We start from the raw sequence: 72,089 nt of genomic DNA on the forward strand, positions 1-72,089 counted from the left end.
TTTGGTTCCCACCCTTGTTGTTCGGTCCGGTTTCGCATGGTCAATCTTCACTTCATGAAAGGGTTCTGTGGTCAGAACTGGTGGCTCTTCCTCCCTATCCTTGCTGGGAGAAGGGTTCTGTAATTACGATTTTGGACCGGCAGAACGGATGGGATTTTTTCCTTTTCCAGCAGATTTCAAAGTTATTGAATAACATTCTTTAGCTGCAACTTGGTCCCCGTGTATGTCTATCACCTTGGTCCCATCAGGACCCAAACATCGCATCACTTGATGTAAGGTTGATGGGACGCCCTGAACTCTATGAATCCATCCTCTGCCCATCAAGAGGTTGTAGGATGGATGAATTTCCACCACCACAAAACTTTCAGTCAAAACTCGCTCAGCAGCTTGTACTGTCAATTCCACCATTCCAATGGGTTCCATTCGCTTCCCATCAAATCCGAGCAACGGATTTCCTATGGGTTTGAGTTTTTCGGGTTCGATCTCCAGTCGGTCGAACGTCACCCTGGGCATGACATTCGCACTATTCCTGGATCAATTAGAACTCTTCGAACCAGGCATTCTACAACTGTCAGACTGACGACTAATGGATCTTCATGAGGAATCTGAACGCGTAGCAGGTCCGTTTTATCAAACTTTATCGATGTGGATGCGTTCTGCTTGTGCAAAGCATGCACACTGCCAATCCTTCTTTTCAACTGGGCCTGGCGTAACCTCGTTCTGAGCAACTCTTCTGACTCCGTCGTTTGTTCAGGGCGGCCATGAATTGCATTTATAATCCGGACAGGCTGAGAGTTGTGTTGGTTCGGCCTCTGATTCCGCTTGATCTGCTCAGTCGGGCGGTTCTGCTCTTGCGCCGGACCTTGAACATAGCTTACAAATTCCCCCTTTGCGATTAGCATCTCTACCTGCCTCCTTAGGTTCCTGCATTCGTTAGTCTGATGTCCAAAATCATTATGGAAAGCACAATGTTTAGTTTGATCCCTCTGTTCAAGAGGTTGCCTGATTGGCAGAGGAGGAGGAAACTTATCTTTGTTCTCTTGGTATAACCTCGCTAAGGTGACTCTGAGTGGAGTGACTGATTCTTCCTCCCTGGGCCTTTTCTCCGCCTTCCATGAGGGGTGACGTTGCGGCTGAGCTTGTTTTTACTGGATCTTGGGTTTGGCCTTCTCTTCCGTCGAAATAATTGACATCTTCCTCGAATTAGCTGCCTCTTCCTCCTCAAGACGAACAAAACCGTCAATTCTCTCGTTCAGCTCGTCCATGGTCTTTGGCATATTAACCACCAAGCTGGTGTGGAACGGCATCCCCCGGTTCATTGCGAGTTTAAATGCTTAGACTGCTGTGGACGGATGACACTCCATTACCATGCTTTTAACGAGGTTGAACCGGGTGAGAAAAGCTTGGAGCCGTTCATCCTCATGCTGCTTCATTGTGAAAAGGCTTGATACATCCTTAGCCGGACGTTTATTCCCGTAGTACTGGCTTATGAACTTATCGCATAAGTCCTGGAAACTGGCGATTGAGCCCTGAGCCAGATTCTTGAACTAATTGAGAGCTGGTCCAGCCAAGCTCGTAGGGAAGCATTTGCACATTAAAGGATCATTATTAGTATTCAAAGCCATTTTCAACTGAATATGGTAGATGTGATCGACCGGATCGGTTGTTCCGTCAAACAGAATGAAAACCGGTATGGAGAACTTCTTCGGATTCGGCGCGTTCAGAATTTCATCAGTGAACGGAGATGCAACCGTCCTTGCTGATGAACGCAATGCTTTGTTTTCCCTTGAAAACCATGACCAAAACCCCCGATCGGCAGATCTCCTTTCTGAACTGTTGTAATCAACTGTTGCTAATAAAGGTCGGTAAGGCGGATCGAACGACCTATCCTCCGCAAACTCACTCCGCCATGGTGACTCAACCCTATGTTCATATGCCGGTGCTTCCTCCCTCATAATCCGTTCGTGATGCGGTTCCAGATGAATAGATCCTTCTCGATCCTCTACTCGACGGACATTCGGAGGCAGATCACCGATTATAACTTCATCACGACGTGGATCAACATGATTGACACCTTCTGGATCACCTTGACGATCAACTTGGGACGGTAAAGCTCCCTCTCCTTTAGGAGGTGGCCTCGGAATTGTAGGAGCCTCACGACGCTCCATTCCAGCTCGTAGCTCTGCATTTTCTTTCCTCATAGCGTCGATCATGTTCATTAGCTCATCGAGCTTCGTCTGCTGGCCGTTCTCCAAAGGATTTGAGTTTGCCTCTCCGATCATCATTCCAGATCGAAGTAAAATCATCAACTGCAGATTTCTTGACCAGATCGGAGTTCCGCTAACGCGCGCACGCCAGATCTGAACTCACATTTGCTAAATTCAGTCTGCTACTGGCCGGATTCAGTAATCACAACAGATCGCAATTGTGTAGTTCGCCGGATCAAGCACAGATCTGATCTGCTTAGATCGGACGCCAACTTCTTGAAATCAACCGGAGCCTGGATTCATCGAGACAAATCGTATTATCACCAATGTTGATTCAGCTTTCGCAGATTAATCGTCTTCCTTGCAGAGTGCTTTGAATCGATTCGATCTGGAACAACATCAATCAATCCTTCCTGTTCTTCCCACAGACGGCACCAATTGAAAGTACAAAAAATTTCCCCCAATTACAGAGAGAGAATTTCTTCACTCTCAATGCTTTCTAACCTCTATTCCCTCTCGATTTCCCTTATTTATAGACGGTTACAACCTCCTCTGGCCTGGGCCTTATCTACTCCCTTTTGCCTGGACTTAACTTTTCTTATTTTAATATGGGCTTCTGTAATGACTTTATGGACCTGGGCCCATCCCGCGCGAACTTGCTCTATCCTGTTTGTCTATACCCGACCCGTCCTTTGCAATACGGATCATACCAAGCCCGGGTCATTTTGGTGTCCTCAACATAAAATAACAAAAATGCCCTTACTTGTTATAACCAAACAGGGGACAACCAAACATATTTGAGCCAATAAATGGGTTATAAATGGGTCAGCCAAACACACCCTTTAAAAATGGGTTTGTTGGAGGCCAAGTTGCCATGGCTGAGTTGATGGTTGGAGGTTGAGTTGCCACGGCGAACATACAGCTCTGCTGCGACGTACACCACAAACCACCATCGCTGCCGAACTAAACACCGCAAACCACCATCGCCGCCGGACTGAACTTCGAGCCGCACCGTAATCTTCTTCACGCCCTCTGCCTCAACATCAACTCTCTACTACCGTTAAGCACTGGGAAGGAGCGGAGGCTGATTTGGGCGAATTCGCCGTCGTTACGAAGAGGAGAGGAACGAACACCAAACACCACCCAAAAATCCGGCCACCAATCACCACCGGTGCTTGTTCCACCGGTTTTCAGCCATTAAATCCGGCCTCCAAACACACCTAAAAAAAAAATTACATTTATTTGTGATGGATTGCTTGGTGATTGTGAAAAAATATTCCTAGGGTTTTGCAAATCAATTCTTGTGATTGGGTTTGGTGAGGGGTTAAGAATTTTGCGATTTGGTTTGGTTGTGATTAGGGTTGAGAATTATGACAACAATCCAGCCTAATCGCTCTGACTCACTCAACTCGCTCATCTTCTTTTCCAATTCTACCCCAACCCACCTGGCTATGAATCACTTTCCCGATCTTAAACCCCGAGAACAACCGTGAACGCCACTAGAAACTTGCCGCCCAAAGAGCAGCTGTCGGCCCCTGCAAGAAGAGAGAAGGGCTGGTGGTGTTTCCGCGATGAGAGAGAGAGTTGCGAGTCACCGGCGACAGTGCATGACCGGTCCGACGTTAACGATGAGCACGGAACAGCGGTGGGTAAGGCTAGCCGTCCTCTGTGAAGCGAAGGAAGGTTTCGATGTGGTTCAGTTCGAACTGGGTTCCGATGTGGTTCAGCCCAAACTGGGTTTTGCTGTCACCGAAACCAAGGAAGGTCTCAAGAGACAACGATTTTGTTGTCACCGGAGTTGCAGTTTGTTCGCCAGAACTGGGTTTCGCACCGAGGAGTGTTCTTGCCAATTTGGTCGCTGATTGGTTTATTTAAGCTATGTTGCTGCTTGGACGGCGGAGGAGAGGGTCTAGTTAGGGAGTGCGACAGTGATGGTGAGGAAGACCTCGTTGCCGACGGCAATGGCTTCGATTTGGGTGAAGGGTGGTAGGTAGGGGACAATTGGTTGCACGCCTGTATGCAGTATGAGAGACACTTTACGAAATACATGGGTTTTGTTTGGTCGCAGAGATTAGAATATGCCATGTTTAACATAACTCAGGAACTACCAATACTACACCGTTTCAGTAAGGTTTAAATTGTCATTTTTTTTTTTTCGATTAAGCCACATGCCGGAATGTCTTAAATTGCAATAAAATGATAGTTTAGGGTTTTTTTTTTTAGTTCAAAGGGGTTAGTTGCAATATGCTAATAGTTCGGGGGGGAGGGGGGGTTTGCATTTAACCCTAGACATAATTTATCCCTCATATTTCAAATTCATAACAGGGTAGCTACCCGTGCACCCCTACATCAAGATATTTGATGCAAGTGAGTCCCACTTCATGAAATTTAAGAGCGGGTGCTCTGTTGAGTTGAGATACTATATATAAGACTCGAGGGTTGTTAGTTATGAGAAGGTTGAAGACTAAGTTATATGAAGCATTTTTTTTTAATAATCGAATCTAGTGCCTGTTTGGGGGAGCTTCCTGAAGGCTTGAAACGGGCTTCTAAGCCCATGAAGGCCTTTCTTAATAAATGTTGATGTTTGGTGAAACAATAAAAAAGGAATCCTAACAAACGCGGAAGTCTTAAAAAGTCCGTTCAAGCGAAGCTAGGAATACTTGTTTTTAAAACTCATTCATCGGGAAGCCATACTAATTTTAAGTAACAAATTTTATAGACAAGTTTGCTCCTTTATATTCCCTGAAACTAGCCGATCTATATCACTTCATAGATAAACCAGAATAACGAGAGATTCTGAGAGTCTTCTACTCTCATTCAAATTCTAATACTTTGATATTTTCCCAATTTTAACTATTTCTCCAAGAATTTTAGATAGGTTGTAATTCTTCAAACATATAGCTAAATTTTTAACCGTAGGTTAACCTTAAATTTTTAATTCTCAATATCTACTTTTGAAAACCCTAATCTCTCTTCACCTGTATTTCTCTCTCTATGAATTATCTTACACTTGCTAATTGTGCCACCCATCATTTTCTTGTCATATAAAAACAGTTTGCCAACAATCTCCAGAGAAGAATTTCGGGAATAAAAGGTGATTTTATAATGGAGAGATTTTTGGTTTATCAAGTTGTAATTAACAATTGATCAGCACAACAATACTAGAATTATGAATCCATCATCTGCTGATATTTAGTACTTCACCACTTTATTTATTTATTTATTTTCCACTTTTTCATTTTCTTCACTCTTGCTATATGGTAATTCAATTGCTAACAGGGTTGTACTCTTCTCCAAAATCTTCTTGAATTTTTTTTAAGGGTAGATGTTAAGGATAAAATTGTCAAGTTAAATTTATGGTAATTGTAGAATTTTTTTGATCTATTGCATCCACCAAACAACTTTTTTCTTTTAAATTTGTATATTGAAAGGCATTCTTCAAAGCCCTTTAGAATAGAAGGAATTTTAAATTCAAAAATCTCTCCCAAACATAGCCCTAGTCTTTCAGTGTTACAAGGGAAGACTTATCCCATATCGGATTCGAAACGAGAAGTGAAATGGGTATATATGTGTTGGATATTAACCTCACCTCACCCAATTCGTTACAGTTGGTATCAGAACCAAACTTAATCCTTGGTTTGACCTAATATATAATTTGGATTGATTCGTGTATTACTAGAGTCACACTAGTCCGACCTAATATATAGTTTGGATTGACTCAGTCATATTAAATTGATGTACATGAATAGTAATACTTGCTTACACATCGACGAGTAAGAAACTTATACTCATCACGTATGTGACGCAATACTAAACTGACAAGTGTCCTTCCATTTAAAATAATAAAAAATAAATAAGTTGATTGCTATCTAGGGTAAACTCAAATTCTCTCTCCCCCTCCCTTCCCCTCCCATATTTTTACCCCTCCCATATTTTTAGAGGAGAGACGCGTGTCTTCAGAGAACTGGAAGAAGAAGAAGAGAAGTATATGCAAAGGAGTAAAGAGAAAATTGAGTAGTGTTGAGGTAAGTAAATATATTTTCTCTTGAATTAGGTATTGAATTTCTCATGGGATCAATTATTTAGATGAACAATGCTTACCTTAGGTCGCATAAGTAGGAATGTCCTTCTGATGCTGACTTGGACCAACAAAAATATGACATGTGTTAAAAAAAATTAAAATAATTAATAAAAATTGTTTGGATTTTTTTGCGGATCATCCAAAAGGAAAGATTTTTTTTTTTTTTCCCTTATGCATTTGAGATTTTCTATTGCAAACCCTTCGTATTGCAATCCGTTACAGAAGAAGCTAAACAATTAACCTAAACATGATAAATTAACCACTAGAGTTATGCTTATTTATTAATTGGTCGACCTCTTGAGTCATTATGGAGATGGGGTTGCAACAGAGACGGCAGACAATGAATGTGGCGGCTTAAATCATCTCTAAAAATTGGATGTAAAAGATTAGGGCTTGGGATTGGAGGAGGTGGCAAGCAGTGGGGGTGGTGGAGGTTGGTTGGCGAAAGAGATGATTAATATTAGGATTTCAGAATTGGGGGAGATGGTGGTTTATTTTTAAAATTTTTTTTGACACATGTCATGTTGTTATTGGTTCATATCAACATTAGAAGGAGAGTCCTGCTTATGCGGTCTAATGCAAGCTTTTTCCTTATTTAGATGGATAATACTTTTGCTCACGAAGTTCATGCTCCCCTGATGTGGCCCAAAAGTAATATGACAAGTGTCCCTAAAATAGAAAATAATAAATAAAAAAATTAAAAAATTGAATGCTTATTGGGTCAATCCAAAATGATGCAAATCAAATCCTAATTTAACTTTTTTCCTTTCTCAAATTACTACGCTGAAACCCTAATCTGCTAATACTAGAAGTTTTGAATTTTATCTTTCAAGGTTTAATGTGTAATCCTTGTATATACTTCTCAATTGTTTTTATCTAAAGTACATCCAGTTACATAAAATCTGATTCACATGGTTTGATAGATGATTTATTGATTGCATGATAGATTATTATTGCTTATTTCTTATCATTTTTTTTTTTTTTTTGGCAAAAAACAAATATCTATATATCATTACATTTAATAGTTATGCTTTTTATTCACCATTCAAAGTTTTGTTTGTATTTTGTAATATTATTTTATTTAAGAAATATAGTTTAAAATATTTTTTTCAACAAGATCTCCTTCTCATTTACTCCCTGGACTAAAAAAGTAGCAAGGGAGAGTTAAATTTGGATCATATTGGAGTTAATTTGACTAACCTCTCAAATCTATTAATTTTTATTATTTTTCCACTAATTTTGTGCCACAGGGTAAGTATGGATATCCTACTCACCAATGAGTTGGCAAGTATTGTCAAAAATTAAAAACCATCGACATGTCTAGCACACTAATAAAAGCTTTGTACATTTCTCACCCACGTTAAAAAAGCCTGGTGGGAGGGGGGATAGCAAGAAATCTTTCTTCTTGCATATTCAATTCAGACAATTGTCAGTCTTCCATTTTCATCACACAAACCTAGCACACACATATACACACACATATATTTCTCCTTCAAACATAAAACTTCAAATCATATATATCAAGTACAATAATGCTTTCGCATGCATATTAAAAGGAAAATTCTTTTTTATTATCAAAATAGAGATGTTTTAAAAACTTTACAAGCTCAAATGGAAATCAAAATATTACAAATTTATTGCTGCCTTGGACCCTTGATGATCATCTTCAGAGTAGCTAACACATCATTTATGTTGATCCTTTCATCAAGTGGTTTTTCCAAATCCATGACTGATCCTATGCAGTGCTCCTTGACACTTTTGGGGTCACCTGGTGCAAAATAACCAATTAAAGCCTGGACTCTTGTTTGCCTAAAAGCTTTGCAATGCCAAATTCTCCTCGATGCACAATCATGTCATCATTTAGCAGAACATTGCTAGGTACATCACAATGAACAACATGTGCAAAATGACCATGATGCAAATATTATAATGCAGACGAAACATTTAGGATATTCAATCTCGGCAAGGATGATGATGATGATGATAATAAGTAAAACCAAAGCAAGTGTCAAATAAAACCAATCATTTCCAAAAGCTTTTCTAACATCATCAAGTTTCTCCAATGACTTCTCTAAAGACCTCATGCCAACTAACTACAAGATAACAACGGATGAACGAAATAACAACTATTGCCAAAGTAGTAAGACACAAATTGAGAAAATATCAGAGGAAGTGAAATTATGAATGAAAAGGCTACCAAAGCAGAAAATGAAGCATCACTCACTTCTGGGGTCACATCATTGAGGCACTACACATAATTTGTTTTAACAAATGACCACAAAATAAAGAGATCATACCTTTCAGAACAACTACTACCTTTTTTTTTTAGTTGGTACTTGTGCAATAGATTCAATTTAAAAGAGAGAACTAGCAAATTGATATGAGGGAACAGATTAATATGAGAAGGGCGCAGCCCTCTAGTTCTCATTTCTTTAACCCTGTACATAAAAGGGTATATATAAAATACAAGAAATGCCTATTTGCATAATGGCCACAAACCCTATATTATAACTACAATCTGACCCCTACATAAATATATATTTACATATAAATGTTCTAACACTCCCCTCAAGCTGGAGAATATATATCATATAATCCCAGCATAGAACAAATCGCCTTTAACCGATTATGACCAAGAGCCTTAGTAAACATATCAGCTAATTGATCTTCAGACTTCACAAATATAGTAGAAATGTTCCCACTCAATATTTTCTCGAATGAAGTGACAATCAACTTCAATATGCTTGGTTCTTTCATGAAATACCGGATTGGATGCAATGTGAATAGCTGCTTGGTTATCAAAGAACAATGGAATAGAAGTCTTGACTATTAACCCAAGTTCCTCAAGAAAATGTTGTATCCACATTAACTCACTAGAGGTATGGGTCATGCCCTGTACTCTGCTTCAGCGCTAGATCGTGCTTCCACTGTTTGCTTTTTACTTTTCCATGTAACAAGATTTCCACCAACAAAAGTACAATAGCTTGTAGTAGATATTCTAAGGGAGAATCAGCCCAGTCAGCATCTGTGAAACCTGTCACATTGAGATAACCATTAGATTTATATAGTAATCCGAAACTAAAAGCTTGCTTGAGATATCGAATAATTCGAAGAACAACATTCTAATGTGGTACTCTGGGAGCACTCATAAACTGACTTATAACACTAACTGCATATGAAATGTCAGTTCAATTGATAGTGAGATAAATTAATTTCCTAACCAGACGTCGATAACTGCCATGGTCGTCAAATAAATCACCCTTATCAGGTAATAGTTTTATATTTGGATCCATAGGAGCATCAGCAGGGCAATTACCTAACATACCTGTCTGTTCTAATAAGTCCAACACATATTTCCTTTGAGATAGGCTTATACCTTCCTTGGATCTAGCAAACTCAATACCCAAGAAATATTTGAGTTTGCCTAAATCCTTAGTGGGGAACCGATTATGCAAGAACAATTTCAACTTTGCAATGCCGTCAGAATCATCACCTATTATAACAATATCATTTACATATACCACAACAAATATAAAGCTAGTTTTAGTATGCTGGTGAAATACCGAATGATCTGTCTAGCATCTGTTAAGGCCGAAGGAAAGTGCCTCCTCGGAGAATTTTCCAAACTAAGCCCTTGAAGACTGTTTCAATCCATACAGGGCCTTCTTAAGGCGACATACAGCATAACGAGACTCCCCCTAAACAACAAATCCAGGTGGTTGCTCCATATAAACTTCTTCATGTAAGTCCATGCAAGAAGGCATCTTTCACATCTAATTAAAACAACGGCCAATTACAATTGGCAGCAATGGAAATAAGGAATCGAATAGACGAAATCTTCGCAACCGGGGAAAAAGTCTCATCATAATCAATACCATAGGTTTGGGTGTATCCCTTTGCAACAAGGCAAGCCTTCAATCGCTCAACAGACCCATCATGGAGATATTTTACCGTGTATACCCACTTACAACCAACCGGTTTGGAATCGGGAGGTAAGGGAACAAGGTCCCATGTTCCATTAAGATGAAGAACATCCATTTCATCTATCATGGCTTTACGCCAATCTGTATAGACAGAGCATCATGCAGTCTTCGGAATAACAGTTGCAGATAATGTAGAAAAAAAACAAGAAAATGAGGGTGATATATTGTTATAGGAAACAAAGTTAGAAATAGGAAGTGCAGTGACATAAGAACGAATACCTTTGCGTAGTGCAATAGAAGATCATCAGTAGCAGGATGAGCCTCAATAGAAGTAGACAATTGGGGTTGGAGGGGGGGCGGGGGGAGGTGCTACTTGTGATTGTCGACTATACACTTGAAGTGGCTGTGGCACTTGAGGTGGTTGTGGCACTTGAAGTGGCTGTGGTGGGTCACAATCTGATGAATGTGACACAACAGGCAACAGAAGCAACAACTCAATATCTGAAGACGAACCACTTCAAGCGAAATAAGGAGTGTCCTCAAAAAAGGTAACGTCTATGCATACAAAAACACTACAAGTGCTAGGATCCTAACATTTATAACCCTTTTGAGTCTGAGAGTACGCAATAAAGACACACTTAATGGCACGAGGAGACAATTTATCAGTGATTGGGCGTAATATGTGAGCAAAACACACACACCCAAAAACACAAGGAGTCAATGCAAACAACGGCCAAGTAGAAAAAACAAAGGAATAAGGGCATTTCCAATTAAGAACAGAAGATGGTATACGATTAATTAAATAACAAGCAATTAAAACAGCTTCGCCCCAGAATGCCTTTGAAAGATGCATATGGATCATCAATGTCCGAGCTATTTCAATTAAATGCCTAGTTTTCCGTTCAGCTAAGCCATTTTGTTAGGGAGTATAAGAACAAGAAGTTTGGTGTAAGATACCACGAGAGTCACAAAAAGTAGAAATGACACCTTTAACATATTCCATAGCATTATCAGATTGTAAAGTTCGTATAACACAACCAAATTGGACCTCAGTTTCTTTTAAAAATAATTGAAATATGGAAAAAAGTTCAGAAGGGTCTTTCATTAAAAACAACCAAGTCATCCTTGAATAGTCATCAACAAAGGTAATAAAATAAGAAAAACCTGATAGACACCCCAAATATCCATATGCACCAATTCAAGTAACAAAGACTGACGATTATCAATACGAGGGAAAGGCACTCTATGGTACCCAGTTGACAAGACTCACAATTTAAAGTAGACACCGACTCAAGAAAAGGTAATGCAGACTTCAAGTACCGCAACGAGGGATGACCTAACCGATAATGCCACTGGTATACAGACATCTGGGAATGTAGAGCAACACTACTAGTGGAAGGTTGGCAATCCAAATAGTATAGGCCATTTTTGTTAATGCCCCCACCAATCGTCTTCTTCGTGTTGAGGTCTTGAAAGACACAAAACGAAGGATAAAATGTGACAAAACAATTGAGAGCTTGAGTCAGTTTACTTATAGATAATAAATTAAAGGGAAATTATGGAACCAATTGCACAGAAGATAATGAAATGGATGGGGTTAGTTTAATTGTTCCCTAGCCAATAATGGAATATGTTTTACCATCAGCTAGAGCAACAAAAGATGAGGAGCTAGACTTCTGAAAATTAGAAAATAGAGATTCATCACCTGTGAGATGGGTAGACGCCCCAGAGTCAATAACCCAAGGGGAGGCTGAAGTTTGTAAATCGGACAAGCATGCAATATTACCTAATTTCGCAAAATTAACCACATCAATAGAGTTGGGATGTGTCCGGTTGACCAAGGCACTGAACTCAGCTCGTGATGGTGTCACACTGTCACTAGTAGATGCAGGTGATAGCAATACAGAAGTCTGAGAAGGCGGTTGGTTGTAGTCAAGAAAGGGATGAGACCCAGCAATATTAGAGGAAGACAATACTTGATTTTCCCATGCTGGTTTCCCATGAAGAGCCCAACAGTGCTCAACAGAATGGTTAGTACCTCGACAGTGACTGCAGTAGCGAGTATCAGTACGTCCACGACCACGGTGACTACGGCCTCTATCACGGCCACCATCGCCACGAAGACCACTTGAATTTCCTCCATACCCTCTGTTGCTACTAGGAGTATCATTGACTCTAGAAAACTGTGGAGAGATAGAAGGAATCATCATAGTTGGATTTTCTTTCACAGTGGACATCCCATGTGATTGTTCTGAAACCCGAAGTAATTTAACATAAATGTTACCCAAAGATGGGAGTCCTCCATCACCAGCAAGGATTTGATCCCGAATATTTTGAAGGCTAGGATCTAAACCAGCAAGAAAATGGAAACATAAAATTCCTCACGTTGTCGCTTGAGAGCGGCAAGATCAGTAGTTAAGGGATGGTACTGATTCAAATCATTTAACAAGCTTTTGAAAGCATTGTAATACTCACCGATACCTTAGCCAGATTGACTAGAACAAAACATCTTCTCATACAGTGAATATATGCGAGAAACATTGGTGTCCATAGAGTAGGTTTCTTTAACTGCATCCCCATATATTCCCTTTGCAGTGTTTGTAAACATAAAAGTGAATGTAATGCAAGGATCCATACTGTTCCACAACCAGGACATAACCAAGTAGTTATCAGTTTCCCAGTCCTCATACGCTATTGATGTATTTATTGGAGAGTCATCTGTAATAAACTTCAGCTTTCGTCGAGCGCCTAAAGAGATTTTCACTGCTTAGGCTCATAGTAAGTAATTGGAATTACTTAATTTCACAGTTGCAATTTGCAACCCGACATGATCAACATGTGTTGCAGGAGATTTAATTCCAGTCGACTGAGAAGCAACAGTTGAAGTTTCCGACATGGATTTAATGCCACAAAAATAGAAGCAACTGCTAAAACAAAGCAAATGTCTATGTAAACTGAAAAAAACTTATTTGTCCCAATTTAAAGTCACACTGATGCCAAATCTGTCCCGAAAAGAACTGAAGAGAAACAAAAAAAAAAAAAACTGTTACACCAGAGAAGGCTAGAACATAATCGAATCGGGAACAGAAGAAGAACCGAACACTACAGGAAGAAAGAAAGCAGAACAGAACAGACCCAAATAAGGAGAAACGAGGTCGAACCAGACCCGGATCAGAAAAGGATTCGGGTAGAACCTCCAACCGGATCTCAAATCGGGTCGAATCTGTAATCGGGTCTCTGCAAAACTGGGTTAGGGGACAACCAGTCTGGACTAACCCAACTTCAATGGCCAAACACCCCAAATCCCGTAGCTAATCACCCCTCTTCTTCTTTGTGATACCCCCTAATATCAGAACACGGGTTGATCAAGTCCGCGCACAAAATTAGGAAATATCAAATGAATTAAAGTATTTAAACAAGCACGGATTACAAAAATGAAATAAAGAATAAAATAAAACGCTGAAAAAAACTAATTAATAGTAAATCCATTAATAACTCCCAAATGGTTACAACTCGGGAATCCTATAACTCAAAAACCCCTTAACCAAAATCCATTATCCAGAAATTCATTATTGAATACTAACATCAAATGAAATAATAATATCATACTTTTAAATAAACCGAAAGAATGGATAAGTCCTCCAACTGCGGATACTCAACCTTGAGACTTGAACTTCTAATAACCTGAAAAATAAATCGTGGGTTAAACTCTACGAACAAGCTCTCTCTACCAAGCCTCTGAAAATCAATAAATAGATCATCTCTACCAAAACCATTCCTAAAAAAACTTTTAACTTTAATATACGATACTACAAATATATATAAACACTTATATATATAATATAAGAAACCTATATGTTAATAAGTTTATTGAATTGTCAAAACCATTCACCAAAGATTAATTATTAATCATACCTAGACCAAATCCTCATTTATAATGTTCATAAAAAGTAAACTCCACTCACCTTAATTCTATCCTAAACAGTAATCTAATCATTAAAGTAATAAATTGTAATTTAAGGAACAATCCAATAAATCCAAAACCCAATAATACTGTTGATTGTTTAAATTACATACCATAATTTAGGTTTTGAAAAGTCATTCATGTCTCCACCAGTACTATTTTATTAATATATATAAAATAATACATTAACTGGTACATATTAGATTATTCTAATCATAATCTTATACATACAATAACCTTAGATGCAATTTTAATCATCTAAACAAATACCAATATAATTATGCACTGGCAAATCAACCATGCCATTATAAATATATTTATTTATATATTAACAATTCAACCATGCTTCCTTAAGTATATTTCCTTATACAATTAATTAGCAACTTAACCATGCTTCCCATAAATGAAATTTATTCCTAAATTTCATCATTTGGCAACTCATCCATGCCTACAATTCAACCATGTACCAACCTTTAAAACCAATTTAACCTTCAAGCAAATCACACATAGGCATTCAATGCATATTAAAAGCATATAATTAATTTAACAACCAGCCTATCCCGATATAACCATTAAATAAGAATAATTAATATTAATTATCCTAAATGTTATACATATACACACATATTATCTAATATTTATACGTATATAATACCTTCCATAATATATATATACATACATACCTATATGTATATATAACACTACTTCCTACCATACTAATCAGAAATTAAATAACCATATATAATTAAATATATATATATATACATATACTTCCTTTTGTAACAAATCATTAATTTGTTATACTTACACAAATTAAAGGCTACTAAATATTTTAGTGACACCGTATGGTTCTTAGAACACCACGAACTCCTCTTCTAAAGGTTGATTTCAACACTAACAAACTTAAAATCAATTCAGAGACCTTACTGGACCCCACAGGAACTTTCCGGGCCCCCACACGCCTCCATACACGCCACCACGCGCCCCCACACGCGCCTAAACACACTGCACGTGCTTCCACGCGCCACCACAAGCTGGCAGGTATCTTCACGCGCCCCCATGCGCGGTACACGAGCCACCACGCGCTTGTTCTTCATTCTGGATGATGTGGCTGCTTCTGGTTGGTTAGAACTCCGGACTTGGGTAAGCTGCGTCACAATGGATTAATTTTATGTTGACTGGACCAAGTCAACGGTCTAGATCCACACACACACACTGAACTCCATGCGCCGCGATGCACCGGATCTATTCTTTGTTGACCAGATCCATCCAAGGGCCTAGACCAGTGTGTGTACCTTCTACCCATGCACACACCCACACTGGAACATCCAAAAGTCATCGGGACCATCCTAAGGTCCTGATTTGACGCGCACCGAAGTGTTGCGCTCCGAGACTCACAAAATCACAGCCCCCTGTTGTTGCGGCACTACCCTCCAGTGTGTTTGATTTCACAAAATTTAATTGTTTTTTTTTTTTTTTTCCAAAATAATTCTTATAATCTCCTAAACAAAAATTGATAATTACAAAATAAATTCAGGAAAATCCAGAAAAACAAATCCCAAAAGCTTAATATATCAATGTTGGGCATAAATGAACATATAAAATCATATTAAGATCTATTTAATCTAACTAATCATAGTACGCAAAGTTAAAGCAACCTATTAAAATTTCAGACAAAATAAAATTTAATTAACCTAACCTCACAAACAAGATTTAAATTTTCAGAACAATTTATACATATATTCACATGTTTAAATCTAAAATTTTGTAAAAACTAAACATGCTCTTCTAATCCGATTAATAATTTATTTTAAATTAACAAAATAAAAATATAATTTTGATACTCAAGGTGATAGGTTTATGAATTTTAAGAGGAAAAGTAGAGAAGAACTTGCCTTTCTTTTTCAAATTCGGTCTCCTCTTTCTTTGATCCGGTCTCCTCTTCGTTATCCCTTCTTCTTCTCTCTCTAACTCTCTTATTTTTCTAACGTGAGAAAAACTTCAAACCCTAAAGTCTTATGTGTCTATTTATACACATTAAAAATCTAAATCATTTTCCCATTAGGATTACCATATAAAAGAAATAATACTTATCTTTTAAATAATATAAATACACACGTATATTTTAATATAAATATGTATATTACCTTCCATATATAATCATTAGTTAAATAAATTATATATTCCTATATATCAATATATATATATTGACATATCTACCCCTCCACATGATTATTAATTTATATATATATATATATATATATATATATATATATATATATATATATAATTATGCAAAGATAATTATTAAATTTATTCATAACCATGGGTCTTTACTAATTAACCCAATAAGGCTTCCTTCAAACCTAATATCACATCCGTTGGTTCAACTTCCCTTAAACCCAATCCAAATAATTTAAGTACATAAAATAGTTAAATTAAATCTAATAGTTACCAACAATTAACAACAAAGTTATACAAGCATAAAATCATGTAAATCAAATAAACAATTTACTCATTAGCATTCCACAAATCAAACACCATAATAATTTAACAAATAAAATTAGAAAATAGAATTTAATTAAAACATACAATTTATCTACGCACCGAATTAAATAAAACAAATCACAATTTATATACGCACTTACTTAAGTAAAATAAATCATTAAAAAAAATAAAGTAAACATAATTAATTTTAATTAATAAATCCTTTAAAAAAATATCGGAGAATTACATTTTTCACCTTCAGTCCCAAACTACAGCTCAATGACAGCAAGACTACAGTGACCTCTTGGTGATACCAAAGGACCAGCTCATGAACATAGTAAGCCCCAAACGAAGAAGCCGACCATAAAAGCAATCGTAAATGGCGACTACACAACCAATCGACACTGGTAATAGCAACGCAGACGGCCATCGATGAAGAAACCGGCAACAATCGGCAACTGTGGGACTGGTTCGAAGCAAGAGATCAGTGATCACCTAACAGCGAGGACAACCTCACGAATCGGATCTCTCTCGAAGCTAGTACACACCCTAGCCAACAATTACCTAACTCGTCGAGACAACGACAATGATCATCACTCTAATACCATGTGCAATAGATACAACTCAAGAGAGAGAGCAAATTAATATGAGAGAGCAGATTGATATGAGAGGCACAGCCCTCTAGTTCTCATTTCTTTAACCCTAAACATAAAAGGGTATATATAAAATACAAGAAAGGCCTATTTGCATAATGGCCACAAAACTATATATAATTACAATCTGACCCCTATATAAATATAGATTTACATATAAATGTTCTAACAGTACTCACACACACTTGTCTCTTCTGAGACTTGAACCCTTGACCTCCCTTTGAAAGGTAAGAGACTGATACCGCTAGACCACTGGCCCGTTGGTTTTCAGAACAACTACTTCAAAATGCTGAAGGGTCAACAATATTTGTATGCTTATATATGCAACTACACAGATCTATAAAATGCTTTCAATACATGAATTAATACATAGAAGTATATCCATGTGTATTTCTTATGTGGCTATACTTGTGACTTAAAAAACTAATACTAGGAAATGATTCAAAATCTATTGAGGTTAAAGTTGTGATTCAACAAATTGACCAGAAAACTCTTATAGAAAGAAAAAGTTCTAAGTCCTTAAATCAACAATTTATTTCAGATTGTGTGATAATTTAAGATCGACAGAAACACCAAAATTCGATCTCAAAGTTTTAAGAGCATATCTTTGAGAAAAAGATTAGCATCAATCCACCAATTGAAAATTTGTTGGTAGGTTTGGCACACAGGTCATATGAATTGAGTCACTCTAATCCAACATTACTTTGCCTACACAAATCAGTGTTTCTGGCACGGATTTCACTAACCTCCATGCAAATTGGAACATAGTCCTTGTGGGATTTTAGTACAATAGCCTTGTTGCTTGCCTCAATACAAAAGGCAACCCAGTTTAAAGTCAATGAGCGCACTAGTGGGATTCTATTTTTCACAGCTACCTTAACATATGCAATAAAAAAATAAAAAAAATTAGCATAATAAGTATGAGGTTCACAACAATCACAAAACAAGTCTATGTACAAAATCTAGAGAAATTTTTTCCCGTTTATATACAATCTCCAGATATTTAATCAAAATATATACTATCATTTATATATATATTATCTATAAAAAAAAATATGATCATTTACATCAAACCCAACCATTATACCTTATGGAACTAGTCCCAAATATGCCGGTGCAATCCCGATATATGACAGCCATATAAGTATCAAATATTCAACCCAATGGATCCCAAAAAAAAAATCAGAAATGGTTAAATTTGATAGCAAATAAGGGCTTCCAAAATATGAGAGATATAGGAACTCCCCTTTTTACAGCATCCCATTGAATTTCAATATTCATTGAGTAAACTTTAAAGAACAGTAAAATCATAGTTTGTACTCCCTTTTTGCACAAATTCAATAGAAGTTTTATAAAATCTAACATATTAGAATGTACATGACGTGTCTACCATATGCTTTGGACACATTAACAAGGATACCACGCATCCTACTTGATGAACCAAGAGGGGGAGGGGGTGAATTGGTTCTTCCACTTTTTAACACTTGACCACTTGTCTCAAGAAGTATAGCACCAGTCACAAAGACGCCAAGATTTTACAAGGAAAATCTTCCTCAATAGGTATAAAAAACCTTGGTTCTTGGTCTCACCCAATGTAAATCGACTAGTTGTGTTGCATGATAATACACAAGCGGTCTCACACTCTGCACACACCCTTGTACAAGTTGAAACCCTAGCTTCCTCACTCTCCACGCACCCTGCACCCTAGCTCACCACAAGTTCACTCGGAACTCGCCCTGTCTACAACACCCCAGTGCTTGGACTCTCTCACCAATCTCACTACAAGTTCACTTTGAACTTGCCCAGTCCACAACACCCCAGTGCTTGGACTCTCTCACCAATATCACTACAAATGCACTCTAGCACTCCCCCTATTCACAGCATCCCAATGCTTGAACCAAGTGCTCACAAATACAACTCATAGTGGATATAAGAAGTAATGTTCTCTCAAGTACATAAGATAAGAGTTATAATACGAAATAACTTGAGAGAGAGGTTCACAGACCTTACTTCAAACTTGAAGGTCGAGAAAGATGATCTGAATGTGGTTCACCCTCTTTCCAAGCTTGAAGTCGATCACCATGGCTCCATTAGGTTGCACCCCGTTTGCTCTATGATTTGAATGGTATAGCAAATGAGACCCAAGCCCACATTGATGTAGCCCTTGTGATTAGTTATTCTTCTTCGAGTGTTCTTCTCTAGCTCACTGGAAGCTCTTTGATTGAGTCACTCTTCAGTGATGCTTAGTGTAAACCCATGACTCCAATGTGGCTCACTGTTAAGATATTGATAATGTTCAGTGGTTTGTATGGCTTGATATCCAAAGAGAGCTCACAGTCAATTGAATATATGTAAAAGTGAAGCTCACTGATACTCCTTTAGAAGCTCTCTTGGTTGAACAATAGATGAACAATGTAAGTGCCCCAATTGAATCACCATGGACTGAGATATATTCAACAGCTCAGTTCTTCAATGATATGCAGACGGTCAAAGGCTGGACCTTCATTTCGGCTCAATAATCAACCCAACATTGGAACCCTAGCATACACCTGAAATTTGGACCAACTGAATTTTGACTGAACAGAGCTAAACAACAACACACCGGTTTAGGGTCTTCAAATGGAGCTTCTCAATTGGGTCTATCACTGGTCGAAATAAAGATGACGATTCTGGTTCTATCACTGGTGGAAAACATGGATGAAGCTTCTGGGTCTATCACCGGTAAAAGTGTGCTGGTCGTGAGCTCACGATTTTGTCACCGGGGAAAGTATGCAGGTCCTGAACTCGTAATTCTATCACCGGTGGAAGAAATGGATGAAGCTTCTGGGTCTATCACAGGTGAAAGTATGCTGGTCGTGAGCTCTCAGTTGTCGTCGGTGAAGGTATGCAGGTCCTGAACTCAGTCTTGTAGCTTGAAGATTCGCAGGACTGAACTTAAGCACACCGGAAATGGGTCAGTTTCTCCGTTCTGTTTAGGCGCTGAAACTGTTCTGTCTGTCTTCACCGGAAAAGCTCCGGCAAGTCTTCAATGGCTGCTTCTGCTCACTGATCTTCAAAGGTGAGCTCTCGACTTCCCACTTTCAATTGAGCTCTCGCTGGCGTCCATGGAGTTTGACAATGTTGAAGCTTTTGGGCTTTGACTATGGTGAAGCTTGCTCTCGCCCTTTTCTTCTCTTTCAAGCTTGATCCATTTTTACATTCAGTGCATGAAAAACCCAGTTCTCTCTCTAATATTTCTTCTCTTCAGCTCTCTCTGTCTCTTTCCACTGAAGCACCACTCTCCTTTATTGGATGCTGATTTATAGATATCAAAATGTGTGTGGACCAAAGAAGCCGGCTAAAGGATAAGATTTCAAATAGTTATAGCCATTAGATCACAAGGACAGTTGACCAAATAGCTAGCAGCCGTTAGATCACTAACTTGCCGTTGTAGAATAGATGGATGGACATATGTATCCGTTGCAGCACTTGAATTTCCAAATAGCCCATGTGTTCAAAATTGAAATTGCTCCAAAGACCTGTTCTTTGCTGAGACATCAAATCTTTATTAGAAATGCGTAGCTTCCAGAATGAGAATAGTAAGTGGGACATATGGCTCTCCTTGCATTACACCTGCACACGATGCATAGACTAAAAAACCCTTCATAAAGTGGCTAGTGGAATACTTCATAGATAAATCACATATCATATGATGCACTTCTGTATATATTCAAAATGGTATCCAACATATATGATGTGCTCTATTTAAACACACATGACATTGATTTGACATTAAATGAGCAAATCTTAGGACAAAGACCAACACTACTCAGGCAGGTCAAACAATAAGAATAGACCGAGCACTTGATACATATATCAAGTACATATAACAGAACCCATAGGTCTCAGTTGTTCCTGAAAAATTATTTGTGGTTTCTTTTGTTTGGGCATTACACAACAATCCCGAGGGAACAATAGCCTGTTAGTGAAACAAAGAGGTTTTGGACTTATTCAAATAAATAAATGGGAAAAAAAGCGTGAAGGAAAATGAAAAATTAATGAGTTATAATGAGCTGTCAAAAGCACTAACTAGACATAAATTTCAATTCCTCTTATTGAGTTTAATCAAACAATTGCTAGATATTATCTAAAAACAATGAAATTACATTCTTATACATTCATTTGTATTAATTTCAATCAGGACAGACAAGATAGGCAAAGTAACCCCATATATCCTGCCAACAGGAGAATGACAAGTGACAGAGAGGTTCATAGACAGGATCGACTAATAAGACAAGGGACCACAAAAACCTCCAAAAATACTTGAATCGCGTTAGTTAGTCATAAATTTTTAATATTTATTATTTCCTTTGGGGTAGAAAAAAGTAACCCCACCTCAAATCCTTCAATAGCCTTCTTCCGAAGTCCTTTCCCTCGGTCTCCTAGATGATCAAGATAAGGTTGGCTTCAAACCTCCAGAAGTCCACAAGAATGCCTCCCAAAAGTAGAACCTTGGCTGATCTTATGGTCTCCGAAAATGAATTTAGTTGTGAAAAAGAAGACATGAGTAATTCAGTATGCCCTATATCCAAATCCTGTGCCACATGCAAGGAGGGAATAAAGGCTGTTGACCGCTTCTTTACTCATTCTTAATTTTCTTATCCACAGGTTATTGTTTTTCCTGTTCTTATTAGTTGAATGACAGTTTAAGAACAACTTTCATTATGAAACTATTTCCATTGTCAGGTTGTTAAAAAGGAATGCATGTGTCTAGTTTGAAATAAATTTCTCTATGATTAGCCAACAGTTAATCGGGGGATGGGATAAAATTAATTAATCATAGCTTGCATTGGACAAAAATAAAAAATGTTTCAGCAGAATCCCCGTCACTTGTTACTAATACAGGTAAAAATCTAGCCTAGGAGTATTTTCCAATAAACCCCATGTTCATCAATGGACGCCCCATATAGCTGGTAAGGCTACATTTAGCTTCAATAAGTACTCTCTTGGTGTAACAGTTCATTTGTGCTTCAGGAGTTACAGAGAGGACAGCTTAAAAAGAGGATATGCTGCCATACCTATTATATTTTTAGTGTTGACGTGCATAAAAGAAACAAACATAATTGGGAGTAAATATATTCAAACACAATAGGTCAGAAAAGCGACCATATAAAAGAAAATTTGAAACATATGAAAGAAATATCTTAACAACCATGATGGAAGTTCACCTTATTTTGCAAGATGGACCAGCCCTCCCAGTGACATTGACAAGCTCTTCCTAACTCTTTTTTCTTAAAACATCAAAAACTGAAACCATAAAATAATTCCAAAAATCTAAAAATAGAAGTGACACCAAACAAAGAATCAAATAATTAACATACCATTGTGTCACGCATTTTTTCAAACAATAATGATTTCACTGGGTTTGACACGAGTTTGTGCTGGAAACGAACTCAAAACTCTCCACTGTCAGGAGGATGTTTTGTCTCTGACAGAAGTCTTCAATGCCAACTTGAAGGACGTGAAGGACGAAGTTGCCCTGGCTGGTGTCTTCCCCAATCCAATGACAAAGCTGAAGTGTAAGGTCTTTAGATGAATTACAGACATTTTGGTCTTGGTGATCGAAAAGTTGAGGAAGCATCTATATTATTCTTTTAGGGGCACAATCTTTGCCCCAAATTCACTAATTACAAGCAACAAAAAATAAAAAAATCAATTGCGGGAACAACAGCTTTGGCAACTTTGTTGTAAATAGCTCTCTCTCCCCGTAGCATCCTGTCATTAGAAATAATCCTCATAAGCATACAAAGAAAACAATCCAATCAAGCACTTGTAACAACTGAGACACCAAAACCAAATATATTCAAATACTGAAATGTCATAGAAACTTTTAAATGAAAAATTAAAGACCAGTGTAACAAAGCAGGTATAAGCAATGTCTTCTAGACTTCAATCAACTTTCTATAATCTTAAACCAATTTTCAATGGCTACTAATGCAGGTATAAATTTACAGAATGGATCCATACAAACCATATATAAAGGTTCAGGAACTCAACTAAGAGGTACAGACCACCAAGTAAAGATACTTAAAGCTTTTATAAATAAGGATCATTACCTAGAGGGAATAAAGGTTGTTGACCACTTCTTTATTCATTGTTAATTTTCTTATCTACAGGTAATTGTTTTTCCTGTTCGTATTAGTTGAATGGCAGTCCAAGAATAACTTTCATTATGAAACTATTTCCAAGGTCAGGTTGCTCAAAAGGAATGCTTGTGTCTAATTTGAAATAAATTTCTCTATGATTAATCAACAGTTAATAGGGGGATGGGATCAAATTAATTAATTACAGCTTGCATTAGGAAAAAATAAAATTTGTTTCAGCAGAATCACTCTGTCACTTGTTACTAATACAGGCAAAAATCTAGCCTAGCAGTACTTTCCAATAAACTCCATGTTCATCAATGGACCCCCCATATAGCTGGTAAGGCTACACTTAGCTTCAATAAGTACTCTCTTGGTGTAACAGTTCATTTGTGCATCATGAGTAAAAGAGAGGACAGCTTAAAGAGAGGATATGCTACCACAGCCGTTATATGTTTAGTGTTGACGTGCATAAAAGAAGAAAAGGCTTTAAGTTAGACTACCACTCACAATTTGAGTGACTTATGTGAATTACTGGATTAAGTATATCATTCAGGGCTCTGGAGGAACTCTCACTCCCCATGAAAAAATATATATATCAATAAGTAAGTACTTCAGTCTATCTAATTTCAAGATCAACCAGATAGATAATTCAGATTACCAAGCTAAGATAACACATTTGAGAATTACACCAAAGACATCTATCCTAAGTAGCACGTTTTTATTGTAACTTATTCTACTATGATTTGCTTTACACCTTTCTGTTGGTTTAAAGAACCTGTGGTTTCCTAATTAACACAAAGAACAAGAAGAATGAATTAAAACCTAAATGTAACGACCCAAACCCGAGGGCCCGAATCGCTAACCGGGTCCTTACCCTAACCCGAGGTTGTCTAAAGGCACTATGGTCAATTCCAACGTCGATACATGATAAACGTGCCATCCCAAGGCTTACACAAAAAAAAAATGAGATCACAAATACAAAAGATGTTAAAAAAGTCTACTAACACATTCAAACTTGTGGAGGGGCGTCGTCTGCCACTTCCTTCCCGTGACCTGAAAAATATAATAATATGATGGGGAGAGCCAACTGCTCAATAAGAAGTGTCTAAGACACCTTTTAATGACCCCGTGAATCCACACAAAGAAGAGAGTACAAGTGAACGGGATCATGTCTCGGAAAACAAGCAAAGCAACAATACAACAAGAAGAATGTATATAAGTCATCCGACCACCAAGTATACAACATATGCCGATGCAGTGCAATGTATTGCAATGTCACTCCCTGTTTCTTAAACAATACCGTTTCATCTTTCCAAACCGTTAGTGCAATCCAACCCATAGCGACTCCATGGCGTCACGAGAGGAGGATTGACTAACTATCCCTGACCACATGGCAACTCCAAGGCGTCGTTAAAGGGCCTAGGTAGCTCAACCACGCTAGGGTCTCTCCCTAGTCCCCTCTAGACCACACTAACGCCACGGACCACTAGGCGACTCCTAGGCGTTCGAGTTTTCGCAAACATTTTCCGAAAACTTTTTCCTCAAGATAAATTTTCATTTTTCTTTTCAAAACCACTTTTTCCCTTTATCATTCCCAATGAATGCATGAATGTCTCATGCTTCCAAACGCCAACACAACAATAAAATTTCATACATTCCACAAACATCATATTCACATATTTGACAATTATTAAGCATTTATTTCCACAACTACATTATCAAATTTTCATGGCAATTGGAACCCATAAAGCATATAATATATACATATATATGTATACATATGTATATACATGTATATATATATATATACATATATATGTATATCAATTCTAAGCATGCTTCTTCACCACAATGTAAATAGTCATGTTCAAGAACTCAATTAACACATAGAACGCATTTATCATCTTGAACACATACAACCACAACAACCAAAGACAAAATAACTAAAATTAAACATGCTTAGAATCAAATTAGAGGGGGAAAATTCACAATAAGTCAAAGATGTCATGAATTAGAGCACCCTTACCTCACTTAGAAGAAAAAGCCCCAAATTCACCCAATTTGCGAAATTCCAAAGGGTGGCCAAATGGCACTTTGCTCCGATCAAAATGAAGGTCTCGATGCGCTCATCAACTTTGCCTTAAGTGGCAAAATCAAATTCCCAAGGAAAATTTCTATATCTAAACTTAAAGATGGCAGGAAAAAGAAAAAGAAATAAGAGGGAGTAGGAGAATGGCGAGAGAGAGAATTATGTGGCTGTATAATGGCCTTAAGGCCATTATAATTGGTGCTTACCAGTGGGTCCCACAAGAAAAAAGAAAAAAAAAAATCTTTCTTTAATAATATTATATATATATATAATAATCACTTTACCACACCACAATTACTTAAACAATCAGGTAAATATGTACAAAACAATGATGTGTGAATGCAATGGACCGAAACACGACCCCGTGCTCAGTAGCGGGTCCCACCTCGGACCTCCTGGTCCGAATAACAAAAAAATGCCGAAATGGCAATCAATGCACTTCCAAGAGTTCTCAAGGGAATGCCCCAACCAACTTTGGAACACATCCGCACACTCCAAGGTGTCCGGCACGCAAAACGAGACGAAACAATAATAATCCAGAAAATGGAAAAAGAGAAAAATCAAGATCATTACACTAAATCATTGAGGAAAGTAGGGAAAAGGGATTCAATTCTTCAGGATTCCCCATAAAAGACTTGTTCTAAACTTCTATGCTACATGAGTGAGGGTAATGCAATCAGCTATGAAAGAGTCAAAGAGAATAATTAAATCTGAAAAAGGGAAAACAGACTAAAGCTAAAATAAAAGCTTAAACATCCATAACTCAATCCCAAAAGAAATGGAGAGGTAAAAGCTGTTGTAGCAGGCTGATTATAATAAAAATATGTCAACAATTTGGAACAATCATTTTATAAGACACAAGGGATGTCAACAATTTGGAACAACCCTTTTATAAGACACAAGGGATGCCCTAGTAAGGAATTAATCCTAGCCCTTCATATAAATATAATCTAACAGCTAGAATTCTATCCAGCAAAATAAAGATGCTAAAATGAAAAAACAGTCCTTAAGTGGTCACATGACTCACTTAAAAAAGCACATGATTTATAAAATAAAAACCAAAATGACAATAATATCCTAAACATGAAAAAAAGACAGACTTAAGACTTATAAACGACTCTAGACCAATAAACAATCACATAATCATCTGATCACATCATCAGCTGCCCCTATTAATGGAAACTCAGCCTAGTTTTTTTAGGATCTTAAACTGTTTGAAGAAAGTCCACTTCCATTTGCGCTGCATCAGAGGGCAACACAGCAACGAAAACAAAATCATACTCACAACACATTCAACCTCTCTGATAAAAAATAAAAAAATAATAAGAAAAAAAAATACCATAGGGTTACCATCAGTGCCAGATTCCTCCGAAGGACCAGAGTCCACAACTTCAGACGGGAGCTCCTTGTTCAGGTTCCTTATCTTGCTCAAATCTGATAAAATAAAAACAAATATATAAGTACAAACCTATGAAGAAAATAAGCACTGAATAAGAACAAACACCACAAATATGCACCCAACAAAATTGAGCACCCCATTACTCAAAGGAGCAACAATACTTGATGAGAAAAAAATTGGAAATATGGAGCAACAATACTCCCTTTTATTTATTTTCTTTATTTTATGGTTGTGATTCACGACTGTTAAAACTAAACAATGGCCATTCACCACCCCCCCGCGCACGGAAATCCCCCTACAACACATATAAATAAATAAATAAGAATAAAAGAAAAGAAAACAAACCACCTATTTAGAGATGTTTTACATCTACGAATTCAACAAAGTATTCTTATCATGACCCAAAACCATAGGCAGTGAATAAATTGAGGTTTAAACACAAACCAGCCTACTTTCCATCACCCCCTTTCAACATACCACCCACAGTAGAATGTAGTACCAGTGACCAAAATCCTTTACAACAAATCTGGCCTCAATTACATCCAGATCGTCAAGTCACCTCTATACAAGTATTTCAGAAAATACCTTACATACAAAACCAGTTCAGTCTCTATATAGAGATAGTCAGCAACTCCAAAATCTCCAATTGATCTTTGGGTACCTGAAAAATGATAGGGTGAGCTAACAACCCCGTAGGAAAAACCATGACGGGAGCTTCAAAGAGGTTTAAAGGCACGTGAAAGTGAGTTTACAGAAAATATGTAATCATTTGTATTACAAAACATATATATACAAGACAATGATGTTTCTCAGCAAAATGGAACAAGAAATTCAAGAAAAGATGAACAACATCAGGATTTGAACATCAATTTGAGCAAAACACATGTAGCATAAAACAGATAATTTCATGGCCAAACCTAGGAATTTAGGAGGTAAAACCACTCCAAGCAACTCAAGGTATAGAGAACCCTACCCAAGAGTGATGAAGATACTATGAAGAAGGAATCCTACAACCTTCTTCCTGTTTCCCTTTCTTCCTTGATCTCTCTCTTGTTTTTCTCTTTCTTTTCCTTTGGTTTGTGCTGTAGCAAAAGAAAGGCAGCAACATGTGTAAGGTTGTGCAGAGACATGTCTCTTGGGTTGTGATATAGGACCAGGTGTTAGGAAGACTCATATGGCTTTGACACATGACTGCCACCAAGTCAGGTTTTGGTTTAATTGTAACCCCTCCCCTACCAACTAAAAAATCACACAAATGCCTTCAAATAAAATTCCATAACTTCAATAAGTCATACTTTATACCCAATGCCAGTCATAATTAAAGGTCACTAACCACAATTAAGAGACACTAAGCATGTTTAAGAGCAACTAAGCACGATTAAGAATCACTAAACAAGATTAGAAGGCCTAATTAAATCTTAGGCTATCACAATTCTGTTGCACAACTCTCATCTTTCAATGAATAGAAAGATCTCTGAAATTCTTTTCCTTTTTTTTTTTTTGGTAAGTGAAACAAAATTATATTGAAAATTACTAAAGCAAAATCTTGTCAAGCATGCCATGTTACGCAAATGCTATCCCAGGGATTGGAAATATATATGCATGTCATCATGTTCAAGGAACTGGGGGGGTTAAATATGGAATCGATACTAACAATGAAACAAGGACAAATAGAGTTGTAAACGTGACACATAGAAACATGTATTTAGAATAAAGAACATTATGAATCAAAAGTCAAATAAAGCCCACTCCAAGTGAGGTATTTAGACAATTTAAAGAAAACATAAGAGAAAAACAACATAAAGAGAAAAAAAAAATGGCCTAAAACAAATGGAGATTAGCAGAGCAAACAAGGAAAAAGAAACAAACATAATTGGGTGTAAATATATTCAAACACAATAGGTCAGAAAAGCGACCATACAAAATATAAAAGAAAATTATAAACTGTCGGAGAGTATCATAGGAGTGATTTTAGCCTATGATATAATATTGATGGGAGTGATTTATGGGATTGAATTTAGGAATCCTCCATCAATGTATTTTCGGTATTTATCACTTGTATTCTTTCACGAATAAATAAAGGGGCTGATTGTAAACAATATTAAGAGAGAATATAATAAAGGTGATGTAGCCCTTTGGGCTTTGTGTGTCTATCCTTACGTTCTTGATTTTTAATTTCTCTCTTCAATTTTTATTTCTTTCAACATGGTATCAGACCATTGACAACCTCTGCCTCAAACTCTTTTTTCTTAAAACATCAAAAACCGAAACCATAAAATAATTCACAAAATCTCAAAAAAGAAGTAACACCAAACAAAGAATCAAATAATCAACATACTATTGTCTCACACATTTTTTCAAACAATAATGATTTCACTTGCTCTTTCCCAATCCATTGACAAAGCTCAAGTGTAAGTCTTTAAATGAAGCACGGACATTTTGGTCTTGGTGATAGAAAACTTGAGGAAGCATCTTTAGAATTCTTTTAGGGGGCACAATCTTTGCCCCAAAGTCACTAATTACAATAAAAAAAAAACATTGGATCCCTGAAAACAGCCAAAAATAAGAACTGGTATGAGAAAATTACATCACATAAAACTTATGGGCAAACCTTAACACTTGAAACATGACATCAATTGCGGGAACAGCTGCTTTGGCATCTTCGTTTTAAATAGCTCTCTCCATAGCATCCTGTCATTAGAATAATGCTCATAAGCATACAAGGAAAACAATCCAATGGTAAATGCAGACATAACAAATAATCTTATGTTATATGAGACACCAAAACCAAATACATTCAAATATAGAAATGTGCATAGAAACTTTTAAATGAAGAATAAAAGACCAGTGTAACAAAGCAGGTATAAGCAATGTCTTCTAGATTTCAATCAACTTCCTATAATCTTAAACCAATTTTCGATAGCTGCAAATGCAGGTATAAATTTATAGAATGGATCCATACAAACCCTATATATAAAGGGTTCGGAAGAGGAAGTTTTATCTGCTTTGGAGAGCTACAATGGAGATAAAGCCCCAGGTCCAGATGGTTTTTCTATGGGATTCCTTTTGGAGTACTGGGAGGTGGTCCGTGAAGAGGTGATGGGCTCTTTTCACGCATTCCATGATCAGGGCTCTTTTGAGAAGAGCTTGAATGCCACTTTTATTGCTCTTATTCCGAAAAAGGGAGGGGAGATGGATGTTAGGGATTTTCGCCCTATTAGTTTGGTGGGATGTTTTTACAAGTTGATTGCTAAAGTCTTGGCCTCTAGATTGAGGAAGGTTTTGGATGGCATTATTTTTGATGCTCAGAATGCCTTTGTGGGAGGTCGTCAAATTTTGGATTCAATTCTTATTGCTAGTGAATGTGTGGACTCCCGATTGAATTGTGGGGTTCTGGATGTTTTGTGTAAGCTGGATATTGAGAAGGCGTATGGCCATGTGAACTGGAGTTTCCTCCTTTACTTATTGGAGAGGACGGGGTTTGGTGGGAGTTGGACGAGATGGATTCTTTTTTGCATTTCTAATGCTCGGTTCTTTGTCCTTGTGAATGGAGCTCCGACGGGTTTTTTTCTCTTGTTCGAGGGGCTTGAGACAAGGGGATCCGCTTTCTCCTTTCTTGTTCCTTTTTGTGATGGAAGCTCTTAGCAGATTGCTAAAGAGGGTTGTGGAGTTGGGTTTTTTGAGAGGTTTTCATGTGGGCAGGGACGTTGCTAGCCAACTGGAGATTTCGCACTTGATGTTTGCGGATGATACTTTAGTGCTTTGTGATGCTGATGAGTCCCAATTGAGGTATTTGAGATGCGTTTTGATTGGTTCCAAGTTGTCTCTGGTCTTAAGGTGAATGTTAGTAAGAGTGTTCTTGTGCCTGTTGGGGATGTTCCTCAGATTGAGGTGTTCGCTCAGATTCTCGGTTGTCGCACTGGCTCTTTTCCCATTTCTTATTTAGGGTTGCCTTTGGGAGCCCCTTCGAGATGTGTGGGGAGCTGGGATCCGATTGTGGATCGATTCGAAAGGAGGTTGGCGGGTTGGAAAAAGCAGTACCTTTCCAAGGGGGGTCGTGTCACTCTGATTAAGAGCACCCTTTCTAGTCTCCCCACTTATTTTATCTCTTTCTTTCAGATCCCTTCTTTAGTGGCTGAGAGATTGTAGTGCAACTTCCTTTTTTTGGGGGGGAGGGGGGGTGGGGAGGAGAGGAGTTCAAGTATCATCTGGTTCGGTGAGAGCAAATGTGCCGTCCGATTCGGAATGGAGGCGTAGGGATTAGGAGGTTGTTGCCTTTCAATAAAGCTCTCCTTGAGAAATGGCTTTGGAGGTTTGGGATTGAGAGGCATTGGCTTTGGAGGAGAGTTGTCGCGAGCAAGTTTGGGGAGAGCTATGGTGGGTGGAGCTCTCTTGAGGTGCGAGGTCTTAGGGGGGGTGGGGGTTTGGTCTTTCATTCGGAGGGGGTGGGATGATTTCTGCAAGCATGTTCGTTTTCGGATCTAGGATGGTAGGAGGATCAGATTTTGGGAGGATCATTGGTGTAGGGAGTTTCGCCTTGCTCTCGCTTTCCCTTGACTCTACAGGATTGCTTCTCACAGACATGCCATGGTGGTTGACTGTTATCACCTTGATAACGGGAGACTGACTTGGGATGTTCAGTTTAGGAGGCACTGGTGTGTCGCAGTACCAACGCTCAAAAGTTGTGATAAAATGTGACCAAGTTTGAATTTATAGAATGCCACTAACACTACTAATTATTAATGTAGCCAGAGTAAGTAGGGTTCGTCCCAAGGGAAATGGACTGGTATTCTTGGAATCAATGATGGATTAGTAGGTCGAATGATCAAAAGATGGTTTGTTGGTTGAATTATACTACACTTTAAGCTAAATAAATGCAATGTAAAACAACTAAAACAAATGAGGTGTAGAGAATATGAGAGAGGAGTCTTGGGTCATAGAGTTCACCACTAAGCATTATCTTCCTAGACAATCAATATTTGATGGATTAGGGGGATTGTGTGTTGTAAATGAAAGTGTGTGCCATTAATTGAAGTATTAAGCATGGATGGCCAAGTAAGCATACATTGTCTAGTCAATCTAGTGAATAGCATAATATATCAAATTAAGACATTAATCCTTCCATAAGTCCACAATTAATGCACACTCATCAAATTAGAGAAATATACCACTTGCATTCATAAGCATGGAACATCAAACAACAAGAATGGATTGTCCACCTATCTAAGAAAGTAAGGCAATTACACTACAACTAAGCTAGTGACATGAAAATTAAACTAATTAAACTAAGGAGGTGGCACAATCCACCAAGAAATAAGCACGAACCATCAAACAAACCACAAGAGTATTCTATTTAAGCACCATGCCTTGACCATCACTACATTCATAATATCAACACACAGATATGCATCAATGTCACAAAATCTAGAGATAAACACATAAACATTCATTCTAGCATACATAGACATATGGATAGAATTAAATGATCAATTAGAAGTATTAAAACTACACAAATCATTGTAAAAACAAGATTTATATATACAAGATATCAAGACAAGAATTTCAACACAAATCCCCATTAATTACAAAATATCAAAGTCTAAGAGGTATGCTTAGGGCTATCTCTAGCCCCAAGAGAATGGTTTAGCCACTCATTGATGTTGTCATCCAACCCTCAAGGGCTATCTCCATGGTAGAATTCATCCTCCTCCTCTTGTGTTCTTGGTAGAAACCCTAGATGAGTGGAAGAACTTTCCCAAAATTGTATGTTTCTCTCTCTCTAATCTCTAGCCTCTTGCCAAAACCTAATAAACCTCCTTTACTCAAAATAGCCAAAATCCTTATATAGGTAACTCAAATGTTAAACCCAATGGTCAGACCTGGTGCACTAGGACCTCCAAATGATTGCACTATGAGCACACATTTGATTTGGCTGGAACTCTATTTTTCACACAACTTGAGGCAGTTCGATCGATCACAAGGTTGCTCGGATCGATCGAACCATGGCAGCGCACTTTTTGGATAATGACAAGGCTGAGATATTTTTGGGAAAATGACAAAAGTGGTAGGTGAGTATAAGATCAAAAGAGTTCGATCGATCAAAGGAAAGGTTAGATTGATCGAATAAGAAATTTTCTTGAAGATAAGGACAAAAGGCTCGATCCATCATAACAGGGTTGGAACGATCACAGTGTGATCGATCGTAGCTTGGTTCGATCGATCGGAGAAGGCTTCTTCACCACTTTGCTTCCACTTTGCTCCTTTCTTCCACTAGGCTTGAGATTGCTTCTTTTAATGCTCTAATTCAACTGAATTGACTTATTTTGGGGATAAGTGCCTGAAAAAGGAAATAACATGAAATTAAACTAAAATGGGAAAATAAGATAGAATAACGTCCTAAAACATTCAAGCTTAAGGGGTTTAAATGCACACTTGTCAGCGCTTATCAGGCATTTTCAGAACTGGGAGATTGAGGAGGTTACTCGTTTTTTGGAGGTTCTGTATCGCCAGGTGATCACAGTTGGGGAATCGGATTGTTGGCTTTAGGATCCTAACTCCCAGGGTCGGTTTGAGGTTAGGTCCTTTTTTAGGTGTCTTTCAATTGGCACCGAAAGCCCTTTCCCCTGGAAGTATATTTAGCGCTCTAAGGCTCCCCTTAAGGGTGCTTTCTTTGCTTGGACTTCTGTCCAGGGTAAGATTTTAACCCAGGATAATTTGAGGAGGGGGAATCAGGTGGTGGTCAATCGTTGTTTTTTGCGCTTGTGTGACGAGGAAACAGTCAATCACCTTTTTTTACATTGCAGCTTGGCCAGAGACTGTTGGGATTTGATGCTTAGATTATTTGGGGTCCATTGGGTTATGCCTTGTTCCTCTAGAGGGTTGATTGAAGCTTGGAGAGGTGTCTCTGTTGGGGTTCTCGTACAGTATGCTTAGAGGGCTATGCCTCTTTGTATTTGGTGGTGCATTTGGCTTGAGAGAAATCGGAGATATTTTAAAGGAAAGGAGAAACCTATTTCCATGCTTAAGTTCTCTATTATTTCCACCCTTTTTTGTTGGGTTTCAGGGAGAGATTATAGATCCATTGAGGAGTTTGTTGTTTTCTGGGCCTCTTTGAAGGTTTGAGGCGCCTTTTGGCCCTTGTGTTTCTTTGGGTTCCGCTCCCCTTTTGAGCGTCGTCAATAAAATCTATCTTATCGAAAAAAAAGAAAAAGGGTTCAAGAACTCAACTAAGAGGTACAGGCCACAAAGTAGAGATACCTAAAAGCTTATATAAATAAGGATCATTACCAAGAGTGACCACAGACACAAATGGTTTGTTGGTTGAATTATACTACACTTTAAGCTAAATAAATGCAATGTAAAACAACTAAAACAAATGAGGTGTAGAGAATATGAGAGAGGAGTCTTGGGTCATAGAGTTCACCACTAAGCATTATCTTCCTAGACAATCAATATTTGATGGATTAGGGGGATTGTGTGTTGTAAATGAAAGTGTGTGCCATTAATTGAAGTATTAAGCATGGATGGCCAAGTAAGCATACATTGTCTAGTCAATCTAGTGAATAGCATAATATATCAAATTAAGACATTAATCCTTCCATAAGTCCACAATTAATGCACACTCATCAAATTAGAGAAATATACCACTTGCATTCATAAGCATGGAACATCAAACAACAAGAATGGATTGTCCACCTATCTAAGAAAGTAAGGCAATTACACTACAACTAAGCTAGTGACATGAAAATTAAACTAATTAAACTAAGGAGGTGGCACAATCCACCAAGAAATAAGCACGAACCATCAAACAAACCACAAGAGTATTCTATTTAAGCACCATGCCTTGACCATCACTACATTCATAATATCAACACACAGATATGCATCAATGTCACAAAATCTAGAGATAAACACATAAACATTCATTCTAGCATACATAGACATATGGATAGAATTAAATGATCAATTAGAAGTATTAAAACTACACAAATCATTGTAAAAACAAGATTTATATATACAAGATATCAAGACAAGAATTTCAACACAAATCCCCATTAATTACAAAATATCAAAGTCTAAGAGGTATGCTTAGGGCTATCTCTAGCCCCAAGAGAATGGTTTAGCCACTCATTGATGTTGTCATCCAACCCTCAAGGGCTATCTCCATGGTAGAATTCATCCTCCTCCTCTTGTGTTCTTGGTAGAAACCCTAGATGAGTGGAAGAACTTTCCCAAAATTGTATGTTTCTCTCTCTCTAATCTCTAGCCTCTTGCCAAAACCTAATAAACCTCCTTTACTCAAAATAGCCAAAATCCTTATATAGGTAACTCAAATGTTAAACCCAATGGTCAGACCTGGTGCACTAGGACCTCCAAATGATTGCACTATGAGCACACATTTGATTTGGCTGGAACTCTATTTTTCACACAACTTGAGGCAGTTCGATCGATCACAAGGTTGCTCGGATCGATCGAACCATGGCAGCGCACTTTTTGGATAATGACAAGGCTGAGATATTTTTGGGAAAATGACAAAAGTGGTAGGTGAGTATAAGATCAAAAGAGTTCGATCGATCAAAGGAAAGGTTAGATTGATCGAATAAGAAATTTTCTTGAAGATAAGGACAAAAGGCTCGATCCATCATAACAGGGTTGGAACGATCACAGTGTGATCGATCGTAGCTTGGTTCGATCGATCGGAGAAGGCTTCTTCACCACTTTGCTTCCACTTTGCTCCTTTCTTCCACTAGGCTTGAGATTGCTTCTTTTAATGCTCTAATTCAACTGAATTGACTTATTTTGGGGATAAGTGCCTGAAAAAGGAAATAACATGAAATTAAACTAAAATGGGAAAATAAGATAGAATAACGTCCTAAAACATTCAAGCTTAAGGGGTTTAAATGCACACTTGTCAGCGCTTATCAGGCATTTTCAGAACTGGGAGATTGAGGAGGTTACTCGTTTTTTGGAGGTTCTGTATCGCCAGGTGATCACAGTTGGGGAATCGGATTGTTGGCTTTAGGATCCTAACTCCCAGGGTCGGTTTGAGGTTAGGTCCTTTTTTAGGTGTCTTTCAATTGGCACCGAAAGCCCTTTCCCCTGGAAGTATATTTAGCGCTCTAAGGCTCCCCTTAAGGGTGCTTTCTTTGCTTGGACTTCTGTCCAGGGTAAGATTTTAACCCAGGATAATTTGAGGAGGGGGAATCAGGTGGTGGTCAATCGTTGTTTTTTGCGCTTGTGTGACGAGGAAACAGTCAATCACCTTTTTTTACATTGCAGCTTGGCCAGAGACTGTTGGGATTTGATGCTTAGATTATTTGGGGTCCATTGGGTTATGCCTTGTTCCTCTAGAGGGTTGATTGAAGCTTGGAGAGGTGTCTCTGTTGGGGTTCTCGTACAGTATGCTTAGAGGGCTATGCCTCTTTGTATTTGGTGGTGCATTTGGCTTGAGAGAAATCGGAGATATTTTAAAGGAAAGGAGAAACCTATTTCCATGCTTAAGTTCTCTATTATTTCCACCCTTTTTTGTTGGGTTTCAGGGAGAGATTATAGATCCATTGAGGAGTTTGTTGTTTTCTGGGCCTCTTTGAAGGTTTGAGGCGCCTTTTGGCCCTTGTGTTTCTTTGGGTTCCGCTCCCCTTTTGAGCGTCGTCAATAAAATCTATCTTATCGAAAAAAAAGAAAAAGGGTTCAAGAACTCAACTAAGAGGTACAGGCCACAAAGTAGAGATACCTAAAAGCTTATATAAATAAGGATCATTACCAAGAGTGACCACAGACACAAATGGTTTGTTGGTTGAATTATACTACACTTTAAGCTAAATAAATGCAATGTAAAACAACTAAAACAAATGAGGTGTAGAGAATATGAGAGAGGAGTCTTGGGTCATAGAGTTCACCACTAAGCATTATCTTCCTAGACAATCAATATTTGATGGATTAGGGGGATTGTGTGTTGTAAATGAAAGTGTGTGCCATTAATTGAAGTATTAAGCATGGATGGCCAAGTAAGCATACATTGTCTAGTCAATCTAGTGAATAGAATAATATATCAAATTAAGACATTAATCCTTCCATAAGTCCACAATTAATGCACACTCATCAAATTAGAGAAATATACCACTTGCATTCATAAGCATGGAACATCAAACAACAAGAATGGATTGTCCACCTATCTAAGAAAGTAAGGCAATTACACTACAACTAAGCTAGTGACATGAAAATTAAACTAATTAAACTAAGGAGGTGGCACAATCCTTATATAGGTAACTCAAATGTTAAACCCAATGGTCAGACCTGGTGCACTAGGACCTCCAAATGATTGCACTATGAGCACACATTTAATTTGGCTGAAACTCTATTTTTCACGCAACTTGAGGCAGTTCGATCGATCACAAGGTTGCTCGGATCGATCGAACCATGGCAGCGCACTTTTTGGATAATGACAAGGCTGAGATATTTTTGGGAAAATGACAAAAGTGGTAGGTGAGTATAAGATCAAAAGAGTTCGATCGATCAAAGGAAAGGTTAGATTGATCGAATAAGAAATTTTCTTGAAGATAAGGACAAAAGGCTCGATCCATCATAACAGGGTTGGAACGATCACAGTGTGATCGATCGTAGCTTGGTTCGATCGATCGGAGAAGGCTTCTTCACCACTTTGCTTCCACTTTGCTCCTTTCTTCCACTAGGCTTGAGATTGCTTCTTTTAATGCTCTAATTCAACTGAATTGACTTATTTTGGGGATAAGTGCCTGAAAAAGGAAATAACATGAAATTAAACTAAAATGGGAAAATAAGATAGAATAACGTCCTAAAACATTCAAGCTTAAGGGGTTTAAATGCACACTTGTCAGCGCTTATCAGGCATTTTCAGAACTGGGAGATTGAGGAGGTTACTCGTTTTTTGGAGGTTCTGTATCGCCAAGTGATCACAGTTGGGGAATCGGATTGTTGGCTTTAGGATCCTAACTCCCAGGGTCGGTTTGAGGTTAGGTCCTTTTTTAGGTGTCTTTCAATTGGCACCGGAAGCCCTTTCCCCTGGAAGTATATTTAGCGCTCTAAGGCTCCCCTTAAGGGTGCTTTCTTTGCTTGGACTTCTGTCCAGGGTAAGATTTTAACCCAGGATAATTTGAGGAGGGGGAATCAGGTGGTGGTCAATCGTTGTTTTTTGCGCTTGTGTGACGAGGAAACAGTCAATCACCTTTTTTTACATTGCAGCTTGGCCAGAGACTGTTGGGATTTGATGCTTAGATTATTTGGGGTCCATTGGGTTATGCCTTGTTCCTCTAGAGGGTTGATTGAAGCTTGGAGAGGTGTCTCTGTTGGGGTTCTCGTACAGTATGCTTAGAGGGCTATGCCTCTTTGTATTTGGTGGTGCATTTGGCTTGAGAGAAATCGGAGATATTTTAAAGGAAAGGAGAAACCTATTTCCATGCTTAAGTTCTCTATTATTTCCACCCTTTTTTGTTGGGTCTCAGGGAGAGATTATAGATCCATTGAGGAGTTTGTTGTTTTCTGGGCCTCTTTGAAGGTTTGAGGCGCCTTTTGGCCCTTGTGTTTCTTTGGGTTCCGCTCCCCTTTTGAGCGTCGTCAATAAAATCTATCTTATCGAAAAAAAAGAAAAAGGGTTCAAGAACTCAACTAAGAGGTACAGGCCACAAAGTAGAGATACCTAAAAGCTTATATAAATAAGGATCATTACCAAGAGTGGTACCGTAAGTCGAGGCTCGAGGGTGCTAGGAGGAGGAGAAGAATGGATACAGACATAACATTTAGCATTATTTGCTCAAAGTGACTGCTGTCAATACTCAAATATTTAGTCTTATACTTGACAGCCCGAGCTTCTACCACTACACCAAGCAGTGATCAACTAAACCTCATTTAAATAAGACATAAATTCCATACAAGCATGTTATCCTATCTATAACAGAAAGCTGAGAAGCTCTACTCGTAAAAACTGCAATACATCTAGTCTATGCAGCAACAGCACAAAACTTGATGACCCCACTTCTCAAATCAAATCAATGTCGCATTGACATGGTACGGCATGGTTTTAAGGGAACCAAACAGCAAACTGCCCGCACTTATTCCACTATTATAATAATGAATTCATAAAAAGGTTATAAACAATATTCCCCAAAATGCTGCACCATGTCTTAATTAGCTAAATCACAGATCCTCAGTCGACCTTGAAGATTTTAGAACAGATTTGATAGCATTGGATCATTTCACACTATGGAGAAATTTAAAATATATTAATCAATCAAATAGTTGAAGCCTAAAAGGTGGGGAAAGAAGAAGAAGAATGTAAGACAAAAGAAATTCTGGTGGCAAGAGATGCAAGACTATAAGAAAATTTTAATGATTCATATTAACTATTTAAGTCAAAAACTCTATTGGGGTGTCTTGATCTCAATGTTGCTCAACGTCCCAAAATTACTTATCAAAAAAATTAAAACAAAAATACAAAATAAATCCCAAAAGATTCTCAAAGTTTACCACTAAAGGCAGCATAGAATTCCCAATTCATCTAGAATGGAGCATGATACAAACCATCAGCCCCAACTCAGGGTTATATATGTCAAATCCATCAAAATACAACCACTTTTATGGAACCAATTCGTCAAAACTGAGGATTTTATCTAATGCTTTTGTCCAATATATGACGACCTGCTTAAGAGAAAGAAAAGCCTTGAAATAGCTTTGGGATATCTAGAGCCAATCACTTTCCTAGATCAAAGACTTCACATTCCAACCAACATTAGCAAATTCACACAGTAGCCATCTCCTTCAATACCCGTGAAATAATGAAGCCATCTAATAAACAATTTCAAGAGGTTCAGTTTTATAGTCCAAAACGTTCATTGCAGGTAGAAGCCTGATAAATTTACATTTTAAATCCACAAAAATTCTAAATGAAGTCTATAGAATCTCGATACAAGATATTGATTCCAATAGGCAATAACATACCAGCCACACAATTATCATCTCAAATTTCACCCCATCCCCAAACTCTAGCCAAGGGCAGGCATAAAGGATAAGAAACTTTTACTAAGCAAATATTAATCTGCAAAATACCCAACAAAACTTTATTAAGTTTAAAGGATAAAATTGCAAATATGGACATTCTAGTTCCACCTGCAGCTATAGAACAACCAAGATACAAAATATCATTCGCAGAGAGCAGTTGTAGCTCTAGACCCTTATAGTTTCCAAGGTGTGAAGAATGAAAGATAGCATTTTCCGAAGAACCGCTTGGAAGAAAAGGAACAAAAGATATCTGATTCTTCAAGGAAGATCTCAGAGGGAATTTTTTATTTTATATTGCTGCCATAATTTTATTATGAACTCATGTATATAAGAGAATTCAAGATGCAAGTTCTTGAATTTTTATTTTGCTTGTTTTATGGTTTGCTGAGCACCAGTTTTAAAGATTGTAAGAAGGGACTATATTTTTTGTCTTCTACCAACATCACCTCAGCTCATATGACACACACTTGGCTTACCTTCTTGCAGTATTATACAAATCTAAAAGAGATCAATGGCTCATAAAAAAATCCCGTGAGATAATTTCATTAAGTTTTATAATTGTATCAGCTAAGAAACAGTGGCCAATTATTTAGTTATCTAAGGAAGTGATTCTTAGAAAGCAAGATATTACACTTGCATATTAACAAATGAAAAGTTTAAATGCCCAAAATACACAACTCAATATGCGAGAAAGTTATCACACCAAAAAGAGAAGTCCCGAAGCGAGTAAGGCATGTTCCCAATGCATTGAAACAATGGATATCCTCCCCTAAAATATTAACGACTATATAATCGCTTAAATATGACATTAGTTAAGTATTTACTAAGTGTTCTCAATGGATATGAGGCATATTAATTCCCCAAAACAAAGACAATAAGCATATTTACAATGGTGCAGATTCAGAACTAAATTTCCTTACTCATTTATTGGCCAAGCAAAAAACTGAAACCATACCCTTCAATTCTAAGAAATGATCATGTCAAACTACGTATCTGACATCATCAGTTGAACAATTATACTCAACTTGACAAAGTCTTGAACCATAATTACAAGAGGCTATGGTAAACAAATCCTACGGGTACTGTGGATATCACCGCTAAGTCTCCTTCTGCTAATGATATTTCTCTTGGTGACAACATGCCTCTTGTGACTCTGCTCAGGAAGGGTATGGAATCTCAGAAGCACATGCTTCATGGCAAATGATCTAAAATTGAAACTTGTTTGTCAAAGACGGTGGATCTGAAGCCCGGTACAGGTGTGTTTACTCAGCAACCAAAGAAGGAGTGCTCTTCATCTCCAGTATACTCGATACGTGTTCAGATATCTCCTATGATGACTAGAGCCAAAGCCAATGGTGGGGCTAATCCACCCAACCCACCTTTTTAATGTTGGGTTTTTGGAACATTAGAGGCTTAAAGAAGCCTCATAAACAAAAGGAAGTGAATCATTGGCTTTCTTCCCTATCTCTTAATCTTATTTGTCTTGTTGAAACTAAAGTTAAGGAGAATAATTTTGTTTTTATTTCTGATAAGATCAATAGGAGTTGGTCTTGGTTGAATAACTATTCTGATCATCACTTGGGGAAATTTGGGTGGGGTGGAATCCTGCAGTCTTCAATGTCATTCAAATAACTTCTCATCAACAGTGTATGCTTTTGAAATCCACTCATTTGCAACTACAAAAATCTTTCATGCCTTCACCTATCTATGCTGCTGACACTGTTTTGGAAAGGAGATCTTTGGAGGTCTATTGGATACATTTAGGTAATTGGAACTCTATTAGGTTTCAATCTGAAAAACTGGGAGGTTCTGTTGTTCCCAGAGCATCTTGGATAAATTCAATCAAGTCTTTGCCCAATCTGGCCTTGAGGAGTTGCATACTGTCAATGCAGCAAGGTATTCTGGATGTACTTGGTCAGGCCTGGTCATCTGTTTATGACGTGTCTCCTCTGCACTCTTACTAAGAAGTTACAAAAAGTGAAAGAGGTAGTTAAGACTTTGAATAATGCTCAGTATGATTTTATTCCAAACCAGATCAGTGAAGTTGGATATCATCCAAATGCAGATGTTGTCTGATCCTCTTAATTCTGTTCTAATTGATGTTGAGAATATTGCTAGATGTGACCAATGGGTCAGTGGCCTAGCGGTATCAGACCCTTACTTCCCAAAGGGAGGTCAAGGGTTCAAGCCTCAGTGGAGGCATGTGTGTGTGAGTACCAACTATGAAATATATATATATTTATATATATATATATATTGCTAGATGTGAGTAGGAACATGCTTTATCTAATGAAGCGGTGTTGATTAGTCAGAAATCCAGATTCAAGTGGCTAAAAGATAATGACAGGTGTACCTACTCTTTTTATAACAGAGTTGCTAAGCAAAACGCATTTAATACTATTACAGCTTTGGAAAATTTTTGAGTATTACAAAAACCTGTTCTCCCCTGATTCAACTTATCTTCTCCCTCCAACTCCAAGGTCTCAACTCTCTACATTAGACTGTTCTGTGTTGGAGGCCATGTGTACATCTGGAGAAATTAAGGAGATAGTATTTCAGCTTGGTGCAGATAAGGCCCCTGGGTCTGATGGCTTCACACCAAGATTCTTCCAACAATTCTCAACCATTGTGGGTGAGGAAGTCATTGCTGCAGTGAGGTTCTTTTTTCAACCATTCAAGGCTTTCTAAAGGTATTGGGAGAACTTTTATTACTCTTATACCTAAGAAAAATGAAGGTCTCAGAGTTTTTTACTTCAGATCTATTGCTTTCTGCACTACCATATATAAAATTGATACCAAACTAATGGCCAAGAGGTTGACTTTGCTTCTGCCTAAGATTATAGGGATAGATCAGTCTGCATTTATCAAGGGTAGAAGAATCCATGACAATGCTTTGATGTTCCAAGACTCCTCAGGGGTTTTAAGTCTCCTAGACATCCTTTTGTGGTCCTCAAATTAGATCTCAAGAAGGCCTATGATTCCATTCCTTGGGAGTTCCATTTTAAGCTTTTAGAAAACTATGGGTTTGGTGTTAAGTGGATAGATTGGATTAGAGAGTGCTTCCACTCTTCTTGGTAATTAAATCATCAGCATAAAACATGTGAGTGGCATGAAGATTTAACCTCTCAACAGTATGACAAGCATGAATGGCACCCCTGCTCATCTCTTGTTGCAACATGTTAGAAAAATATTCTGTTTCCAAAGTGAATAAAAGTGGAGATAAGGGACAGCCCTGCTTTAGTCCCTTCCCAGGTTGGAAAAGACCATGTGGAAATCCATTAAGCATGATAGACTAAAGCTGGTCATCTCTACTACTAGTTGTATTGTTCAGTCTCTTAACCAATTTTATCTTGCTTCTGGGTTGGCTGTCAATGCCGAGAAGAGTGTTATTTACTTCTCAAAAGCTGTGAGAAGGAAAAGAAGCTTGAATATAATTCTTAATTTTAAAGTAGGGTTATTTGCTGCAACTTATTTCGGTCTGCCCATCCACTTTAAGAAATTGAAAACAGCTGATTTTGCACCTTTATTTGTTAAGTTTGACAAGAAGATTTCTAGTTGGAATAATTTTGTTGTCTTTAGGGAGATTTGAATTATGTAAATCAGTCTTGCAATCATTTCTGTAATATTGGTGTTCTACTATTGTTCTTCCTTCCAATGTGAGCCACATTCTATAGAAGAAGATTAAAGCCATTTTATGGGGAGACAAAAATGTGTACAGGAAAATTGCATTTGCTCAAATGGTCTTCTGTTTCAGAGGGTAGATATGGATTGAGGAAACTTATGGAGTAAAACAGCCCAATGTTTGCTGACATGGGATTATGTTGAAAATTGTGTCTCTAAGTCCTAATGTAATTATGTTTTTCTTTTAGTTTAGGAATTTCTTGTTTGACAAGTCTTGGTCTCCAAGGAATTGTAATCCTTGTCCAACAAGGAATTGAGTTTGGAACTCTATAAATAGGAAACTAGGTTATGGGTTGATATTTATGAGATTGAGAGAGATGTAGTCTCATGATGGGGTTGATGGGTAGATATATTTTATGGGTTGATAGGGTAGGGAAAACACCTAGGGTCACTAGTAGTGAGGAGATAGACTTGTGGAGTGGTACATAGAATTGGATTAATTGGTGTAAAAGAAGATATGCACATAACTGTTCCTTTTGGAATGTTATTTCCTCTCAATCTCATTCTCCCCTTTAAAAGTTATTGTTAGGTGCTAGGGAGAGTCTCTTAATGCATATTACTTTTAGAATTGGATCTGGTTTCTCTTTTAAGTTGTCAATCTCTTGTGTCGAGATTTGGGCATAGAATTGTGAGAAAATTTGGAATCAGAAGGGATGCCACTGTTAATAACATTATTCATCAAAATTCATGGGTTAGGCCACATCAACTTGCTAATGAGGATGTTTGGAATTTTATCACTAGGGTTCCAATATCCAACAGAGGGGATGCCATTTCCTGGTCTACTGGCAGGTGTTCATTTCGATCAGTGGGGAATGATATCAGAATTAGAAATCCACAAGTTCCTTGGTCATTTCTTGGTTGGTCATGTTTACTACAGACCACGTTTTTTAAACCTGCAGGTTTGACTCTGAAGTTTGGTCATGGATTGCTAGCTTTGCTGGTTGGCTCATTCCTCATTTGGTTTCTTTTGCACAATTTATCATTCCAAGTGGGATCTGAGAGGAACTCATTATTCAGAATGTTTTTTACTGCTGTTTGGAATATCATTCAAAGTGGACTGCTGTTTGCGAGGTTTTGGACCTGTCTGCCATCTCTTCATCTGATTGGTATGCCTTATAGTTGGTGGTCAGCTGACTGTATTTGATGTTTTTTTGGTATTCTTTGTATTGGAAATGGGTTTATTTCATTTCTAATCTGATGTATAGTGGACATATGCCTCCACTCCAATCCTGTTTTTAAGCACTTATGCCCAGAGCTTTGAGGCTACGTGCCAGACCAGCTGACCGTTGTGATGGATCATCAAGTCCAACATGCTAAATTCATGGGATAAAGCAATGAAGTTGTCATATCTTGTTTCAGCCTTTCAGGGCTTTGGTTGGTATCTTGGTCCTTGGTGCCAAGTTCAATAGAATTTAACAATCCCAATGTTTGTGCTATTTTATGTATAATCTTAATGCTTTGTGGTCGACTATGAGAAAGTTATGGTGTTTATCAATATGAAAGGTGCTAGAAGGATTTTGGAAGTAGTTTCGTAGACCACATGGGGAGGTTCTCTCTCTCTCTCGCTCGCACACACAACCTCTATGTACTTTGCATATTCAGGTCAGTTTAAAAATTTGTTGATTCAAATTCGATAATAATTGAAATTTAATTTGTGTAAGTTCTTAATGGTTCTGCACCACTAACCAACCAAAAATTAGTTAATGACTCATTTCATTATCGAAATTTAAGTCTAGTCTATAGTTTATAGTCTGTACAGATAGGTCACACTGTTTCTGCATCGTTTACTTGGCTACCATTTGGGGATTTGTTTCCCTTCACTACAATTTTGTGTAAAAAATTGAAAAAGGACAAAAGTAGCATTACTTTGCATCAAAAATTACTTTTATTGAGCAAACAAAGGTACTAAGTTTTCTTCAGCAAAATTAAATTCAATCTGTCATTTTTTATTTTACAATCAGAAGAAATACTATATAATGGTGCATGGAAGTGGCTTATAACTTAAAGTTTAGAACATATTGGTCTTTTCATTTTAGATAAGTTTATGAGTGCCAAAGTATATTTTAGGAACACAAATATCATTTCATGTAATGTATTAATGATTTGAGATCCATTTTTTGTCCACGTGCCATTAATGCCATGTACTTAATGAAGAAATAATTGACGATTCTGAAACTATGTCAATTAGACTGCATCTTGGATAACAATTAAAAAGTATTTGGTCAAATGGGTTAGTTCCACTTGAGTTCATTGATATAGAAAAGTTTGACTAAGAGGGTGTTCTCAACCCCTTAGGGAGTGAGTGAACTATTCCCTTTTGATATCAGCAATCACTTTCAAACAACAAGTATCTAAGTATTTTAAATTCAAACTATCTAGTAAACCTAAAACCAAGTTTGATGTTCCCAAGAGTTTAAGTCACTTTTGGCACTTTTAGTCCCAAAAGTCTTTCGCCAATTGAGCTACTCATGGGGATAAAGAGGAGATTATTCTTTGAAAATATATTATATTCTTTCGAAATAAAGGGCTCCATATTACGTATCTGAAGATTATTACTTTTTTTTTTTCACAAAATAATTTCACTCGTCCCTAATTAAATATATTCCTAAAGGCAAATTGGTCTACTGTTGCATTATTCTTGCCTTAATACCAAATGAATGGGGTCAACTAATGTTTCATCACAGAATCTATTTCTATTCTATGTTATTGGTTACATAACTTCGAGTATTTTTTTTCCCCCTAAATCATCTTTTTATTATGCCATACCAAGGCAACAAACAAGAGGCCAGAACCTCAAGCCAAAAAACAAGCAGTCATAATACAGCATATTCAACCACGAGATACATAAAGAAGAAAAAAAAAACTTCCAAAAACCAGAGATTAAAAACAAAAATAACACAGCAAGGACTCCCAACAGCTCATCAGAAAGCTCAGGCACCAGCGCTGGAACGGCAACAACCAGAACTAGATACTTGTCATGACAGTATATAATGGTGCATGGAAGTGGCTTACAACTTAAAGTATAAGGATATCTTTGTCTTTTCATTTTAGATAAGAGTATGAATGGAGCAACGCCAAAGTATATTTTGGAAATGCAAATATTACTAACTATATTCATTTCATGTAATATATTCATGATTTGAGATTCATTTTTTGGTCCACGTGCCATTAATGCCATGTACTTCATGAAGAAATAATTGACGAAGCTGAAACTATGTCAATTGGACTGCATCTAGAATAATAATTGAAAATCATTAGGTCAAATGGGTTAGTTCCACTTGAGTTCATTGATATCGAAAAGTTTAACCAAGAGGGTGTTCTCAACCCCTTAGGGAGTGAGTGAACTATTCCCTTTTGACATCAGCAATCACTTTCAAACAACGAGTATCTAATTATTTTAAATTCAAACTATCTAGTAAACCTAAAACCGAAGTTTGATGTTCCCAAGAGTTTATGTTAAGTCACTTTTGGTCCCAAAAGTCTTTCGCCAATTGAGCTACTCATGGGGATAAAGAGGAGATTATTCTTTGAAAATATATTATATTCTTTCAAAATAAAGGGCTCCATATTAAGTATCTGAAGAATTTTTTTTTTTCACATAATAATTCACTCATCCCTAATTGAATATAGTCCTAAGTAACTTGCTCTAATGAAGGAGATCATTAGATATTAAGAGTTTTATATATCACTGTTGCATCATTCTTGTCTTAATCCCAAGTGAATGGGGTCAACAAATGTTTCGTCACGACATGTATTTCTATTCTATGTTATTAGTTACGTAACTTCGAGTATTTTTGTCCTAAATCATCTTTTTATCAAGTGATACCAAGGCAACAAACAACAGGCCAGAACCTCATGCCAAAAGAACAAGCAGTCATAATACAGCATATTCAACCACTCAACTGAGATACATAAAGAAGAAAAAACCACTTCCAAAAACCAGAAATTAAAAAATAATAATATTGACAAACCAAGGACTCCCAATCAAAAAGCTTAGGCAGCAGCTCTGGAACAGCAACAACCAGAACTAGATATTTGTACTGGCAGTATAAAAGGAATTGCCACTCTCCCAAACTACTGATAACTAACGGATCCCAGCACATGAACACCAAAAGTAAACCATTTCCAGGACTAAAGAAAGACTGAATAAGGAAAGCAAGACTCATATACACAATACTACAGATCATACCAAACCAAAAACTGATAAAAGATTATCCTTTCAAAGCCTGTATTACATGGACTCTTCTGGAAGTGTGAAAAGTACTGTTGGACACTACAAGCATATCTGATTATTCCGGTTTACTATATAATTCTGTAAAACACTGGAAAAACAACTGTGTATCTACTGTAAGCTAGTATTAAATGTTCAACAGAAGATGGAAACTAGATATGGAAAATGAAATGATCAACAGTTGTCATACCAACGGCGAAGACAGTAGCTCTCATGCATCTCTTGCAGGTGCTTGTCCTTGAATCCATTCCCACAAGAACCACAACAATTGCCAGGGAAATGGTACCTTAGGTAATTATCTCCTCCTCTCTCACTGTTACGCCTATAATATGGCTCTTGATGATGTGTTTCCATTCTCTTCTTAGAACCCCAATCTATCATCGGTTTGTTGAGATAAGCACAAACAACACACAGGTAAGGGGGCGGTGGGATGAAGAAACTAGGTGTGGAGAAAAACTTTGGGTAGGGGGGAGTGATGAAAGGATGCAGGAAGAGAGGGTTGTATGGTGCAGCAGCTGGTAGCATGAGTTTAGGGGTTGATGGGGTAACAAGCAAGAGGGGATTGTTTGTTTTTAGAAGCAATGGTAGGGTTTGGGTAGGAGAGGTGACGATGGAAACACTCCTTTTTGGCCATTTGGAGAGCATACCCTAACAACATCAACAAACATTATAAAAGGGTCAATGAACAATTTATAGAAGCAATGGTAGCGCACAAGAAAGAGGAGTGTGTGGAAGCAAAAGGCTGTGTGGTAACTTTTCTTATAGTTTTAACTAATATTAACATGTGAGTTGTCCTTATAAGAGGAAGCTTTTGAAAAATCTACGGAAAGAACTAATGCATATGGATTTTCAGCTCCAAAGACAGATGGAAATTGATCAATACGATCTCAAGTGGTAAATTGTGTATTATATTTGCAGCTGAAAATCCATAAGTACGATCTCAAGTGGTAAATTGTGTATTATGTTGATAAAGACAATTTACATTGATGTTCTTTCTATATAAGGCAAAGTAAACTTCATTAATTAATTTTAAACATGCATTTAAACATTTTTCCCCTAAAATTTCAAGCAAACACACGCCTATAATATTGCATCTAACAAAACTCGAACATTCAATCTCTTCTTTGAATCATATCATGAAATATTATACTACTGTTTTTGGTCCAAAATGGTGTGACAATATTAGATGCCAGAAAATTAGTTTTGGAGCCTCCAAGTATATATATAAATATATATGTGTATATACATAACCAAGGCACACACATGTACACACGTATATAGAGAGAGACACACACAGATTTACATGGTAGAGAGAGAAACAGCAATGCAAGAGACACACACATCGACAGAATATATATATATACATCTGTAGAGAGATTTGCAAATATAGTGTGACAAAAACACAAATATACACAAGCATCTAGAGAGAAATTTACATAAATACAGAGAAACGTATCTTCAAGACACATATACACAAATACATATATATATATATATATAGAGAGAGAGAGAGAGAGACTTGCATACAGAGAGAGAAACAAAACGACGAAGGAAAGCATGTTTCAAATTAATTAATGACATATCTGTGTAACCTAATTGATCTAGCCTAATTACACATACAATGTAAGCTAATTGATCTAGCCTAATTACACATAGCAGTGTAACCTAATAGATCGAGCCTAATTACACATTAATGTAACCTAATTGATCTGTAGCCTAATCGTACAAATCAATCTAGCAAGAATAATTATGCATTCACCTGAAGAATCTCGCCGGTCTTCCTCGCCATTGAAACTCAGATGTCTAGCTCTGCATCTCCTCTGCAACTCCTCTCTCTCTCTCCTCTCGAAGCGGAAATGATGAATCTCTATCACCTCTCTGCGATCTTGGCGCCCAGGATGTTTTTATAGTAGTTTGAAATATTTTGAATTTTATTATACGAGTGGGACACGTGTCTGTTAATAGCACTGACAAAATACAGTAGTACAAAACTTTTTTCAATGGCTTGAAAATTACGTAAATCTTTTTATTAATAAAGGTAAAAAGTTAGAAAATAAAAAATGTTAGAGTCTATTCGGGACTATAACGAAACAGCTCTACCTAAAATAAATAAATAATAATTAAATATATATATATATATATATTCAAATTTATTTATTTAAAAAGTTCTCAGCTTTAATCCCATGTAAATCTCAATAATGAAATTCACTTCTTCCTCTTTATTTTTATTATTATTATATTTTAAAATATAAATACAATGTAAAGTTGGTTTGAACAATTGCAATAGTATCTCACTAGGTTGAGGAAAGTGTAACCACCCAAAATAATACCAGTCCACCGAACAAATAAAAGTTTTAAAAAAAAATAAAAAATAAAAAGTTCGCAAAAAAAATCCTACTACAGCATGTGAAATGTACACAAAATGCAATGGCTCACTTGGCCTTACAACTAATCTAACATGTCCAACACATAATGCAAAAAAAAGATATACAACATTTACAAAATCAACAACATACATATAAAAAAAAAAATTCTCGTTCCTCCGATTCATTCAAAACATAGAAATACCAGTCCACTGCCTAGTCTCATAATCTTTTACCAGGAACGCACTTAATTACATCAAGTTACAGTCTATGAAATACAGCTAAAATTAAAAGTCCATAATTTACAACGTTATACAAATTATACTAAAGTTTTACAAAATAGTCAAGATTATATTTACAAAATATTAAAGTTCTGATGAACGTTGAAAAGTGCACATTTAAACCCCTTAAACTTGGGTATTCTAGAACCTTTATCTATCTTATTATCCCGTTTTAGATTAATTTCGTGTTATTACCCTTTTCAGGTACTTATCCCTAAAATAAGTCAATTCAGCCAAATTAGAACATAAAAGAAGCTATCTCAAGCTGAATGGAAGAAAGGAGCAAAAAGGAGCAAAGTAGTGGAAAAACAGCAAGGTTCGATCGATCAGAAATATTTTCGATCGATCTCACAATGATCGATCCAACCTCACCAATATGGATCAAACCCCTTGTCCTTATCCTCTTGAATATCTATCTTCGATCAATCCAACCTTCATTTCGATCGATCGAAGTTCTTTGATCTTATCCCCACCTACCACTTTTGTTTTTTTCCCAAAATATCCCAAAAATATCTCAGACTTGTCTTATTCCAAAAAGGCGCCGCCAAGGTTTGATAGATCCGGCCAAGTTTTGATCGATCTGTCCATTCTTCGATCGATCTTATCACAATTCAATCGATCGAACCTCCTTAAATCCGAAATAAAACAGAGTCCAACTCATTTAAAGATGGCTCGGGGTGCAATCATTGAGAGGACCCTAGTGCTGAGACCTGACCATTTGGTGTGACACTTGAGCTACCTATATAAGGATTTTGAGCAATTTTTACATATATCATATAGAAGATCATCTATCATACATAGGAGAAGAGGAGAGAGCCTAGAGATTAGAGAGACATACACTACTCGGGAGTTCTTCCATTCATTTAGGGATTTCATCAAGGAGAAAATACTTCCTACCATGGAGATGACCCTTGAGGGTTAGATGACTTCATTAATGAGCGGCTAAACATCTTCTTGGGACTAGAGTTAGCCCTAAGCATGCCTTCTAGATCTTGGTGTTTTGTATTTTGAGGGGATTTGTGTTGTAATTTTGTCTTAACACTTGATCTATATATAAATCTTGTTTTTACAATGATTTGTGTTGTTTAGTACTTTCAATTGATCATTTAATTCTATTCATATGTCTATGTATGCTAGAATAGATGTTCACGTGTTTATCTCTTGGTTTTGTGATATTAATGCATGTTTATGTGTGTTGATGTTATGAATCTAGAGATTGTCAAGGCATAGTGCCTAAATAGAATACTCTTGTGGTTTGTTTGATGGTTCATACTCATTTCTTGATGGATTGTGCCTCTATCTTAGTTTAGTTAATTTAATTTTCATGTCTCCAGCTTAGTTGTAGTGTATTTGCTTTACTTTCTTAGATGTGAGGACAATCCATGCTTGTTGTTTGATGGTTCATACTTATGAATGCAAGTAGTATAATTCTCTAACTTATTAGTGTATTGATTGTGAGTTTAATGGAAGGAATAATGGCTTAGATAGATATATTGTGCTATTCACTAGGTTGTCTAGACAATGTATGCTTAATTAGTCAATCAATGCTTGTTGATCCACTCAATCACACCTTCTTATATTGCAACATATATTTCCCCTCATTCATAACATATTAAGTATCTAAAATGGTGATGTTTAGTGGTGACCTCTAAATTCCAAGATTCCTTACTCTTGTTCTCTACCCTTTATTTATTTTAGTTGTTTTATATGAAATTTATCTATATTGTAGTTTAATTAATCAATCAAACCATCTTTTGATCACTTGACCTACTAATCCAACCTTGTTTCTATTTCGAACGCGCATTCGATCCCTTGGGACGATCCCTACTTACCCTAGCTATATTAGTAGTTAAAGTTAGTAGTGGCACTTTATAAATTTAAACTTGGCCACACTTTTGTATGCAATTTGGGGTGTCGCGACGACCACGCACCAAGTTTTGGCGCCGTTGCCGATGATTGATTTGGCAACGCCGTGTTTTGGAAATAATTAGGAATTAGTACTTTTTTTATCGTGTTTTTATCTTATTTTATTTTTAGTTACTTATTGTGTTTGTTCTTGATTGGCTAGGTGAATTGAGCAAAAGAAAGTCAAGCAAGGGAAAATTGAAAAGCAAGGAGCCAAGCTAAGCATAAAATTGCAAAAATCTAAAAAATTTGCAAAGTTAAGTGAAAATTGAAAAATGAATTGAAGTTGCTTAAGGACCCTTTGTGAGCTTTTCTTAACTCAATCTCTAGTTAAATCGTCGGCCCGCGTGGTGGCAAGTTCTTAATTTCTTAGATAAATCGTGAGCCCGCGTGGAGGCAACTTACTTTTCTTTGCATATTGTTGAAAGCATGGGAGTACGGGACCAATGTATGTGGAGACTGGTTGATTGATTTGTTACGAGGGCAAAGTGCTTGCTTTGTTGATTTTGTTATTGTGTTACTTGATTTTTGTATAGTTTTAATCAACCTTTCATCATTCTAATGGAAAATCTAGAGGGTCATATTGGTTATTTAGACCCGAATTTCATGGAACATCCGCTTTTCAACCAATTTCCTCCCGGAATTCAAGCTCCAATTCCTTCAATGATCCTTCGTGATCATTACAACCTTCATGAATATCATGCACCAACTTGCATCATGCCTCCTAATTTTGGGGCAAATCATTATGAAATTAAGCCCGAGACTATTCAAATGTGTCCACTTTTCTATAGCTTAAATGATGAGGAACCTTACAAACATCTTGATGAATTTCTTGAGATATATTCCACCATGAAATACATGAATGTCCCGGAGGAAGTTCTTAGGTTACCTTCCTTCCCATTTACTCTTAAAAATAAGGCGAAACTTTGGCTCAACAACTTGGGGGCAAATTCAATAACTTCTTGGATACAAATGCAAAATGAATTTTTGAAAAATTTTTATCCCGTAAGTTTGACCAATTCAATGAGAACCGCCATTAGAGAATTTTCTCAAGGGGAAGGAGAACTTTTATATGAGGCTTGTGAAAGATTGAATGACTTGTTAAGGAAATGCCCACACCATGGCATTCCTAAATGGCAAGTGGTTCAATATTTCTATGAAAACCTATCCGACACTCATAAGAAAATTGTTGATTCATCATGTGGGGGTTCATATTTCAAAAAACATAAGGATGATGTTTGGCACCTTTTTGAGAAAATGAGCGAAAATTCATTGCATAAGTTTCACACTTCTCGGTTGAGTCATGATTCTATTAACAAAAAGAGAAATTTGAAAGTATGTTAAATTGAGAGTCCAATGGAGATTGTTGCCGAGGTCAAAACTTTCACTCAAAAACTTGATCAATTTCTATTGAGTCAAAAACTGGTAACTCAATCATCTCCCCTTCTTAATCACCATCTTCATCATTCTTGTAAGCCATGCATTACTTATTCAAGTGTATTGCACACTACTTCCAATTGTCCCCGTGGACATGCGCTTGATGAACACTACGAATAAGTCAATGCCGCATTTGCTCACCTTATTTCGAATGCTTATGTTCTGAAGTGGAGTGAACATTCCAATCCTTTTCAAGCTAAAAATTTTCAAAACCGATATATTCCTCCTCATCAAAAGAATAAAGGTTCAAAAGGATTTGCTTCATCTTCCTCTTACCATCAAAAAATGAATCATTTCTCTCATCCTCAAGCTTATAATTCTTAAAGTAGTTTTAATTATCCTCATCCACATTCTAGCAATTCCACATTTGAAGATAAAGTTTTGGTGGCTTTGGGTAGTTTGGAATTGAACACTAATTTGTTGCATTCTCATTCTCAATCGATATCAAAGCTTGAATCCCAAATCGGGATGATAGCTAATGCATTAAATGCGAGAGAGATTGGTAAATTGCCTAGCCAACCCGAAAGGAACCCAAAAACCCAATATTTTGTGAAAGCAAACTCTATATCGGGGTGTCCTTCCCAAGAACAAGTGCAAGCCATTACTACTTTGAGAAGTGGCAAGCAAATTGACAATAGGGTGGAAAAATCAAGTGAAGTTAGTGAACCAATGCAACCAAAAGTTGACACTCGCCCCGATTTCAATCATACTCCTACTTCCTTAGATGAAAGTGTCATTATCAAGAATTCTCAACCCTCTTCATCATCCTTTCAAGTTGCAAGGTCTTATGAGCCAAAAGCTCCATTTCCTTATGCTTTGAAAGAAACTTCGCCTTTCAGAAGGCAAGAAGGAAAAATCTATGATATGATGGAAGTTTTCAAACAAGTTAACATAAATCTCCCTCTCTTGGATGCAATTAAGCAAATTCCGCCTCATACAAAATTTTTGAAAGATCTTTGCACACAAAAGAGGAAGAGCAAGGGACAAAGCCCTAAAACAGTGTTCCTAATGGAGCAAGTGAGCTCCATTATTTAACATAACACTCCACCTAAGTTCAAAGATCCCGGTGCTCCGACCATCTCATGTGTAATTGAAAACTATAAAGTTCGTAAAGATCTTCTTGACTTATAAGCGAGTGTTAATTTGATTCCTTACTCCGTGTATGTCCAACTAGGGTTGAATGAATTGAAGCCAACCTCAATGGTACTTCAATTAGCCGATAGGTCCATCAAAACACCTAGGGGCATGGTTAAGGACATACTCATTAAAGTTGACATGTTCTACTTCCCAGTTGATTTTGTGGTTCTTGATACCAAACCGGTTGCTAATCCCACCAACCACATCCCAATCATCTTAGGAAGGCCATTTCTTGCCACCGCAAATGCCACCATTAATTGTAGATCCGGTGTTATGGACCTTTCTTTTGGTAATATGATGGTTAAGCTTAATGTTTTCAATGCAAGTCGACATCCCATAGATGAAGACGAGTGTTGTCTCATAGATGTCTTGGATGAAGTTGTCGAGGAATCCATTCCTACCATGGTAATGAAATAACTAACCGAGGATAATCTTTCATCTCTCCTTTTTGAGGATCTTCTTGTATCTTGTCTTCTTGAAATGTATGGTAATTGTGGGTTTGATAATGAAGGATCAATGAATGAAGTAAATGATTTAATGGAATCCGTTGCAAGCTTAGATTTCCACCTTGAAAAGCTCCTCAAGAACCTTTTCCTCCACTCTCTAACACTCCACCAGTCCCATTTTTAGTCTCACCACCCACTCTTGAGCTTAAAATTCTCCCTCCCGAACTTAAGTATGCCTTTCTAGGCTCGAAAGAGACTCTTCTAGTCATCATATCTTCAAATCTTGAAAAAGATCAAGAGAATCCTCTTTTGAATATGCTTAAAGAAAATAAAGAAGCTATTGGATGGAGTGTGGCAGATCTAAAGGGAATTGACCCTTCCATTTGAATGCATCGCATTCTTATGGAAGATGATGCAAAACCTTTTAGAGATGTCCAAAGGAGATTAAATCCAAACATGAAAGAAGTGGTTAAGAAAGATGTTGTTAAGCTCTTAGATGCTGGTATCATTTATCCAATCTCTGATAGCAAATGGGTGAGTCCAACTCAAGTAGTCCCCAAGAAATCGGGGATTACGGTGGTTGAAAATTTGAAAGGCGAGGCAATTTCTAAGCGTACCTCCAATTCATGGCGTGCACGCATTGATTACCGCAAATTAAATGCCGCCACTAGAAAAGATCACTTTCCTTTGCCATTCATTGATCAAATTCTAGAGAGATTGGCCTGGCAGCAATATTATTGCTTTCTTGATGGCTATTCGGGTTACAATCAAGTAGCCCTAGACCCTTTAAACCAAGAGAAAACCACTTTTACTTTTCTTTTTGGCACATTTGCTTACAGACAGATGCCTTTTGGTTTATGCAATGCTCCCACAACATTCCAAAGGTGTATGATGTTAATTTTCCGGACATGGTGGAAGAGTATCTAGAGGTCTTTATGAATATTTTTTTGGTCTTTAGGTCTTCATTTGATGCATGCCTCAAAAATCTTAATTTGGTGCTTAAGAGATATCGTGAAACAAACCTTGTTCTTAGTTGGGAAAAGAGCCATTTCATGGTTCAAGAAGGTATTGTTTTGGATTATGTCATCTCAAAAGGGGGAATTGAGGTAGATAAGGCAAAAGTTGAGCTCATTTCTGAATTACATCCGCATTCTATGGTGAGAGATGTTCGCTCCTTTCTAGGTCATGCCGGCTTTTATCGCCGTTTCATCAAAGACTTTAGCAAAATTTCTAGACCCTTATGCAATCTTCTCGCCAAGGAAACTTCTTTTGTCTTTGATCAAGCATGTCTCAATGCTTTTCATAAACTACATAGCTTATTGTCATCTGCTCCTATTATGCAACCTCCCAATTGGTCATCACCATTTGAAATCATGTGTGATGCCTCTGATTATGCTATAGGAGTAGTTTTGGGGCAAAGGGTAGGAAAGCTTTCATGCGCCATATACTATGCAAGCAAGACCCTCTCGGGAGCTCAATTGAATTACTCCACTATCGAGAAGGAATTAGTCGCCGTAGTGTATGCTCTTGATAAATTTCAGTCCTATATCTTAGGGTCAAAAGTCATTATCTATTCTGATCATGCTGCTTTGAGGCATCTTTTGACTAAGAAGGAGACAAAGCCTCGTTTGATAAGATGGATTTTGCTTCTTCAAGAATTTGATTTTGAAATCAAAGATAAGAAAGGCACCGAAAATGTGGTTGCCGATTATTTATTGTGATACCCCTCGATTCTAGAGCCACGGGTGATCAAGTCCGAGCACAGATCCAAGGGATATCAGACAATTAATATGTAACCAAGCAAGAATAAAACTGAATTAAGAATAAAATAATAATGCGCTGAAAGAAACTAAAATGAAAATCCTCGAACCTTAAATAATAAATTAATATAATTTAAATCCGTACAACTCGGGAATCCACCTAGTGGACCCCTAATTCCAAAACTTTAAATAAATTTACAGAATTAAAATCCAAAACCAAAATAGAAAGGAAATCCTATGTAACCGGAAGAGTGAGTGTCTGTATCTGCATCAGCACGATCAAACTCTAAGCCTGGTACTAGCGAATACCTGAAAAATAGAAGTGGGTCAGGCCCACATGCAAGTTCCAATCTACTACAATCCATACATAAACCCGATACGCAGGTACATCCTTGATAGCTCGGCAATATCTACAATAGTCCATCTATATATGTACACACTATAGGATGCTCACTAGCCTATAACATAGTTCAGCCTGGGTAGAAGGTGACATATAAAACACGCTTTTCAGCGGCCAAGTACCTAGACCTACCAGGGAACATTAGCTATATCTAACTACCCAACCTTTGCAATATATGCACCCTAACCGTGATCAAGAGACTCAAGCTCGTATCACGGTACCATAAATATATATATAAATTCCTTCCTAATGCAGAAAGATAAAACAAACATCTGTTATGTCGTTCAACTGTTTTAGTTGACAGGACATGCATCCATGTAGGATTTAACTGTTTTAGTTAATCCATTCCATATGTATGAAGGGGTAGGACTTAGCTTTTTGATCTAATCCATCCCTGATATGTCACCGTCCCATACCGGTACATATAATGCAAATGATCCACCAGTGATGCACATTCATTAGAACATCAGGTATATCCATGAACCAGCATAATAGAAAACAGGTATTATTAAGATCCTATTATGCATCCAGTATATGATTATAATCATAAAACTCCTGTTAAATTGTTATAGTACTGTTAAACAATTTAAATTATCCACATCCATCCAATGGACAAAACAGAAACTAAACCAGTTCATCAATTAACAACCATAGCAGGGTATAATGATTATCAGACTTACGAACTGAGCACAATAGACCATTCAACCCAAACCATACCCTCATACTAGTTCATTTAAATCATTAAAACAAATACTAGTAATGCAAACCTCCTTAACCCCCTGATGGCATAAAATTTATGTTTGCATCATATGACGTCCTTTTAATCCTCCAACTTAAAACCTGTGCTTGATATAGTATAACACAGAGAAGTCAAACTGTACCACATATAAGTCCCCAATGGTACAATATACTAGCCCCTTTAACTGGTGAAAATAACCCAGTAGTTAGAACTTCCTTCACTCTTTACAGCATGCAACTATATATATTTAAAATTACAGGTCAACCACAACCACAACCCAACCAACCCTCTTGAGACTCATATATATCCTAGATATCATTGCTATAAAATCCCAACAATATCCATTATATCAGTTCATTGAATTTGTGGAAACTACTAGCCTTTCCGTCTCCCTTCATTTCTTCCGGACAGCATACACATTAATAATATTTATGTTCATGATGTCCCTTAGAATTAAACCCTAGCATAAACCCTCTATTTAAAGGTTCCAATAGGTAAATTTTTAATTATTTAGAACCCCCTTTATTTTCCAGAAACTTCGTTTAGGGCCTTAGAGGCAGAAAAATGCCGAAAATACCCCCGAAGGGGTATCTGTTCAAAGGAGCCGGCTCCCTCCCATGGGAGCCGGCTCTTCATTATCCAGAGCCGGCTCTCCCTCATGTAGAGTCGGCTTTACATTTATGGGAGACGGCTCCCTCTCCTAGAGAGCTGTCTCTCACCCTCTGAGAGCCGTCTCTGCATCCAAGACTTCGTTCTGCTTCGTCTGGCTGTCATCTGTGTTTCCGGCGAGGTTCAACCTTCTGTCCCCTTTGTTTTTAGACTAATTAGAGTTAAATTAAGCCCTCACAGTCCTAACAGCTCCTCAATTTCCATTTAACATTGCTTAACAAAAACTATAACCGATTCAAAGCAATTTATGCAAGAAAACATAGTTTCAGTTCTAAAAGCATCAAACAGATTACTACCCAATCTAATATTCATACAAGTCTGTTTTAAAAGTTAATTAGGTTCCTGGAGACTATTAAGCATGCACAGAACACAAGTTTACAGGAAGGAGAGAATGAAACTTGCCTTAAGATTCCGGTTTGAAATCTTTTAACGCCGTTGCTAAATTCCAGAATTCATCAAGACCGTTTCTCCTCTGATCACAGTTTCATTCCACTGTTGCTTCTTAATTCCATCCCGAAGCAACCCCGTAATTAATCTCTCAAGACACTATGTGATTCTCCTTCTGTGTTTTCCTCTCCAGACCACTCTCTAGTTTTTTTTTTTCCTCTGTGTCTCTCAATACCTCACTGTACCTCTGTTCTACAGAAAACCTACGTTTTGTTTTGTGATGACTTAAACCCTAGTCCACCGTAATATACATATATATAGGTTTAGATATTAAACCCTAATCCATATATAACTCGGCCCATAGGTAAACCTAAGTGATAATTAATGACGGCTACCTATGAAAAGCTATATATATAACAGTCACGTTGAAAACCAAATCCATGTAACTAAAGCCAGTCATTTAAACAATTAAAGTATTAAATCCCACAAAATTAATTCAATTAAAATCATTAAATTAAAACAATTAAGACAACTAATTAAAATAGACCAATTAAATAATTAACTTAAACAATGAATGCAAATAGAATCAATTACACAAATATTAACTAAATCAATTAAACAAACACAAATAATCACTTAAATACATAATAACAAATAACCAATTAATTTAAAAAAAAAAAAAAAAAAAACACTAAATCAACTAAGCAAATAAACCATATAAGTCACATAATTAAATTTAAATTCCCTTTTTTATCCTTTTGAAAACTAGGGGTATTACATTTATCAAGGTTAGTGGTAGAATCTCCCCCTAGCCCACCAATTCATGATTCATTTCCGGATGAACAACTCTTTCAAGTTTCTAATGGACAAATGCCTTGGTTTGCTGACATTATGAATTTTTTTGCAATTGGCAAGCTTCCGACTAATTGGTCAAAGCAAGCAAAGAAATGTTTCTTTGCTAACATTCGAAATTACTATTGGGAAGTTCCTGTCTTGTTTCGATATTGTCCAGATCAAATTATAAGAAGATGTATTCCGGAGAGTGAAATTCCAAGTGTGCTTGTATTTTGCCATACCCTTGCATGCAATGGGCACTCTAGTGCAAAGAAGATAGCTTTGAAAGTGCTTTAAAGTGGGCTATTTTGGCCCATAATCCATAGAGATGCCAATAATTTTTGCAAAGAGTGTGAGAGATGTCAAAAAATGGGATCAATGTCGAGAAGAGACATAATGCCCTTGACAAATATTTTTGTTGTTGAAATCTTTGATATTTGGAGCATTGATTTAATGAGTCTTTTTCCTATGTCATATGGATTTTAATACATTTTGCTTGCCATTGACTATGTCTCTAAGTGGGTGGAGGCTTGTGCTACCAAAACTAATGACCACTCTGTGGTTGTTCAATTCATTAAATCCAACATTTTCACTCATTTTGGTATACCAAGAGCCATGATTAGTGATGGAGGAAAGTATTTTTACAATCAATTCTTAAGAAAATTATTTCTTAAGTACTTCGTCACTCATAAAGTCGCCACTCCTTACCATCCCCAAAACAAGTGGGCAGGTAAAAGTTTTAAACCGGGAAATTAAACATATTGTTGAGAAAATGGTTAACACAACTCGAAAGGATTGGTCACGCAAGTTAAATGATGCTTTGTGGGCTTACTGAATGACATATAAGACTCCCATTGGTATGTCTCCTTATAGACTTCTATATGAAAAGCCTTGCCATCTCCTGGTTGAGCTAGAACACAAAGCCATGTGGGTGATTAAAAAGCTCAATTTTGACCTTGACAAAGCTGGAGAGAATCGTTTGCTCTAATTGAGTGAGTTGGAAGAGTTGAGACACAATGCTTATGATAATGCCAAACTCTACAAAGAGAGAACTAAAGCTTTTCATGACAAACACATTATCAAGAAATCTTTTGAACTTGGTCAAAAAGCTTGGCTTTTTAACTCTAGATTAAAACACTTTCTCGGCAAGTTGTGAACTAAATGGGAAGGTCCTGATGAAATCATTTCTGTTGCGCCTCATGGGGCGGTTAAGATTAAAAGTTTAAAGAATGGCAACATATTCAAGGTGAATGGGCAAAGGTTGAAACCTTACATTGAGGGACAGGTTTTTCAAAGACAATGGAAGCTGCCCTTTTGGTGGATCCTATTTATGAAGAGATATAATGATGCCTCAATGTACTCAAGAGAAGTTCAGTTTTCTGCATATTCTTGCATGTTCGATCGATCTCAAGAGAGGTTTGATCGATCGAAAGCCATCTCTGTATCCAATCATCTTTCTGTCCCATTGTGCGAAAATTCCTGCATATTTCAGCTCTCTGTCCCATCGTGCAAACGTCCTTCCAGATCGATCAAAGCTTTTTTTGATCGATCTAATTTCCATTGGATCGATTGAAGTTCTATACTTAGAAATTTTTTTGGATCCCTGCATATATCACCTCTCTGTTTGATTGTTCAAAGATGACTGCAGAATTTCAGAGTTTGGATCGATCAAAGTGTGATCGATCACTCTCCGATCGATCAGAATCATATTTCTGAATATATAAATATATATATTTTCTTTATTCAAAAGAGGCATTCCGTCTTGCTAGAGACGTTAAACTTAGCACCCATTTTGTATATTACTTGCATTTTACAATGAAAAAAAAAAAAGAGTTTTTATTTTTCATTTTTCATTATTTTGTTCTTACATCCTTTCTTAGTTTTTGTTTTTCATTTCTTGCATTGTACATATTCTTTCATTGCATTTTACCTTTTTTATTGTTCTTTTTTATTTTATTCATGCATCATATTCTTTGTTTTTCTTCCATTTTGTCTATATATGCTTTCATGAAATGGAAAATACAAAAATTTGTTTCACCATTGTGCCCTTATGAGTAGTCATGCATATTTTCATATTTTATCTAGGGCTTGATATCATATCTCTGTTTCATATAGTGCTATATTGTTTTATAATGTTTGATTTAGTTATCTTTATCCCATTTGATATTTGATGTGAGTTTGCTAGTGTGGTTCTTCAAATAGGTTGTTGATTCCAAGTTTAGGGGAGACCCTTTTCATATTGGATCATTGCCAGGCTTAATGCTTTCGCCACCATGGTATACTTTTTCCATCTTTTCCATTGTTCTCATTGCACATTGAGGACAATGTGTGGTTTAAGGGGGTAAAGTGACTTTGTTGTATTCTACTAAAGTTGAGTTTTAAATGCATGATTGAGATGTGAAATCCTTGTTAGCAATGATTTTGATCTTTTGAGGACTATATTGCTTAAAATTTAAAAATTACTTGACTTGAGAGTCCAAAAATCCTTGTATGCCTTGTGGATGCCATTTAGGAGTAAATTTTTCGAAAGATTGATATCTTGCTTGCATTTGTGGTCCACATCATCCTGATTTTGTGATTGTTTTGAGATTCACTCTAGGATTCTACACTAGTACAGGCGCACACTAGCATTCATTTGTAGGATACATGCTTTGTTAACTATTGAATTGGTTATATCCCAATTGAGCTAGTAGTGCATTGAAAGCTTTCATTTTGACAAAAGTGGATAACAATCCCTTTTCATTGAGTAGCCAGGATTTTAGCCTCATCAAGCACTGAATTTCTCGCGCCGAAAGGTGGAGGGCCCAAACTCTAGGTTAATAATTGAATGCTTACAATAATAATAATAATAAATAAATAAATAAATAAATAGTTGTTGCAAAAAATAAATAAAAAAAGTGAGGACTTCTCCCAAAAGGTGAGAAGTGAGAAATGATTAGATGGAGGTTATTTTTATTTGTAGCCTAATTGATTTGAGCTTGTAAGTCCTTAGAGGTGTTTAAACACCTAATGCCCTAAAGCCATCTGGTTTGGGAATCATTAACCTAACGCTTGACCTCATGGATCACTAGAAAGCTTAATAGATCAACACATTGCACCATGCTTCTATCTTTAATCCTTAGGGATAGGAAAAAAAAAAAATTGAGTGAAAACAATAAGCGCACCTAAATCAATAAAGCTTTAATAAAATGTCCATTTTTTGTCTTGATGATCGGTACTAGATTTGTGTGCTAGTTTAAGGGTAAGGATGTGATCATTTCCTTAGTTGGCTTAGATAGTAACATACTTGATGCTGGTTCACTCAAAAAGGATTTTAGTGTTATTTTGATTTGCATGATCATTATCTTGATGTGTGGAGGACCATATTTGTTTGCTTGATGTTGAGATTTTGGGAGATTGTTTGGAAAGATTGAAAAATTGCATACTTGAGGTAGTTTTCTCCTAATGCTTGTTTACAATATTGGTGCCTCTTTTTTCAGAATGAGCTTAATGTTTGTGGGTATCATTTCTGAAAACCCTCACGGGACTTCACTCGTCCACTAGGGGTAGCCTAGGGGTTTAAAAGGCTTATTGCATGTGTTAAATGCAATCGTGTTCCTTATGAAAGTGGTGTTATCTATTTATTGCTTTATAGTTCATAGTTGTATAGTTGTTCATTTCATTCCTTTACTTTGTAGTTCATTTTTAGGGACTATCAATATTTAAGTTTGGGGGTGTGATGAGCTCTGAAAAATGCGTATTTAAACCCCTTAAGCTTGAGTATTCTGGAACCTTTATCTATCTTATTTTCCCATTTTATATTAATTTTGTGTTATTACCCTTTTCAGGTGTTTATCCCAAAAATAAGTCAATTCAGTCAAATTAGAGCATAAAAGAAGCTATCTCAAGCTGAATAGAAGAAATGAGCAAAAAGGAGAAAAGTGGTGGAAAAACAGTAAGGTTCAATCAATTAAAAATATTTTCGATCGATCTCACAGTAATTGATCCAGCCTCACCAAGATGCATCAAACCCCTTGTCCTTATCCTCTTGAATGTCTATCTTCGATCGATCCAACCTTCATTTCGATCAATCAAAGTTCTTTGATCTTATTCCCACCTACCATTTTTGTCTTTTTCTCAAAATATCCCAAAAATATCTCAGACTTGTCCTATTCCAAAAAGGCGCCACCAAGGTTTAATCGATACGACCAAGTTTTGATCGATCTGTCCATTCTTCGATCGATCTCATCATAATTCAATCGATCAAACCTCCTCAAATCCAAAATAAAACAGAGTCCAGCTTATTTAAAGATGGCTTGTGGTGCAATGATTGAGAGAACACTAGTGCACGAGACCTGACCATTTAGTGTGACACTTGAGCTACCTATATAAGGATTTTGAGTCATTTTTCCATATATCATACATAGGAGAAGAGGCAAGAGCCTAAAGATTAGAGAGACATACACTATTTGGGAGTTCTTCCATTCATCTAGGGTTTCCATCAAGGAGAAGATACTTCCTACCATGGAGATGACCCTTGAAGGTTGGATGACTACATCAATGAGTGGCTAAACATCTTCTTGGGGTTAGAGTTAGCCCTAAGCATGCCTTCTAGATCTTGATGTTTTGTATTTTGAGGGGATTTGTGTTGTAATCTTGTCTTGACACTTGATCTATATATAAATCTTGTTTTTACAATGATTTGTGTTGTTTAGTACTTCCAATTGATCATTTAATTCTATTCATATGTCTATGTATGCTAGAATAGATGTTCACGTGTTTATCTCTTGGTTTTGTGATATTGATGCATGTTTATGTGTGTTGATGTTATGAATTTAGAGATTGTTAAGGCATAGTGCCTAAATAGAATACTCTTGTGGTTTGTTTGATGGTTCATACTCATTTCTTGATGGATTGTGCCTCTACCTTAGTTTAGTTAGTTTAATTTTCATGTCTCTAGCTTAGTTATAGTGTAGTTGCTTTACTTTCTTAGATGTGAGGACAATCCATGCTTGTTGTTTGATGTTTCATACTTATGAATGCAAGTAATATAATTCTCTAACTTGTTAGTGTGTTGATTGTGAGCTTAATGGAAGGAATAATGGCTTAGATAGATATATTTTGCTATTCACTAGGTTATTTAGACAATGTATGCTTAATTAGTCAATCCATGCTTGTTGATTCAATCAATCACACCTCCTTGTATTGCAATACATATTTCCCCTCATTCATAACACATTGAGTATCTAGAATGGTGATATTTAGTGGTGACCTCTAAATCGCAAGATTCCTCACTCTTGTTCTCTACCTTTTATTTATTTTAGTTGCTTTGTATTAAATTTATCTACATTGTAGTTTAATTAATCAATCAAACCATCTTTTGATCACTCGACCTACTAATCCAACTTTGTTTCCATTTCGAACGCGCATTCGATCCCTTGGGACGATCCCTACCCACCCGAGCTACATTAGTAGTTAGAGTTAGTAGTGACTCTTTATAAATTTAAACTTGGCCACACTTTTGTATGTAATTTGGGGTGTCACGACGACCACGCACCAAGTTCAATTACAAAAGATAGCAAAATATTGATCTCCAATCCCGTCTAAACTTATGGTGGATTGTCGTCCGCCATCTCTTTCTCATGTCCTGAAAATATTAAAGTAATGAGGTGAGCCAACCGCTCAGTAGGAAGTGTCTAAGACACACCTCCTACGAGAATCCACATAAGGAATAAAATACAAGTGAACGGGATTATGCCTCGGGAAGCAAGTAAAACAGTAATAATATCAACAAATATATACACATGTCATCTGACTACCAAGTGTGCAATATATGTCATTGATATGCTATGCCTCCCATTTATGAAATAATACCGCATTTTTAAACCGTTAGTGCAATCTGACCCAAGGTGACTCCAAGGCGTTACAAGAGGAGGATTGGCTAACTATTCACGACCACAAGGTAACTCCAAGGCGTCGTATTCGGCTTAGGTAGCTCAACCATGCTAAGGTCTCTCCCTAGTCCCCTTTAGACCACACTATCGCTACAAACCACTAGGCGACTCTTAGGCGTCCGAGTTTTCGTAAACATTTTTCAAAAACTTTTTCCCCCAAAACAATTTATTTTGCTTTTCAAAAACACTTTTCCCTTTTTCCTTTCCCAATGGAATGCATAAATATTCCATGCTACACAATTTCAATATTAACAATGAAATCTCATGTAAATCAATAATTCTCAACAATATACACATACCTCATGCTTAAATAAATAATTTAAATATATTGAACAATTCAAAACATAAATTGAATATATTTTCATCATATCAACTCAAAGAACATGTAATTAAGCCAATTATTCACATAATTCACATTACCATATAAATCCCTAACCACCATAGGTCAAATAATCAAATTAAACATGCTTATGAGCAAGCTTAAGGGAGCAAATTCACAAGGGTTAAAGAAATTATGGGTTAGAACACCCCTAATTCAACAAAGATTAAAAACCCCAATTTACACCCAAAATTTGAAAACCCAAGGTTGGCCAAATTGAGCTTTGCTCCAATTGAAACGAAGGTCTCAATGCACTTGTCAACTTTGCCTGAAGTGGCAAAATCAAATTCCTAGAGGTTATGGCTAGATCAAGCTTGTTTTATGGAGAGAAAAAAAAAAGAAAAAAGAAAAAAGAAAAAGAAGAACTGGCAGAGAGAATTCGTAAATGGAAGCTGGGGAATGAAGTTTGCCAAACTAATAAGTCACATGGAATGAAATGATATAAAGGTGGGTCCCATGGTTAAATAAAAAAAAATCAACTTTAACATTAACACGCGCGCGAATGCGCGCGCACACACACACATATCCATACACACACTAACCAACTAACAACCATAAATAAACATGTCACCAAGTAAATGTGTACAAAATAATAATGCATAATGTGCAATGAACCCAAAATAAAATCCCCGTGCTCAACGACTCCGATAACGGGTCCCACCGGCCCAAAAAATGGAAAAATGCAAAAATGACAACCAATACTTTTTTCGAGAGTCCTGGACTCAAGGAAATGTCCCAATCAATACTCTGGCACACCCGGTATACTCCACGGTGTCCGACACACAAAATGAGAAAAAACAAAAATACCTTCGAAAAAATTAAAAAATTCTAGAAAATGGAAGGTGGCAAAAATCAGAAACATTACCAAAATTCTCAAAGTGAAATAGACATAATTTTCTAATGAGTAAGAATTCTAAATGAAAGTTTTTTTTATTTTAATCAATTTAAAGTATAGTAAAGGAAATTATTTGAGATGCAAAAAAATACAGTCCTCATATTTCAAATTCATAACAGGGTAGCTACCCTTGCACCCCTACATCACGGATATTTGACATAATATATAATTTGGATTGATTCGTGCATTAATAGAGTCATACCAGTCTAACCTAATATATAGTTTGGATTAACTCAGCCTGTAACGACCCAAACCCGGGGGTCTGGATCACTACCCCGGTCTTTACCCGAACCCGAGGTCACATAAGGGTAGTGTAGTCATTTCACATTAAAAATAATACTTTAAGACCCATTGAGGGTAAAAAAGGCATTTGACTCACTTAGAAAGGTTTAAGACCCCAAAAGGGTAAAATGATCATTTACCAAGATCACCCAATGATTAATATAAAGTCTAAGGGTAATAAGGTCATTTCTCAACATCGTAGTGGGTCTAGAACCCATAAGGGCAAAATGGTCATTTGACATGGTCAAACAATGACTTAGAACACAAAGGGTAAATTGGTCCTTTACCATGTTCATTTAAGGATTTAAATCCCAAAAGGGTAAAATGGACATTGCCACATAAAGTGTAGCCTTTAAACCTTCTAGGGGTAAAACTGTCATTTTTTTGGGCAAAATATGACATTTGTACCCTTCAAGGGTATTGCTGTAATTTTTTAAGGTCATTCTGTACTTTGGTTGAAGTCTAGGGGTAATTGTGTAATTATACCAAACTTTGGGGTCAATATGCAAATACTGGTCCATCTAACCGATTAGATGGTTCATCTAACTGGTTAGATGACCATTCCAGAATTGGTGCAAGCCCAAGAGCCCATCTAATCAATTACATAAAGGATCTGATCAATTAAATGACTATCTAATTGATTAGATGGTTCATCTAATCGATTAGGTAGTGAAATCAGTGAACCAGAATCCCACGAAAAAAAGCATCTAACCGACTAGATGAGGACCATATCTGATCTAACTGACTAGATAACCCCATCCAATTGTTAGATGAGATCCAAAAGTAATGTGATCGATTAGATCACTTCCCAAACCTCACTTATGCACCCTATACTCATTCCATATGAAAATCTAAGTCCGTGAACATAAAAATATGTAAAATTAACATGTTTACTTCCATTTCCTCACATCCCTCTTTAAATACATTCTTTAAAATCATTTCAACCTCATTTTCCCCAAACCATGCCCATGCCATGATTGGAATCATGCATGAATGAAACCGACATATACATGCTTTCAACTTTATCAATTTAGCTAAACATACTCATCATCATCATGTATACATACGTAACCTCAAGAAAACCATTTAATGCAAGGTATGCTCTTTAAACAACTTTGTAACCAAGCACATATATATACACAATCAACATCATCTTTGAACATGCTACCATCACATAAACACATACTCAACATTTTCACATACATATTCTCAAGAAAACACTTATACACATAACATGTTTTTCATGAAGTCAAGGCATAAAACTCAAAAAGAAGGCAAAGCATAATGGGTTAGGACCCTTACCTCAAGAAAGCAACCCAAGCTCCTAGCTCCGGAACTCAAATCTCACCAAATGCTTGCAAGACAGGTGTCAAAACGTTGCCCTTGCCATTGTGACGGCCCAAGTTTTACAAACCCAGTGTGTTAGCGAGCAACCCCGAAACTGACCTAAAAACTGATCCCAAATATAGAAGAGAATTAAAAGAAAGCGGTCTCTAGAGATGAATATCATCCCTAAGACACCAAAATAACTTCCCAAGAAGTTATGAGACTCAGAAGAAAAAAAAGTGAAAGCAAGGATCACATTAACCTACATGGCTAACGTGACCCAAAAGTGTGTCAACAAGGATATTATATGATATACTATCATATAATGACATTTGACAAGGTCCTAGACCTTAACGGAAAAGATAGAAGAAAACGGCATCTTTTGGTTAAGAGATACCGCGACCCTATCTCACTAAAGCTATCATAACTCTCGCCACGGTTGGAATTTCCGAGTGTGGTTTATACCATTGGAAATCTGACTTAAAGCTCTTGAAAATGGACTCAAGAATGACCTAATTTAGATTAGAAATGAATGAGATATGCCTGTTTAAAGTTGTCATAGCAAAGCTGTCCATGGAAACTGGAAAAGGAAAGTATCAGGGAGGATTAGCAGGCCGAACCTACATGGTCAGCAGGCTGAAACTAGATGTTTAGCCAGACAAACCCCAATGTTTAGCCCGCTGAAATGGCCTGCGAGAAATATAACCTCACTGGAATGCAAAAAAGAAGCCTATCAGCCGAATAATGGCCTTCATCAGCCGACCGACACACCAAATAGCAGCAAGATTTGCTGTTGCAGAGTGTAGAAAACTTGGCTTGATTCAAGTCTTATGCTACACATGCATCCCAAATGCCCCAAAACAGATTTTAAAATGTTTCAAAGCATTATACAAGCATCCACAACACGAAAAATCTAAAGAAAGGTATGGAGTAAACTTGGGTACACAATTTGGCATAAAAACATTTAAATTTCCAAAAGATGGCTCCCATGCCTAAATGTAGTGTTGTGTGAGTGTAAGGACATGTTTTCTTTTACCTTTTCTGATTTTCCGTTATCATTTTTTTTATTATTATTTAATTATTTAGTTATTTGATTTATTCTTTTTCTTGTGACCTAAGGATTTAGTCTGACCTGAAGTAGGTTTCGGTGCTCGGAAATGATTTCTGATACCACGTGAATTGCATTATGTTATCTTTTACTGGCCGTGTATGTCTTTATTTTATATGAAAAATATGCTTGTTTATTTTCAATTTCTAAGGGTATGGACGCATGGTTTATTCAAAAATAATTTTGTTTTATGGGGTGTTTTATGTAATTTTATTTTGTTCTAGGGACTTTATTACAAATATTCCTAAGGATATTTATAGGAGGGACCTCTTTGCAATTTCTAGGAATTAGTGACATATGTCACTTTTCCTTGGGGCCACTTGTCATCCCCCTGGTGGTGTGACTTGGAAGCTTGTTTTTGTGACAAGTGTTGGGTGTAGGTTCACCCACTTGTCACCTTTTGGTTGGGACACTTGAAGGTGTGTGAGGATAACAAGTGTAGGCTTGAGATTAAGCCTTGTGAGAGTGCATTGGATGGTGACAAGTGTAGGGTGAAGATTCACCCACATGTTGTCCATTGATTGGAACACTTGGAAGCCTAGATTGGTGACAAGTGTAGGTATTGGATTTGACCTTGTAAGGAGCCCTAAGATTGTAACAAGTGGAGGGTTGATGTGTGTGTGTGTGAGAGAGAGAGAGGTAGTGTTGGTGTGTGTGTGTTTGACTAAGATAGCCATTGTTAATGGGAAAAGGTGGGAAAATTCCATCTTCCTCACCTAACCCCATTGTAGCCAACTTGAAACCTCTTTTGCCATTTTTGGATGTTGAACCTTTTGCCTTGGGAATTTGATCTCTCACTTTGAAGATCATATCTTCATCTCTTCTTGATATAGAACAGCTTTTTCTAGTTTTCCATTTTGACCTAGTTTACCTTTGATACCAGAGGGGTGAATCTCGAGCATGGTAGTTTGGGAAATCCTGAAACCCTATTTGCCATTTCTGAAATTCGACCCCCTTTCTTGAGGAATTTGGTCTTTCAATTTGAAGATCATATCTTCATATCTTCTTGATCTAGAACACCTTTTCTCAGTTTTTTTATTTTGAGTTTTTGTGCCTTAGATTCTAGAGGAATAATCCTCTAGTGAGGTAGGGGTTATACTATGTTTATACTCTTGTTATGGTTTCTTGTTTCCCTTCTTGTTGATATACATTATATGCATATAAAATGGCATTTTAGGATTGCATTAGACATATTTTGATTGTATGTAACCTAGGGTGTCATTTTACACAAGGCTTATATGTGATTATTCACTTGTATTATTGTTGTTATACATAGTAGAGATTAGAATTCCTAGTGTAGTCTTGTAGTTGAGACTAAGGATGTTCTTGTATAATTATTGTTCTTAATTGTATTGTGATATTTGACTATGTCATTGTTAATTTAGGGATTTAATGAATACCATGTGAGCATGATTAAAATCTCTATGTTGATTACCTTGTAATTGTATTTATCTTGTTTCACTTAGTGATGACTTAAAATCACATGATTGTGTTAATGTAACTTTGGTGATTTTATTAAATTATTGTTAATAATTTAATTGCATAATTAACACTAAGGAGTTGTTAAATACATGGAATTGGAACTCATTTCATGCTAGTTTGAATTGATCTCATATACTGATAATGTTGTAGTTTCATTTTGTGTAAGAATGGAATCTAGAGATTTCTTGTGATTTGCTCATGAAATTCTAGTATAATTTTTGCCTTAATTTTGTTGAGAAACATATGCTATATTGTTATCTAAATAGAGGTTTTAGGCTTGCTATGTTGTGAATGGATTTCCTTATCTAGCAACCTTGTGATTGGTGTAGTGAATATTACTTTATATACTTGACATTCACATGCCATTGTAGCTTAGAGACTTAGAGCATGACTATGTGTGATTACCATTGTTGGTTGTGCATGGAAGTTATTTACTTGCATTGTAACACTAGTA

At 36.9% G+C, this 72,089-nt stretch overlaps 2 protein-coding genes and 1 long non-coding RNA gene across 9 annotated transcripts; 1 reads left to right on the plus strand and 2 right to left on the minus strand.

Moving 5' to 3' along the window:
* Positions 1–12,702: 12,702 nt before the first annotated feature.
* Positions 12,703–20,819, minus strand: LOC132267164 (uncharacterized). Of its 7 annotated transcripts, none has more exons than XR_009468903.1 (4): positions 19,326–20,600; positions 16,910–17,226; positions 13,821–13,895; positions 12,703–13,554 (listed from the first exon to the last, which is right to left on the minus strand). It is a non-coding gene; the product is annotated as an uncharacterized LOC132267164 (long non-coding RNA). The 7 variants fall into 7 exon arrangements; XR_009468902.1 differs by lacking the exon at positions 16,910–17,226 and having other exon boundaries at positions 12,703–13,228; positions 13,347–13,554; positions 19,321–20,600; XR_009468900.1 differs by having other exon boundaries at positions 19,321–20,600.
* A 9,907-nt stretch (positions 20,820–30,726) lies between these two features.
* Positions 30,727–31,077, plus strand: LOC132316700 (uncharacterized). Its single transcript, XM_059815173.1, has one exon. The coding sequence runs from the start codon at positions 30,727–30,729 to the stop codon at positions 31,075–31,077; it is 351 nt and encodes a 116-aa protein (XP_059671156.1).
* A 16,795-nt stretch (positions 31,078–47,872) lies between these two features.
* Positions 47,873–49,735, minus strand: LOC132267664 (uncharacterized). The gene is made up of 2 exons (XM_059768793.1): positions 49,632–49,735; positions 47,873–48,520 (listed from the first exon to the last, which is right to left on the minus strand). Exons 1-2 carry the CDS (start codon positions 49,659–49,661, stop codon positions 48,047–48,049), a joined length of 504 nt encoding a protein of 167 aa, XP_059624776.1. The 5' UTR covers positions 49,662–49,735; the 3' UTR covers positions 47,873–48,046.
* Between the last annotated feature and the right edge of the window lie 22,354 nt (positions 49,736–72,089).

Source organism: Cornus florida, unplaced genomic scaffold, assembly GCF_030987335.1.
Source record: "Cornus florida cultivar Cherokee Brave unplaced genomic scaffold, ASM3098733v1 CherokeeBrave_3.0.0_Hap2_Chr07, whole genome shotgun sequence".
In the NCBI taxonomy this organism is placed as follows: domain Eukaryota; kingdom Viridiplantae; phylum Streptophyta; class Magnoliopsida; order Cornales; family Cornaceae; genus Cornus; species Cornus florida.

Coding starts and splice junctions, on each gene's coding strand:
- LOC132267664 (XM_059768793.1), bottom strand. CDS start 49,661: ATGGCGAGGAAGACCGGCGAGATTCTTCAG. Junction 48,521..49,631: donor AGACCGGCGAGATTCTTCAG/GTGAATGCATAA, acceptor TGATGTTGTTAG/GGTATGCTCTCCAAATGGCC.
- LOC132316700 (XM_059815173.1), top strand. CDS start 30,727: ATGCGTTTTGATTGGTTCCAAGTTGTCTCTGGTCTTAAGGTGAATGTT.